Below are 72,089 nucleotides of genomic sequence, written 5' to 3'. Positions count from 1 at the left end.
TGTGGGATGATATGGGCATGGGACTGGGAAGCCGAGGAAGAAAGGCTCCATGTTCATAAGTCAACTTGCTTTAGACCATACAGGCACCCTAAATATCCATACCCTTAAGCCTTGAGCTTCTGAGGCTGAGAGTTCCTCTGTGGCACTTAGCTACCAAGGGACAAAGTCATGATTAAAAGTCTCTATGTTGAGTCTTGATATGCGGTCTCCCAGCAAGTTCAGGTGGCATGTGTGGCCAGACTCTTCCTTTCCATACAGTTCCCCAAGAAAGAAATTATTTTTTGATGTCTAGGATGACCTTAACTTAAATTACACAAAGGTTCTATGTAAACTATAGACAAAAATTTACCATTTTGTTTTTTGTGTATTATGCTTTAAAAGAGATGTAAATCTAGATATATATCCCTTGTCATATGTGTGTGTGTGTGTGTGTGTGTGAGAGAGAGAGAGAGAGAGAGAGAGAGAGAGAGAGAGAGAGAGAGAGAGAGAGAGAATATCATCACAATAAATAAATCCAATCAAAACAAAGTGAAAAAAGTACTTTTTCATTTTAATGGCCTCTCTCTCTCTCTCTCTCTCTCTCTCTCTCTCTCTCTCTCTCTCTCTCTCTCTCTCTCTCTCTCTCAGTCTGTGAGGTTGTTCAGTAAAGTGAGTTCATGCCTTTTCACTGGGTGAGAAAATGCAGACACCAGGCTGCAGAGAGGAAAGTACTGAAATCCTCTCTTAAGTAGGCTGTCCACTCATACTGTGAATGATTTAACATGCAGTCTTTTTTCTAGGCAGTTTTTCCACGATGCTCCAGTGGGATGTCCCTCTCCCATGTCCTTGTGCCTTCTTTTCCTCCTTCTTCTTCCTGCCAGAAAGGAGGGGCTCCTTCTTGAGTATCTAGCCACCTTCACCAAGCTGGAATTTTTCTTGGAAGAAGTGAGATACCAGTCTACTTCTTCCTCCACCAGACTGGGACACAACTCAGCAGTTTCCATCAGTGCTGCAGAGGATGCTAAAGATGGAACTGAGAAGTGGGCATTTCAGCTCCACCTCACTTGAACATCACTGCATAATGGTCTAGCAGCATTTAGCAGTGTCTTCCAAAGTTGAATGCATTTCACAATTTCCTATCTGATATTTCTCAACTTGTGTTATTTTTATATTTCCAGGTGGATAAGAGATTCAGAAATCAGGCAACCAGATCCTCGCATTTACTCTTTCAAATTATGCACAATATTCTGGCTTATATCTTGCTGGCTTTATTACTCTAAAGCATTGGCATATGCTTTGTTTTTAATATCTTATTACCAATATAATGTTCCCTACTTATGAGAGAGCATGGCGAACTGTGCATCTCAAAAGTCACTGTTGTAAACTGAAGTTAGCCAAATTCTGTAGAAAACATTTGATAATATATATCACGAATTTTCAAGTAGCCCTATTTTTTATTTTATCACATAATTTCTGACAGTCTACTCTAGCTATATAATTCTGAGTACAAAAATATAAACATAGAACTTATTTTTGAACCATGTCAGAAATAATATATAAATGGATACAATCTATAGATTATTAAATACAATAATGGGAAAACAAATGGAATATCAGGCAGATAGTAACATATTTATGTAGTAGGTAGAAAATTTACAGTTATAAAGTAGAAATGAAGTAATTTTATGCTTGGGGGGGTCACCACAACATGAGAAATTGTATTAAAGGGTTGAAGCATTAGGAAGGTTGAGAACCACTGCTCTATAGTACTCAAAATTAGGAAGGATTTCTTCTTTCCAATTACAATGTGTTTTGTTGTTGCTGTTTCCTAGATAGGGTTTGGCTGTCCTGCACTCATTTGTATACCAGCCTGGCCTTGAACTCACAGTGTTCGGCCTGCCTCTGCCTCCCAGATTGCTATAATTAAAGGTAAGCACCACCACACCCAGCTGCAATGTGTTTTCAATTTCATGTGCTTAGTGGATTCCTTTTAAGACATCAATGGGTGCTAACTCAGAAAAATACACAAATATTAAATTCTTGAAAGTAGTACTATGGGACATTTTATTTTTGGAAGTTATAATCTGAAATATCTCTTCTTTTATCTTTTTCCTTATCAGATATGACAATGACTCTCATATTCAGATCATGCTTTGACCCTGTTTTCTCTCCAGGCCTCCTTTGCAAATTGAGCAGTTCCTACCCTCTTGGTACTACTTCACAACCGTCAGCTGCAACTCTTCACTGTCCCCATTCTAGATCCTTCTTTGGTTATAGTTAAAAGGCTATCTTAATTTTTTTCTTTAAAAAAAAAAAAGTGTTAATTTAACCACTTTACAGCCTTATCCCAGCCTCCTCCCTCTTCTCCTTCCAGTCCTACCCTCCCTCCCCACCCCCCACCCCCCACCCCCCACCCCCCACCCCGTTCCCATTCTCCCCCTTCCTTTTTCTCAGAGAAGGGGAGGCCCACAGAGGGTATTATTTTAAACAACTTGGCTGGACTGGTACTCACCTAAGAGACTGGCCCTGAGTATGTCTGTAGTGGGAATTCCAGAAAGGCATTACTAAAGACGTAAGACACACTGTGAACATGGAGACTCCATGGCACATGTTGAGTAACCATACTGAACAATGGAAAATGGAGCAGAAAAGCCTAATAAACATTATCTCTCTGCTTCCTAACTCTAGATGCAATGTGACCAGTCTTATTTATGTTCCTGCCATCTTTTCTTCCCTTTCCACAATTAGCTACCCCCTGAAATAACATCCTTGCTTTCTTAAAAAGCTTTTATTAAATATTTTATTATAGCAGTGAGAAGAATATCTGATACACACACAAACATGGTGATGATCTGTGTTTCTACTTGTTTTAAATTTTAATGCTGAAGTAGAAAAAGATGGAGTCCCATGCACTAAGCCACGTGTAGGCAATTCCTGGTCTTTCTCTCTTTTGACTTGTAAGCAACTTTCTAGCTCTTTAATTGGTGCCAGCTTCCTTACTGGAGTTTCAGCTAATTCTCAGGTTCTTTTCATATTCTCTTTCTACCCATGGAGTAGGTGTAAGCCTGTCTCCAGTCCTGGTCTAAAATGAAATCACTTTAACTTCTTTTGGAAGCCAACTCCTCAATCCATCTGCTCGAGTACAAATCCACACATCTGCTTACTTGAGTCGTTTATTCTACTGCTGTGCAAGCTCCTTGCACTCCATAACTGAACTATTTTCTTAGCTTGCTGCATTTTGAGTGTTAAAAAACTGAATGAAAGTTAACTGTCATGTATCCAGATTTTCTAACTTAGAACATCTGAGGCACGAAATTATCTTCCCCTCTTTCCCTGCCATCTACAATTAATCAACAAGGTTGTTGAAGTCTGCTGGTTAAATGCCTGTGTGGCAAACAGCAGTGAAAAATCAGGGACAGACATCATAAAAGTAACATGGCACTTCCATGGCAAAAGCCACTCACTTAACATATAGAAAGAGACATTAATTCAACTTGTTCAACTTAAATTATGCACAAATACTTCCCTACACAAGAGTCACAGTAAGGAAAACATATACAGTCATAGACATGGGCATGTACATGCAGAACATATAGTATCACGGGCTCACTTTGCAATCTTTGCCTTTAGGATAAAGTGTAATTCTGGGGTTCGATAGCTTTTGGTCTCTTCTAATTCTCAACATTTTTCTTACTATTCTACACCATTTGTTTAAATAGCATTTATGTTTCTTTCCTTTAAAATATTGTTCATTGGATTTTCCATTATTTTCCTTCATAATTCAGAATTATGGTTTTTTAAAGATTTATTTATTTATTATGTACAGTACTCTGCCCCCATGTGTGCCTGCAGGGTAGAAGAAGTCATCAGATCCCATTATAGATGGTTGTGAGCCACTATGTGGTTTCTGGGAATTGAACTCAGGACCTTTGGAAGGACAGTGCTCTTAACCTATGAACCATCTCTCCAGCCTCCAGCATCATGCATTTTATCTCTCCTGTTTGTCTGGAATTCTCAGCCACCACCTTACTGCTTTTCCCACTCCACTACATACCTTAGTCCTACTTACATCTGAACATAGACAGGGGGAGGTAATCCCTCTCAGGAATAGTCATAGGGGAGGGGAATAAGGGGAAAATGGGAGGGAGGGAAGAATGGGAGGATACAAGGGATGGGATAACCACTGAGATGTAACAAGAATAAATTAATAAAGGAGAAAAAAATGGAAAAAAACAATGCCCTATTCATAAGGAAGAGACAGACTTTCCTATATGCTCACATTTTAGTCTGAATTTGAAGATATTTTACAACTTTTCTTTTAGATTATACTTTTTAAAAGTACCTTTGTCAATACACAAATGAAATACAATAAACTTGGCATAATAAAAGTATAACAGTTGCTAACATTTGGTATGTGTTTATGCTCACAGAATCAACACTACAGTGAAAGCAGTGATCAGACTCATGGTCTCCAAAAGGTTCCTCTCGTCCTGTGTTCTCACTAATTATGCCATGTATGTCTTATTCCTAATGTATTCCAATCAATAATGCCCAACTACTACAGAGCAGAACTCAAAGTATATTGGAGAAATTAATAGAAATACATTTGATAAAGGAGATAGCAAACAATTATATTTATCCAAATATTAAACCTAGAATGAAGTATCAAAGTCAATTGTGTCTTTGTGATAGAAAAATTAAAAAAAAAAAACAACAAAGAAAGCAGGGCTGAAGATAATACCTGTGAGAACAACTAATTATATTAAGGCAGGAAAGCAAGGATTAAATATATCTACACAATTTCTGACCATGTATTTATATCCATTCATTTTATGTGTGGCCAGAGAGATAAGTCGACATTGCCATAACAACTAAAAGTAAAAAAATTACAAACGGTTGTAATTTTCTTGTTTGTGCCTCTCAAAAAATGTTAAAGCGTGTGTGTCACAATATGTTTTTCCTATGTCTTTGAGTTTTGGGCTAAATTTCTATACTGTGGACAACAAGTAGTAAATATTACTACATTGTAAGCAAAACAACCAAAAAGCTGTCAAACTCCCTTGCATTCAGTTTTCTAAGTGGGGGTCAGGCTAGACTTGCTGCCATCAGCTACAGCCACAAAGTCAATGTCATAATTCCAGTGGAGACGGAACTCGTCAGAAATAAGTCATTGGAAGATATTTTCTAATTTATCTCATCAATAAGCAAAATTGCAGGGAGGTCATTATTTTCATGATTGTTAATGTTCTAAATGGAATAGTCTTGAAAGTTCACTATGAGGGCCTTGGCACAAGGCTCAGTGATGCTTCTCAAACAAACATCAGAACTTGAGTTTGCATCCTCCTCGCCCATGTACAAAACCAGCTTTAATCCCAGTGCAGGAAGAAAAGACAAGTGGATGAAGGGACGTGTGGGCCAGCCAGTTTATGTAAAGTATTGAGCTCCAGGTTCAGTAAGAGATTTGGTACCCCAAATAAATTGAGAAAAAGTAGAGGAATGCACCCACATCTTGCTGGGAGCATGCAGAACATTCCATTTCTTTTTAAAAATATACAGTAAATTCACTTTTATAATTAGAACTTACAAGTTACAGAGAGCTATGCCTGGCATGTATTCATGCTAACTTGTTTTTAGGGAGTTTTTCACAAGGGAATGAATCAATATTGAATTCATGCTCCATACATCACAATAAAATCGATTTATATCTACTTTAAAATCAAGATATTTCAGAAATGGCCCTTTGAATTCCTAGTAGCATTTGTTTGTGTCTCCACCGGCCTTGTTTAATCTTTGAACGACTCTTTACTTTATTTGCCTATATTGTTACATGCATTGGATCTGTCAGTGGTGACTGTGCATTGTAGATTCTGAGCCTGAGTTTTGTCTTTCCCAGAAGTTTCACCCCTTAGAATGTAACCACCAACTAGATGACTAGTTACCTGAGATTTCAGTCAGGTATTGCACTCCATCCTAACTTTTTTGTTTGTTTGCTTGCTTGCTTGCTTGCTTGCTTTATTGGTTTTGTTTTTCAAGACATGGTTTCTCTGTGCAGCCTTGGCCATCCTGGACTCACTTAAAAAGGCTGGCGTCAAACTCACAGTGATCCACCTGCCTCTGCCTCTCGAGTGCTGGGATTAAAGGCGTGTGCTACTACAACTGGTTTCCATACCTAACTTAAGGTAACCTTTAGTTACATTTTTATTTCCGAAATTGTTGGTTACAGCTCTATCTGAAATTACTTCCACCATTTAATTGCACACTATAATTCAAAGTGTCTAACACCACAGAGAATACATGAGAACTAGCATTTTAATCTTACTTATCACTTTTCGAAATAGTATGCTACTGACACAGGAAATGGTTCTACAGCTACGTTTATTTAATATATGAGAAAAGACAGAGGACATGAAGAAGGAACGACTTGATTTCCTTCTCGCTATACAATGTCACCTGCTTTAAACCCCACTTTCCATCAGTACTTTTGCTCAGGATATCTTATCTGGTGAAAATATGCTTCTGACGATGCATTATAGCTACACCAGCCACAAGGAACTAATGAATGTATTAAGCTGGTTAAGAGAATAGCTCTTCCATGCTTTATCATCCTATCCCACAACAAGTTTCTCCAAACAAATATATATCCATATATTTACACATGCATCAAGATATTTAGTATAACAAAGATTAAGCTTATTATCAAATATGACAAATATGGAGACACTTAAATTTATATTAAAATTCTGAAGCAATATTTCTTAACAAGTTTTTAATTACAAACAATTTACCTCTCATAACTGAGTATATTGTTTACTAATATAATTTAGCTAATAGGAGATAGGTAATAGATGAATATATAGATAGATGTTAGATAGGCTAGATAGATAGATAGATAGATGATAGATAGATAGATGATAGATAGATAGATTGATAGATAGATAGATGATAGATAGATAGATAGATAGAAAGATAGATAGATAGATGATAGATAGATAGATAGATAGATAGATGATAGATAGATAGACAGCTGATAGATTGATAGAAAGATAGATAGATAGATAGATAGACAGCTGATAGATAGATAGAAAGATAGATAGATAGATAGATGATAGATAGATAGACAGCTGATAGATTGATAGAAAGATAGATAGATAGATAGATAGATAGATAGATAGACAGCTGATAGATAGATAGATAGAAAGATAGATAGATAGATAGATGATAGATAGATAGATAGATAGACAGCTGATAGATAGATGATAGATAAATAGATAGATAGATAGATAGATGATAGATAGATAGATAGATAAACAGCTGATAGATAGATAGATAGATAGACAGCTGATAGATAGATAGATAGAAAGATAGATAGATAGATAGACAGCTGATAGATAGATAGACAGCTGATAGATAGATGATAGATAGATAGATAGATAGATAGATAGATAATAAGATGGGTGGATAATTAGATCATGGTATGCGTGGGTTTGCATATTTTTTCTTCTTGTACTCAGTTTGATTAAAGGAAAGGCTTTCGTTTTATGATTCTGAAAAGACCACTGAAATGTAGAAAGTTATTGTTGCATGCTAGAAATAAGGGAAATCTATGCTCCATTTTTTTTTAACCCTGGGATTACTCCAAGTGATGGAAGAGCCACTAAAACAACCAAAAACATAACTTATTTGGTTATGTCATGAAAGTGCATAGGCAAGCTCAGATCACTGGGTTAGGATGGCTGTGAGAGGTCAGTGGCCATCACCGTACTGGTCATGACAGCATAGTCTTACAAGAGCACATATGAGCCATAAAGTGGAAGAATACCTCAAAGTATGACTGCATTAAACAGATATGACATCAGGAGAAAATATGGCTTATTTCTATGCTAAAAATGGGTGATCTCTATGAATATTTTAAATTTTCTGAAATTATGCAAATTCAATGAAAAGCCAAACATTTTCAAAATTTAGTATTACATTCCTGGGATGGAACTTAGGCTTGAAAGTAATAGGCAAACTGGCTTAAATATTTCTGAGCTCTACATGTTTATTGTTTAATTTTCCAAAAGTTATAATAAAAATGTTTTTGTACATTTTTTCTACTGATATCAAAGAGATTATTCCGACTATCTATTTGAACTTGTGTTTTTAATGTATCTGTTTATATGTGCAACCACTTACCGCTGTCAGCTATTTCATTTATTTATATGTATTGATATACTTATAGTTAATAACATTCCTGTTAAGTATAGTCATACTTAACAGTTCTATGATATAGTCAGTTCTATAAAAAGGTATTTTGACGTTGTCCCCCAAAAGCTAGCCAATTTGAGTAGTGTCTCCCAGGTTTGGTCCAACTTAAGGCCCACACCACAAAATGGAGCCCACACCTGCCACTTCCTTAATGGCCAGTATCTAGACACAAGACAGCTCAGAGACCCAGGATAGAACCAAACACACCTGGGGGAAAATTCAGTGAAATAACTACTAATGATAATTTTTTTATATACTCATCGATCAGTGGCTAGCCCAATTGTCATCAGAGAGGTGTCATCCAGCAACTACTGGGAGATGCAGAGACCCACAGCCAAACAATAGGTGGAGCCAGGGTAACCCTGCAGAAGTGGAGGGGTGGGGGGTGTGGGGGGCAGGCCTGCAAGAGCCAGAGGGGTCAAGGACAGCAGGAGAACACAGCCACAGAATTAACTAAGCAAGTCTTATAGGTGCTCACAGAGACTGAACTGACAGTCAGGGAGCCTGCATGGGTCTGAGCTAGGTTCTCTTCTTGTGTGTTATGGTTGTGTAGCTTGGTATAATCTTGTGGGGCTCCTAACAGTAGGAGTGACTCTTATTATTTTGCCTACTTTTTAGACCCTTTTCCTCCTATTGAGTTGCCTTGTGCACCCTTGATATAAGGGTTTGTGCCTGGTTTTATTGTAACTTGTTATGCTGACATCCCTGGGAGAACTGTTTTTTTTTTTAATGAAAATGGAAGAGGAATGAATCCCTGGAGAGTGGTCTTCAGGGAGGGCTGGGAGAATGAAGGGAGAGAAAACAGCACTGTGGTCAGGATGTAATGTAAGAGAAGAATAAATGGAAAGCTTGCAACTTGAAAGAAAGAGGGGGGACAGAGGGATGGAAAAAAGGGGGAGGGAAGGAAGGAGGGAGAGAGGAAGGAAGGAAGGAAGGAAGGAAGGAAGGAAGGAAGGAAGGAAGGAGTATTTTGAAGTCCACAGTGTGCTTTATTTGGTTACAATTTCATGCATTTCTTGTTTCTTTTATGGTGGTGTTTTATTCTTTTTTTCTTGTCTATAGGGGGTAGTTATTGACGTATTGAGATTTTGTTCATTTTTGAGAAAGAACTTAAAGTTGGGAGGGTAGGGAGAAAAAGAGGAGAACTTGGGGGAGAAGAAATATGATCAAAATATATTTAAATTTAAAATTGATTGAAGTAATAAAAACAAAAAAGATATTTCAATGAATTTAAGCAGCAATCACATATGCTTGATTAAGAAACTCAATACATGTATCAAATCAGTAGGCTTTTATTCAGTTAGACCTTGACCAATCCTATATGCTCAAACATGGAGCCTACCTAAAACTGTTCATGAGAGAAAAAACTTGGAAAATTATCATCAAGCAAGCCGGGTTACACATGATAGATAGCTTATCCTAGTTTATTTAGATTGTCAAAAGAAAGTACGATAGGGTTGTTGGCCTCAACAACCAGGGAAATATATTTTTTTGATAATTTCAGAGATACCATGTAGGGATGATGGTGCTAGCAGTCTTATCTAAAGAAACCTTTTGTGATGAGTGGCAGTCAGTTGTATGCTCACAAAGTGCTTTAGTAAATTTCTTTTAAAAGGTAGAGAGACGAGTGAATAGAGAGTAGAGCGGAAGCGCTGGGGTTCTTTGACATCTCTCCTTATAAAAGTAGTAAAACTATCATATCAGAGCCTCACTGCATGAACACATTAAGGGTTTTTTTGTTTGTTGTTTTTGTGTGTTGTTGTTGCTGTTCTTTGGTTTTTGTTTTTGTTTTGGGGGTCTTTGTGCTTTTTAAAAATTTTGTTCTGTTTGTTTGTTTGTTTATAGAGACAGGGTTTCTCCATTACACAGAGCCCTGGTTATCCTGCACTTTCTTTATAGACAAGGCTGACCTATACTTCAACCTTATTGTTCTGGGAACTAGTCTTGCCACACATTTCAGGGTAGAGATTCATCTGCAACCTGATTTATTAGCATTCTTCCAGAAACATCATTTGTTTACTCTCTCACTATTATTGTGTGACAGAGTTCACATGCCTGCTTTCTGAATGGTGCCTTCGTAGTCCTGAGTTTTAGGATTTAATATCTCAACATGTCTTTCTCTCTTATCATGAAAATCCTGAGAGAAAAGAAACAGAAAGTAAGGACAGACAGTTATAACTGAGAATGATTCATGCACACACACACACACACACACACACACACACACACATATATACACACAAACTCACACACAAACTCATGCACACTCATACACACTTGTAAGAACCTCCATCCCTCTCCTATTGAATATTAGTAACGTGATACCACACCTTAAACAACAGCTAGGTAATCATGTCAATTACAAATTAAAATGAATAAAAAGTAGGACCACAAAAAACAGTCAGGTGAATTATCTCTGTTTCAATCATGTTGGCATTTTCCTTGCATTCATTTTTAAGTAAATATTTATATTTAAGTAGTCTAGTAAGATGATTCCCATTATTAGCATTAAAATACATATATACATATAATCTTGACCAGTTAAGGTAGTAGTTATATCATACGGCATACTGAAGCACTTGAGTAAAATTATTTTATATTTCTAAGTAAAGAGAAAACCTCAGCATCAAAATTTTAATGATATGAAAAATATCAAAAATTCTTTTTATTGCTAAATACACGACACTGTTTTTAGCATCTTACTAAAGTTGTCCTGTGGAATCCTCAAACCAATCTTTTCAGTTTGGTACTATGTTTTTCTTCATTTTACCAGAAAGACAAGGAGGCCCAACTATCTTGCCTATACTCAAACATTGGAATGTTTCAGAATTCCAATATTCTGACTTCAGAACTTATTGCTCTACCTGTTAAAATTCATTATAAAGCAATATATACATATATATTACTATATATATAGTGATTGCTCATCAGCAAAGAAGAAAAAAGATCATTAAAGCAAAAATATTTAGCTCTCAGATTATTCTTTTGTCTTCCACTGACTCACCTTCAGATTTTTCAAATTATATTATACAAAAAGGTCTCATAACCTTTCAGATTAAAAAAATACTGTTACATGTCTGGAAAATAAAGAAATGATTAATGTGTAGCAGTGATTCAGAAAGGAAATAATTTCCCATATTTTACATGTTATTAAAATCAGCCTTATTTCCCTCTTGTGAGTGTATCCCAAAGACCCGCAGCGTCTACTGTGTTAAGTGTGGGTTCAAGAGATTGGGGCACTGATGGGCCTCTGGCTCAGCTCCTGCTTCCCCTCGCAACCTCACGGAGCTATACATCTGTTTTGTTGATTCGGAAGAGCACTTGAAATGCTTTACAGTTGATTTTGACAAGTGCTACAATTTGATAAGGGAAGATAATTCTTGCTGAGATGATTTTCAAAGTAGAGAAATTATACTTTTGAGTAGATATTACCTTTCTTTATGATCAGAATTTTCACTTAATATACAGTGCACTTAAGCTTGGTAATCACATCTCTTTTCTGAAGAAAAAAAAAGTGACGGGTGTCTTTGATCTCCCATATTAAAGCATTACACAAAAATCTTATGCCAGATTCTGATTGTTTTCTTTGTTGCAGATAAAATGTCTGCCAAATTTAAATTATCAGATTCTGAAAATGCTATATGAATATGAAGTGGGATTATTAATTAACTGAGAGGCTCCTGATCACATGGCTGGGCTGATTGATGAGTTACTGAGATGTACATTTCTGCATGCCTCTAAATCCACTAAACGGAGAATTAATCAGTAGCCCCATAAAGGCTGCAGACTTGTTATTGGTAGAACAATCCCTTTTATCAAGTAAAATATATTTTAGGCTGTATTTTAAAGTATTCTTTTACCAAATAGATGTTTTCATTTATCTGGTTATACAAAATATTTTTACTTTTGAGATAATTTTAATGAATTAATATTTATCTTCTTTGTTCAACTAGTACTGTGCAAGGGCTGACAAAATTTAGATATCATCATCTCTGGGGCCCGAGATTTGATCACTGCCCCTTAGCGGAGAGGCCCTTTGGGAACACAGAGGAAGGGCACGCAGCCTATTCTGATGAGACCTGATAGGCTGTGAACAGAGGGTGGGTGGGGAAGGAGGACCCCACCTGTCAGAGGTCTAGGGCAGGGGAATAGTTCAGAAAAGAGAGGGAGAGTGGGAACAGGAGGATAAGAGCGAAAGGATTACAATAGGGGTGTAATATGAATGAATATAATAACAATAAAATAAATTTAAAAAATAAAATGTAGTTATCGACAACTCGTGATTTTTGTCTTTCGTTAAAGCAAACTGAGTGGATAGGGACTTTGGGAACTCAGCCATAATTGTATTGTTTCTGCGGATAACTTCAGTAATTAAAGCCTTGGTATTACTGGGATAGAAACCAGAACCTGAACCAGGCCTCCAGACGAGTTACTGTGGGATAAATACCACACTCTATAGACCCCTGCTGACACCTTTCTGTCATTAGTCCAGTGTAGACAAACAACTTCTCAGTGTTTTCAAATACAACTTAGGTCAACTGATGTCAAAATGATTTCTCTTGGTTTCCCTACATAACAGAAATTTTATACCCAACAGATAGTCACAATTGGAATTTTTATCAAGTTGTGTCTTTCAGCATTCCTACATCCACATGGTTGAAGGCATGCATGCACAGCACAAACACACACACACACATATCAGTTGTAGGAAATGGGTTCCACTGTGATATTTCCAAATATTTTTATAATGTACTTTGATATGTACCATCACTTACTTTTCCTTGATCCATTTTGCACTCGGCCCCCCTTCTCTTTCAAAACAGTAACTTTCAAAACAGTAACTTATCTACTTTCACATTTTTTTAAATTTAAATATGGATTGCACATAGGTGAGATAAGTCTACTTTTTGTTATATGGGTAGGAAGATTGAATGTATTAATTTACTTTTAAATTTACCTTCTAATGAATATCAAGGGAAATCTTCACCTGTCTATGCCACAGATTCCACATTGATACACTGAGTGCTCTTGGTTTATTATTATCCTGATGGGAATTCTGAAGATAAAATAAAAGAATGAATGTAGCTCATATGGTGCTTGGGAAATCTTTAAAATCTGAGAACTGTGATTATTGATTTTTTTAAATCACCGATGCCATCTTCGTAATTACTACTCCACGTATGGTTTATTATAGTAAAAATAATGGCCTAATTTTTCATTATTCCATATTCCACCCACTTCAGTTCTCTTATACACCAATGCTATTTATTTTAAAATATTACTTTCATAACTCCTCTGTTTAAAATAAGCTGTAGTTGGTAACTGAAATCACAGATTTTAAAGATCTTTATTACCTGCCTGCCCCCCAAAAGTTTTATAACCTATGCTTCTGTCCTTCTCACTTCTTTGCTGGATTAACTTTTGATTGCCAAATTCACTACTTTTCCACACCCATAAGACTTTTTACCGATAAAGAGGTAAATATCATCTATGATCAAAGGAGTTTTTGAAGGCTTTTCACATATCCACTTGTAGCCTGCTGTTGAAATTTCTTTGAATGTATATATAGTTATGTCTCAATTATCTGGACAAATAAGGGGAAGATCTATCAGATGTAAGTCTAACTGAACTCAAACCTCTCAAATTTCAGAGACATATGAGCATGCATTTATGAATAACTGGGATGTGCTTTCTTATTTGGGTTAAGGGCAGCTATTAGACTTTACATGACTTTCCCTTGATAGGTAACAATATTTTGGTTTCTCAAGGCCATCATTTAATCACTACTGAAAACAGATATAAAATCTACTTAAGGTTGTCGCTTTGTTCTCTTGACAGTGTCTCCTGCCTTACAGAAGCTTCTCAGCCTCATGAGGTCCCATTTATTAATTGTTGACATTAATGCCTGGGCTGTTGGTGTTCTGCTCAGGAAGTTGTCTCCTGTGCCAATATGTTCCAGGCTCTTTCCCATTTTTTCTTCTAAGTGACTTAGTGTCTCTGGTTTTATGTTGAGGCCTTTAATCCACTTGGATTTGAGTTTTGTACAAGGTGACAAATATGGGTCCAGTTGCATTTTTTTACACATAGACATCCAGTTAGACCAGCACCATTTGTTGAAGATGCTATCCCTTTTCCATCGAATGGATTTGGCTTCTTTGTCGAAAATCAAATGACCATATGTGTGTGGACTCATATCTGGGTCTTCGATTCGATTCCACTGATCAACCAGCCTGTTGCTGTGCCAGTACCATGCTGTTTTAATTACTATTGCTTTATAGTACAGACTGGGAAAAGATCTTCACCAACCCTACATCTGACAAAGGTCTAATATCCAAAATATATAAAGAACTCAAGATATTAAACACCACCAAACCAAATAACCCAATTGAGAAATGGGGCATGGAACTAAACAGAGAATTCTCAACAGAGGAATATCAAATGGCTGAGAAACACTTAAAGAAATGCTCAACCTCCTTAATCATCAGGGAAATGCAATCAAAACAACTCTGAGATTCCATCTTACACCCATCAGAATGGCTAAGATCAAAAATTCAAGCAACACCACATGCTGGCGAGGATGTGGGGAGAGAGGAACACTCCTTCATTGCTGGTGGGAATGCAAACTAGTACAACCACTTTGGAAATCTATCTGGTGCTATCTCAGAAAAATGGGAATAGGGCTTCCTCAAGACCCAGCTATTCCACTCCTTGGAATATACCCAGAAGATGCTCCAGCACACAGCAAGAAAATTTGCTCAACCATGTTCATAGCAGCCTTACTCATAATAGCCAGAGCATGGAAACAGCCTAAGTGTCCCTCAATAGAAGAATGGATAAAGAAACTGTGGTACATATACACTATGGAATACTACTCAGCTATTAAAAACAAGGAATTCCCAAAATTTGTGGATAAATGGATTGAGCTAGAAATGATCATAATGAGTGAGTTAACCCAGAAGCAAAAAAACTCAAATGGTATATACTCACTTATATCTGCATATTAGCCCAAGGGGCATGTCCCACGAAAGCCTTCACTTACCAGGAAACTGAGACAGAGGGGAGGACATTCTAGTGGGACTCTAGATGAGAGAATCATGGGAGAAAGGCAAAGTAGAAGGACCCAGAGGGTCCTAGAAGCCTACAAGTAGAACATTATGATAGGCAGATTTGGGCCCAGGGGTCCCGCTCAAACTAAGGCACCAGCCAAGGACAATACAGGCAGTAAACCTTAAACCCCTACCCAGATCTAGACAATGGACAGAACACTCTCCACAGTAGAGTGGAGAGTGGGATTTGACTTTCTCACATACTCTGGTGCCTCACCTTTGACCATGTCCCCTGGAGGGGGAGACCTGGTGGCACTCAGAGAAAGGACAGCAGGTTACCAAGAAGAGACTTGATACCCTATGAGCATATACAGGGGGAGGTAATCCCCCTCAGGAACAGTCATAGGGGAGGGGAATAAGGGGAAAATGGGAGGGAGGGAAGAATGGGAGGATACAAGGGATGGGATAACCATTGAGATGTAACAAGAATAAAAAAATAAAATAAAATCTACTTAAAAGTGGCTGACTACATACAGATCAGGAATTGCATTCTCCAAATTTTAGGCTTGCCTTAGTCATTTTCAGTTTATTTCATATCGATGCTCCCTTTTGAGTAAAAGATAAATACTTGAGGAAGAAAGGCAGGTAATTACCTTCCATGACCATCTTCAACTGATAAATATAGCCTGACTAGAAAAAAAAATGCTTCTAATGGACAATACGCAACATACTAAGACCCTGCCCCTGATGCAAGGCCAATCAGAAAAGGCAGGTTACTCTAATTTTTAAAGGATTTTGTGCATGAGATCAGAGTTTATCATCCACTGTGATCTTTCATGAATGACAGAACTAAATATGTGAAGGCAAGGTTGACACAGAAAAGAAACAGATATAGGAGTGTGTGTTCTGGTTTAGAACTTATTTAGAAATGACATTTTAAAACATAATTGTATAGCATCAATATCTTTGTAATGCATTTAAGAGACATCATTATTTGATCTTGACCTGCCATAAAAGCTCATCTTTTCTTTATGTGTCTCAATGTGCAATTCATCAAACAGGCCATATTGAATCAGCCCAGTAACTTAACTGCATTTTTTTTTTTTGCTTCTCCATTTCCTTTTTTTTTTTTTTTTTTTTTTTTTTTGCATACAGCCTTATCACAGAATCCTAGGAGATTCTTTTAAATCCTAAACTAATCTATGTCACTCATGTGGTACAATAGCATCCTGCATCCCTCACTCATAATAAAATCCAAAGTTTGAAGAACATAGGAGCCTACAGGATATGATTCCTGCTAGTCCTCATTACTCATTCCCTCCGTTTCATCCTTGCTCATTCCATTTCAGTAACATTGTCTTTGTTACTCTTTTCACAAAGTCTGTCTTGATTCTGAGATGGCCACATAAAGACCCCTGTTACTCCCGTGTCTCTTCACATGGAAGAAGCAAAGAAACGAGGTCACCGAGACTTATGAGGTCAAAATTGCAGAAGAATCTTGAACTCAGGAGAATCTTGAGCTCAGCAAGGGTGAGATGAGAGCTGTGCCAGGTACAGACACAGGAAAGGCAGCATAGATAAAACTAAGTGCATTGGCAACCATGACTCCATCATTTGCTGGAGTCCAACCCAGTCCATATGGGAGAGTCCCAGCATACGCGACTACTGCGAATGCTGCTAACCTTAGCTGTGAGAGTCCCACAGTCATTCCAGGCTTCTAGCCCAAATAAGGGAGCTACTCAGGGACAGCATAGTATGAGAAAATGTCAGTGCTGAATGGACAGGAATAGTTCCTTGTTGTCATTCTCAGAAACGGGAGGAGTTCCTTTTATCTTTGCTGGGTTTATAGAGAAGAATTTCAGGTCTAGCCATTCCTAAGCATGGGTGTAATTTTATCACAAATAGAAAGAATGACACAAAAGAATGTGCTAAAGAAGGAGAGACACATATGAGAGTACAGAGGTGTGGCTTTCTCACACCTACTATACATTTCATGCCTAGTTAGAAGAGCAGAAATGCCCCAAATGGACACCTGATATAGCACCCCAAACACCAATTACATAGTTTTGATTAGTAAACACTGCATCCATCTATTACATCATCACACTATCTCACAACCATGTGCAATTATTGCTAAATTCTTAGTCTTTAAGGAAATGAAAATGCTCATCACTCTGAATTAATTGTTACATATTATACACATGCATAGAATACACGCACTCTACAAACAATACATTTTAAAAGTCTGACTCAGAAAATTGGCAGTTACAGTACTTTCTTCCTCAAAGCACATTCAATTATATGCTGAACTTCGCAACTCTGTGGATCATTTGCTTTCTCTCTGTTGAGGCATTTATTCATTAGTAACTTACCAGTTACATTTATTACAGATGTCCACCACAAAACTGACATAATTCTGTGCTACCTATGGTGCTTTCTCCCTTACATTATTATTTTCTCTAAAATACTACTCCTTTGTCCAATACTTACCAGTTTCTACAGATTTGTTTTTGTTTTTCTGGTTCTTCCCAATGATGTATGATGATACTTTACCACATAGTTGATATTGTGTTTTCATGCTAAAAGACTTTAAAGTCAACAGTAGACAAGTAATAAATAATTGTGGATAGATGCGATTTCATATTTCTAATCTTTGCAAGTTACTACATGCAATTCTTTCTATTTAATTGTTTCTTATTTTTCTTTTTTATTTTATTAATTTATTCATATTACATTTCAATGATTATCCCAACCCTTGAATCCTCCCATTCCTCCCTCCCTCCCATTTTCCCCTTATACCTCTCCCCTATGACTGTGACTGAGGGGGACCTCCTCACCCTGTATATGCTCATAGGCTATCAAGTCTCTTCTTGGTAGCCTGCTATCCTTCCTCCGAGTGCCACCAGGTCTTCCCATCCTGGGGACATGGTCAAATATGGGGCACGAGAGTACGTGTGAAAGTCAGACCCCACTCTCCACTCAACTGGAGAATGTCCTGTCCATTGACTAGATCTGGGTAAGGGTTCAAAGTTTACTGCATGTATTGTCTTTGGATGGTGCCATAGTTTGAGCAGGACCAGATCTGCCTTTCATAATGTTCTTCTTGTAGGTTTCTAGGACCTTCTGGATTCTTCTATTTTGCCATTCTCCCATGCTTCTCCCACCTAGAGTCCCAATAGGATGCCCTCCCCTCTGTCCCACTTTCCTGGTAAGTGAATACTTTCATGGGACATGCCCCTTGGGCTAGTATGCAGATATAAGTGAGTATATACCATTTGACTCTTTCTGCTTCTGGGTTAATTCACTCATTATGAACTTGAAATGATCATAATGTTTCTTATTTTATATGAGAAACATTGGGTTCATATTTTAAGAACATTACCAATTTATTGCTTCTTGAAACATAAATTTGGCCATTTGATACAATGTAGGATTCTCTAATTGAGTAGTCACTGGTTCGTGTATGTATAAGCACCATCATTAGGATTAATTACACAACTTTCTAGGATGGTGTCTTTTTTACCTTTGTATTTCCAGCAGCTCAATACTGAGGCTTAGGAATTGTTTGTTGTATTTTGTGAACTCAACTCATTATCCTTCTTCCTAAATTAGCTTTCACTAGGACCAACATTTCTTTCAATCAAACTAATAAGAATCTTTAACTCCTCTTTCCCACATCAATTCCTGTTTTGTAGCTGTCTAGTTGATAACTGTCTGTATGTCAAGGTTTCGTAGATATGTCATTTCTAGCACACACTTTTTCTAAGTTTTATATAAAAATGATAACTGAAGTTTAGTTAAATCACATTTGACAGTGAAGACTTTCTTTAGAAAAGTACTATAAATTACTGGAGCTTGTCAACACTTGACTGTTGCCATGTTTGTGGATTAACTCACATTCATGTCACCCATTTTTTAGTGCTGTTTGAGAACACATTTTCAATGCTTATTATTATTCTCTCTCCTCCTAGCTGCCTTTAGATAAATGCCTACACACCAACCATGAATCCATTTTAAAGGAAATAGCCTCTACTGCAAATCAGTGGATGTAACATGTGACTTAATGCTGTCCAATAGGACGTGAGTAGCAGTGTGGACACATCTATGAGGAACAAAAATATATGCCTTTGCTTTTTCTATTCTTCCTTCTTATGTATTCAGTGCCGGAGACTTGAGGAGTAGAAGGTCATTATCATCAGGATGTCAGAGTGGCCTTCCAATTTGGCCAAAGGCTAACTCCTGAAAACTGTCGTCTGTGTGCTTGAATGACTATAGAAGAAAGGAATAAATGTTCAAGCCAGTGCAGTGGTATTTATTATTATTACTGAAGCAATTCGGCTTGTTCACCACCTACTATTCAAGAGAATGGAGTCAAGATCCTTGGTGGGTCCTGATGCCTTAGTACAGGAACTAAAGTTACTCACATGGCTACCAAGCCCCTTTGGGCACAGTTTCTAGAGGCTTCTTCTATCATATTTTCAGCCACTTTATCATGTACCCTGTTTCAGCTTTCACTGTTCATCACTGTTCTGCATACCAGAATTTCTGAGTTCCTTTTCCTATTGATGGAAGGTTCTTTCTTCTACACAATATATATTTTTTCAGCAGCATCATTATTCATATATCAGCTAAAGTTTAATACCCTTATGAAAATGCTCCCTGACTCTTTTGTACATATTTTGGCAGTACCACATGTCTATCATTTTAACTTTTATCTTCATTATTTTGCAGCTGCTTGTAAAGTCATGAAGAAGGTATGCATCCATTAAGTTATAAAGCCAATTGCTCTAACACTTGACATGATACCTGAATTCTCATAGATGACCATTGAATAACAAATGAACAGCACTGTGATAGAGACCTTTCCACACATTGTTAATTTGCTACCCTTGATCTCTACTACCTTTCAAATTCCTGCTGCCCATTCTTTGGTCTTTCTCCCTAGATATTTCCTTATTTAAGACATAGAATGTCAGTAATATATAGGAAACTAGATTTGGACATACTATAAATGATAATAATTCAGGAAGCTTTAAACTACCTTTTCAAAGTGAGTATACAGTAGTAAGGCTTTACAACCAGATGGGAATGTTGCCAAACAAAAATATCCAAGTTCCAGGCTATCTATTATATTCCATGAAAACGTGTGAAACAGGAATGCCAGTGAGATGAAACAGGAAGATGGCAAGTGATTGCTATGTGAAAAATCTCCAGGGAATAGGCCAGGGATGAAGCGAGTGACAATAAAAAGACACCAGTTTCAACAACAATTACAATACCCCTCAAAAAATAAAGATACAAAAACAAAAATGGAGCAAACCCTAGAAAGTCAAACAGAAGGAAAGAGCATCTAGTGCCCATTCCAGAGCACTATTTGAATTCCAGAATAATTGTCTGAAGTGCTCATGCCTAAGTATACACTCAATACAGCTGTATAACTTAAACCATTTCTCAGCTTAAGAGAAATAGAGACCTGCAGAAAATACAAACTGTACTTTCAGTTCCTGATAAGTTGAAGACAGATGGGGAAGGGAGGGAGGGAGGGTAGAGACAGATGGTCAAAAGACATGTAGATGATAGACAAACTGAGAGAGAGGGAGGGAGAGAGGATAAAAACCAAAAATCTTATTCCACGTATACCTGTGCAAGGAGGTACAGAGGCCATCCCAGGAATTCAAAAATACAATTAGCACTAGAGTCATCCCTGAGCAGACCTACCATCCAGCCAGAGGAATCTTATGATCTCTGTGCCATGTATGTGCCAATAGTTCTCTATTCTCAGAATTAACCAGGAACAGCAGGAAGAAGCCATTTTTAAAAGACCTCCAACGAGCCATCAGCAAGAAACGTCTAGAAACAATGATCTCCCTACCCAGCCCTCTCTGACAGCCCAGGGTAAGAATAACTTTGATAAATTTTGATGACTGGCCTGCAAATCCCTCTAGCTAGATAGCAAGAAAATGATTTAAGTCTGGGTCATGCGATATCCTACAAGGTGAAAACGTGGTCCGCCCACATCCTGGAGTGAGACTTGCTAGCTCCTGGGAGGGACAAAAAGCACAGGTATTTAACAATGTGAGGGTCTTAGACAACCTTTGACTAGCTATGAATCACCATTAGAAGTCCCCAGCAAGCTGTAGTACCTGCTGAGGGCCTGTCAGATGACGGAAAGGCAGCAGGTGAAAAGCCTGACTCACTCCTTCTTGGCCCCAATCAAAAAAATGGAGAGAAGCACTGTTGGTGTGGATAGCTTTGAAGTCACCCCAAAGCAGTACCCCAGGAAGAGAAAGTGAGGTTAGCCCTTGGAGAATAGTGGCAGAATGGAGACAGGCAATGAAAATGTGTTTCCCATCCATACTACCAAGCCCCACATTGTACTTTTGAAGAAATAATACAAATGATGTGAATTTATTTCCCTAGCTTATGAAGCCCAAGACAGACAATAAGAACACATCAGTAGGAAGACATGAAGTAATTTCTTCTGCATGGTGGTACCGATTTTTTTCCAGTCACCTAGATCATTTTATTAGGCCTGAAGAGTAAGTCAACAATTAACTACCCAGTTAATATTTTAAAAACTCATTTTCCTCAAGAAAGTATATTTGAAACTAAGACCCAGTTTCAAACACGTTGGCTTTTGTGTCTTTTTTAAAGCCGTCTTCTTTAGGGTTGAATCACACTTTATTCCTCTATCAAAAGGTAACTGTGGTAAACTCGCATAGCTAAGCATGGATAGATAAAATACTAAAACAATTTCACTCATAGTGCGCTTAGATTCTCAAACATCAAAGAGTCCTTCAGTGTTTCTCTTTTGTAAATAATTTCAAACTGGTACTTTGAGTGTATTTTATTTTACTAACTGACATATTAACTCTTTCTGTAGAGCATAGAGAAATGCACATGCATACAATTTGTAAGTATACTTTCCATTCAATATTTCCTCAGATGTTAGAATTATCTGAGCAACATTTCTTCAGTTAAAAGTAAAATGTTTTATTTGTTTCTATTCTACTGAGAACAAGAAGTAAAGTTGACTTACCAATGGTAATTAACATTTACAGAAAAAACCAATGGACATGTTCTAAAAACTCATTTATTCCTTTGGTACATTTATTTGTCTAATAAACACATTTATTCTAAAAGTAATTTTAGAAAACTCTCTTTTACTTTTTAGTAATGGACATGAGTAAACACAGCAATATCTTTGCAAATTGTTAAGCTTTATTTTAGGTTTCTTACATTCTAGAATAGACATGGCTCTGAAAAAATATACCCGGGTAAATGAAAACAGAGAGCTATCAATAATTAATCAATAAATATTATTATTTCTTCTAGGTTTTAACTTAAAAATAGTCATTAAATTAAAATATTTATCTGGATTATACATTTTATTAGATAAAAACATTTTCTTTTATTTAAAATAGCTTTTATTCTCACATAATGCACCCTGACAGTGGGTTCTTCTCCTTCTACTCCTCCTGTTTCTTCCCCATCCCATCACCCCTTCACTTTGTCTCCTTAAAACATAGACTTCCAGAGGATAAAATAAAATAGTATGAAGAAACAAAAGCTAGTACATCAGAGCAGGAAAAAGGAAACAAAAAGAATAAAAGGACCCCAAGACAAGGCACAAAAACCAGATATAGACATAGAAAGCTGCTTGTTTTCCTACTCAGGAGAGTCACAAATCCTTTACCTGGAAGCCATGTTAAAAGCAAAACACTCCTTTAGTCTCATCTTCCTCAGGGCTCCCTGACCTCTGAGGGGAAGGATTTGGCGGAGTAAAACCATTTGTGGCTAAGAGTTCCCAGGTCTCTCATTCTCTGCAAATGTGTCTAGCTCTGGGTCTCTGCATTTGTTCCATCTGCTCCAGGATGAAGTTTCTTTGATGATTGTTGAATACGGCATGAACCTATGTGTCGCAGGTTATCGTTTAGAGGCATAGTATTGCCATGTTTTGCTTGTTTGCTTGTTTTGTTGTTTCTTTTAGAACAGTATTTGGTTTTATCCCAGGCTTCTGAGCCATCTGATCTCATGTTCTTGGTTATCCACGCCGTGTCAGGTAAGGGTTCCACCTCATAGGGTGAGCTTTATATCAACTAAGGTACTTCTTTGGTTACTCCAACAAGCTTTGCACCACCGCTACACTAGCATAACATGCAGGCACAACACCATTGTAGATCAAAAGGCTCGTGGATGGGTTAGAGTTTACAGTCCTCCTTTGGTAGGGTGCAGAGCACCTTCCTGTACCTAAGACACTAACACATAACCTTGGTGCTTCTATGGATTGTAGCATAGTTATCTTTGACTTCAGAGCTAATTTCTACGTATAAATGACTACAAACTGAAATTTGGAGACCTTAATCAGGATTTTGTTTTTTTAGCTCTATCCATTTATGTGAAAATTTCATCATGCCATTTGAAAAAAATATTTATTTATCTATTATTATATATACAATGCTTTGCCTGCACGTACACCTGCAGGCCAAAAGACAACATGAGATCTCATTATAAATGGCTGTGACCCACCATGTGGTTGCTGGGAATTGAACTCTAGACCTCCAGAGGAGTAGTCAGTGTGCTTAGCCTCTAAGCCATCTCCCCAGCCCCCCATGATGCAATTTTTTAAATATCTGAGTAACACTCTCTTGTTTAACATTTTCTTTATCCATTCTTCTGTTGAGGGATATCTAGGTTCTTTCTAATTTTTGGTTGTTATAAATAGAGCAGAAATGCACATGGTTGAGCAAGTGTTTCTGAGGAAAGATGAAACACCCCTTGGGTATATGTCAAAAAGTGGTTTAGCTATATCTTGAGGTATACTGACTCCCATCTTCCTGAAGAAAAGTCACATTAATTTCAATTGTGGCTGTTTGCGTTTGCAGGCTGACTAGCAGTGAATTCTGATGGACATAAGATGAAATCTCAAAGTAGTTTTGGTTTGAATTTTCCTGACAGCTAAGTTCGTTGAACATTTATTTTAAGAGTTTCTTAGTAATTTGAGTTTTCTCTTTTGAGAATTCTGTTTTGATCTATACTTCATTTTTAATTAGTCTGTTTTCTTGATGTTTAGTTATATTAGTTCTTTATATACTTTGATTATTAGTGCTCTATTGGATATGCAATTGGTCAAAATCTTTTCCCAGTTGGTGGGGAAAGTTGATGGGTTGAATGATGGTGTCCTTTGCCTTACAGAAGATTTTCAATGTGATGAGATTCTATTTATTAATTGTTGATCTTAGTACCCGTGCTTATGGCGTTCTGCTCAGAAAGCCTTTTCCAGTGCCAGTATGTTCAAGGGTATTCCCCACATTCTCCTCTTTCAGGTTCAGTGAATTTGATTCTATGTTGAGGTCATTGTCCATTTGGACTTGAGTTTTGTACAAGATGATAAGTAGGCATCTACTTGTATTCTTTTTACCTACTTAATGTACATATTTTATATTCATATCAACACTTTATTTCAGATCAGAAATATATATTCTTAATGATTTACAAACTTTATTTGAATGTTAATATAAAGTCACAAAATTTATGAGTATGATAATGGCACGTAGTGCTTACATATTACGTAAAACAAAATAACAAGGCACATATTACAGATGTAAGTATGGTAGAGTACAGAAAAAAGCACAGTAGAGGAAGGAGAGCACATTTAAATATTAAGTGATTATAAACACACTAAGGAAAGTACAGTAAAATATGAAGTGATTATCTTTGAGTGAAGAGTTATATATTCTTCTCTAGCTGAAGCTCCTCAGATATTTTTGTATTATAAACATGATTCAATTATAAATCAAACTTTTAAAATGAAGTCATATTTCAAAAGGTTTCATAACCTTTCTATAGAAAATTTGTATAAACAAAGCACCATTCCGGGTAAACTTTAGGAGGGCCTGAGATCTGCATCTGTCTATATATTTCTACTGTATATATATATTTTCTAATTTCCAGTAAAGGCACAAGCACACATAATTTCTGATGTCTTCCAGATTCAATGAACTTTAAGAAATAGATTGACAAGTTTTGCAAAATCCTTCTGAAGAGTAATATCTGTTTCATAAAAAGAAGCAAAAACACCATAATATTCTTCTAAATACTGTGAAAAACTTATCTTAGTATTTTCTGAACACCATGGATATGAATAATTTCAAGACTCTTGTGATAGAATTGTTGTCCCAGTGTGTAGATTTTTTAAAATTTTGTTTCTTTTAAAATATATACATTTATATTATTACACATAAATAAAATAAACTAAATACAGCAAGAAAAACAACCAAACAATCAGGAATTATGTAAATGTTACATTCATAGTGATTTGCCTGTTTGTATTTGGCAAACCTGAGATAAACATCTTTCCTATCTTGTTGAGTCTAAATTTCTGAAGGAAAATTAATATCTACCATATCTCATCTCTCACACAGGTAATTAAGTTTTATTCCTTCTCAAGTCTCTGATGGGGTTGAAGGCCAGATAGTTTAGTCTAATTGGATTGTTATACATGCAGCCATCCAGTTTGATCTGCACCATTTGTTGAAGGTGCTGCATTTTTTCCAGTGTGTATTTCCTGCTTCTTTCAAAAAAATCAGGTGTTCATAGATGTATAAATTTATGTCTGGGTTTTCAACTTGATTACATTAGTCAATGTTTTTGTTTGTATGTCAATACCATACAGTTTTTAGTACAATAGCTCTGTAGTACAACTTGAAAATGGAAACAGTGAAACCTCCAACAGTTCTTTTGTTCATAACTGTTTTAGTTATCCTAATTTTTTCTATATGACATTGAGAATTGTTGTTTCAAGACCTATGAAGATTTTATGTTAGACTTTTGATGAGATTGCATTGAATCTGTAGATTGGTTTCAGTAGGATGGTCATTTTTACTATGTTAATCCTACCACTATATGAGCATATGAGATCTTTTCATCTTCTGATATCTTCTTCGACTTCTTTCTTCAAAGACTTGAGGTTTTTAATCCCAATCATCTTTTACTTACTTGGTTGCAATTACCCCAAGATATTTTATATTGTTTGAGGCTCTTGTGAAAGCAGTTGTTTCCCTGATTTCTCTCTCAAACACTTTGTCACTTGTATATAGGAAGGCTACTGAGTTTTTATGAGTTAATTTTGTACCCAGCTACTTTATTGAAAAAGATTTATCAGTTGTAGGTGATTCCTGGCATAACTTTTAGGTTACTTATGTATATTCCCGTATCATCTGCAAATAAGCATACTTTGACTTCTTCTTTTCCAAAATGATATCGCTCTGATTTCCTTAAGTTGTCTTATTGTCCTTGCCATGTTTTAAAGTACTATATTGAATAGAAATGGAGTGAGTGGACAGCCTTGCTTTATTCCTGATTTTGGTGAAATTGTTTTGAATTTCTCTCTAAGTTAATGTTGAATATGGACTTGTTGTAAACTACCTTTATGGTGCTGATATATGTCTCCTGTATCCCTAAGCTCTCCAAGGTTTTTATCATAAAGTGGTGCTGGATATTGTCAAAGGCCTTTTCTATATCTAATGAGATGATACATGGTTTTTTGTCTTTTAAGTTGTTTGCATAATAGATTACAGTTATTAATTTACATATCTTAAACCATGCCTGCATCTCTGAGGTGAAACATACTTGATCCTGGTAGATGATATTTTTCACATGTTCTTGCATTCATTTTGCAAGGATTTTATTGAGAATTTTTGTGTCTGTGTTTATAAGGGATATTGGTCTACAATTCTCTTTCTTTGTAGTGCCTTTATGTGGTTTGGGTATCAGGGGATTAACTAGATATGAAAGAGAGAAAGGAGAGTAAATTTCAGAAGCTTGCCTACTTGATTTGTTGGCCTATTTGTTTCTCTGGCTAGGTTGGTGGTATGTTCCCAAGGGATGCCTGGTAGAACTGGGATGGGGTAACATGATGAGAGGGAGGAAGCTTGGAGCAGATTATCTGCATGATCTGCTGGAAATGATGAGTTAAGAATGGGAGGCAACACAGCAGGCAGTCTGTTGTGTAAGAGAAGTTTCACATCTATTAGGATAACACACCATATACTAATTGTAGATTTGGAAGGTATATTATATTATTGGTAAAGAAATCCCATCTTTTCCATTGTCATTTACAACATACCAACTAATTCTGACTTAAAGATAGTACCATGAAACTAAACCTAGAACTTCCAAACGACTGAGCTATACCACTCCAAGGCATGCATCCAAAGTGCTCTGTCTCCTACTACAGAGTTGTATGCTCTCTCCTTGGGACATGCATCTTCATTGCTGCAGTATTTACAATAGTCAGAATGATGAGTCAGCCTAGAGGTGCACCCATGAATGGTGGATGTCAGGCTGTATAGTTTTATGTCAATGTGACACAAACTAAATTCATTTGAGAAGAGGCATCCTCACTTAAGAATATGCTTCCACAATATAAAACTGTAGTCAACACAATAGGGCAATTTATTTCTTAGTGATTGATGTGGGAAGACCCTGACCATTGCCATCCTTGGGATGGTGGTCCTGGGTTCTATAAGAAAGCAGGCTGAGCAAGCCAGTAAACAGTACTCCTCCATGGCCTCTGCATCAGCTCCTGCCTCTAGGAGCCTCTAGGTTCCTCCCATGTTTGACTTCTTGCCCTGATTGTTTCTATGATTAACAGTGATAGGGAAGTATAAATGAAATAAACAATGTCCTCTCAACTTTCTTTTGGTCATGGTGTTCATAAAAGCAATAGAAACCCTAACTAAGATAATGGGAAATGAAAATATGGCTCATATATACAATACTTTACTCAATTCTAAAGAAAAAGCAAAGTATGACACTTGCTCAAGGATGGAACTTAAAAACTATACCAAGTAAGGCAATTTGGGATCTGAAAGACAAATTCTAGCTACATGCATAAGTATGTATTATAATCAGCACTATATGTGTGTATAACACAACCCTATTATAGAAGTGTATTTCAGTGTATGTAGAGACTCAGAATATATAAAAATGACCATGGATGGAAAAATCTTAAGAGAGGGGGAGTGGTGAAACAAATATGATACACAGTCATAGGGGAAGGGAGTAAGGGAAAAATGGGAGGGAGGGAGGAAATGGGAGGATACAAGGGATGGGATAACAATTGAGATGTAATATGAATAAATTAATAAACTATATTTTAAAAAGAAATAAAATAGTTTAGATCAGCATAAAAAAAGTAGATAGGGAAATGTTGGCAGTAGAATGGTTAATGTAAGGAGAGGTTTGGGAAGGGATAAAAAAAATCTAAGGATATTATAAAATTAGACATTAAAATAACATTTTGAAGCTTATTGAAATTTTGTTGTTTCTTTTCTTTTCTTTTCTTTTCTTTCTTTTCTTTCTTTTTTAAGAATTTGAATGTCAGATCCCTACATGGAGGGCAATTGTGGAAGGTCAAAGGGCTGTTTCTCCTGAAGCAATAGGTTATTAGACAAAAGCCACAGAACTGTGTGGGGGACATTTTCCTACAAGTTGTTGATCAGGGAAGTCCCAGAAGTCTGTGACACAACAGGGTATTTTCCCTGTTATTATGTGCCAAGCAGGACTTGATATTAAGAGCCTACTGCTTAAAAAACAATATGCTAGGTCATAGAATACATGGGAACATTAACTTGGGACAGAGCTAGAAGCTTTCTTACTGTGGCTAAACTTCAGAGTGCTAGAGGTGCTAATGTGGACTACTAGGTAGTCATTAGCAGTCTTACCTAGTTGTGAACCCTGCATGTTACAATAATGACAATCCAAGAAAGATTTCCCATGACATGATAGCGGTATGACTTTTGTCATGCCAACTAACTGCTTCTGGTTTGGAATCAAAGCCAACTTCATAAGAAAGAAGTCATCTTTGTTATTGCAATCTGTTTAAAAGCTGGTGCCAGCAGAGATCACAGGACTAATGGAGGAGCCCACTTCTATAATTTTGCTAATTAGACACATTCCAAATTGCCTTCATTTTAAAATTTTATTTATTTTGTGTTTGTGCACATGTTCACAAGCATGCTATGGTATATATGAAGGTGTCAGTGAACAGGACATTGGAATTGATGGCTTCCTTCCATCATGTTCCAGAGGTTGAATTCAGGTAATGTTTGGTAACAAGCACTTTACCCACAAATTCATCTTGCTTGTCTTTAAACTGTCTTCTAAATGCTCATGTTTATATCCACAAATTAGTGCTGCTCTCAGTCTTCTTTATAAAAAGTTCTTATCATATCAGATAACAGTTGATTCAGAGACTCATACGTCATTAAACTACTGATGAGGAGGGATGGTGGTTGCTTGGTAATAGTCATGCAGTTGAAGGTTCAGAAAACAGTGTACATGAGAAATGGCAGAAATAATGGATGCGCAAGATGGTGAGCTATTCTGAAAAGAGATATCTTTTGGTTATACCGTGACCACTACACTTACAAACTGACTGTATCTCTGTTTACTCACAAAAAAACCTGAACACAAGGTTCAGTAGGCTTCACCCCTCCCTGAAACACTATGGGCGTTAGTGAAAGGCTACGGGGAATGGGCTCCTAATTACTTCAGTGGTATAACACCTGGGTATAAGTTGCCCAGATCCCAATAAATGGCCTCATACCCATGATGCATCCAGACCAAGAATAATCCTATTCCAAAAAGAGTGATGGTCCTTACAATAAATGAAGCAAGAGGAAGAAGGTGATGGGTAGGCATGTCAATAAGGGAGGAAAAAAGATTTCAGTAGAAACCAATGCATCAGTAACTTAGCTTTAGATTTCTAATTCCAGAATATAAGGCAATACCAACTGACACCTTAACAGGGGACAGAAAGAACACTTTGAAAAAGCTATAGTGATTTCTTAAGGCTTTATTTGCCTTGAACTGTGTGTATGTATGTGGATACATGCATGCATGTGCAGATGCCTGCAGAGGCTAGAAGAAGGGGTAACTATTGATTCATGAAGTTGTAAGTGCTGTGGATTTAATTCAGACCCTCTGCAAATGCAGTATATGCCTCTTACTTGATGGCCCATCACTTCAGCAAAAAAATTTACTTTTAATAAATTTACATGTGTTTAAAATATATAATATATTCTAATGTCATCCTAGCAAAATGTTGCCTCTATCCTTAAACTTTGACTTGGTCTGTGGTAAGTGTTCATTACATTTAAAAAGACACTTTAAAATTAATCTAAAGGAAGAATCAATATAAAATATAGGATCTTTGTTAGGTCTATGGGAAAGGAGAAAATGTGACAGGAAAGAACACAATAAATTCTTCCAAGTTGTGAACCAGATTTTTAAAACCTGATAAATTGAGAGAACATTGTATTTAAAATTATTCTGTAAACTGAAGGAATACATCTCATATAACATGCTGTATAATTGTATGATCCATAATAAAATAAATGAAATAGAATGATTCCTGGCATTAACTCTGTTAAAAAGTAAACAAGTGATTAAAGGCAACATATTCTCAATTTAGGAAAGAAGCCATAGGAAAGGCTTAATGACAGATGGGAATATAAAGAGAATTGCTTATTTTGAGATATGAGAATTTAAATGTTTTCCCTTAAATATGCAGAACTCAAGACAAAATCAGAAATAGAGTATTTAGGCTAATATTCTGGCATTCCCTCTTTTCCACCAATCTCTTTATCTTTTTCTTTCTTTTGTAGCCTTTATTCATTCTGACAAGCAATACTGTCCATAGCACTTTAAAGTATATTCAGGCTATGGTGGGAGCTACCTTCCCGTCCTTTACAACAGCCTCTGACCAGGTCTTCCTACTGATCTGTAGAAGAAGAAGAGGAAGAAGAAGGAGGAGGAGGGGGGAAAGGAAAGAAGGAAGGAAGGAAGGAAGGAAGGAAGGAAGGAAGAAAAGAGAGAGAGAAAGAAAGAAGGAACGAAAGAAAGAAAGGAAGGAAGGAAGAAAGAAAAGAAAACTTACACTGGACTGTTGTTTAAAACTGTGTTCAGAACCAAAGCAATAGGATTGAATCCCAACATTAAAACCAAAGGCAAAAGCCCGGCAGGCAGCTAGAAAAGCAGCAGAAGACATTAGGAGAGCAGACTGGCATGCTATTAGGCCATCTGGGTTTTCCCAGTGAGGCTGAAGCAAGGCACCTTCCTTGGCTGGGAAATTATCTTAACTCAGAGGCTTAACATGAGTGCAGGCTGACAGAGAGGACCCTGCTCTTCTGCTCACCACCTTTATTTTTCGAGACAGGGTATTTTAGTGCAACCTCAGCTTGCCTGGGAAACCTGCAGGATCCCCTGTCTGGCCCTCATCAGCCTGGATTAACAGGTGCAGCACTTGGTGTCTTACATGAGTTCTGGAGATCTGAGGCGCATCCTCATGTTTGTGTGGCACACATTCTACGAAGTGAGCCATCTCCCTGCGCTTCACTTTTCCCTTATTTTTACAGAGAAATCCTTTGCCATGCTATCTTATTCAACAGTACTGAACACCTGCTCCCCTATTTCCCGCTGTCTCTTCCATTATGCCTTTGCACCTATTCTTTTCTATGTTGCAATGTAACTTACACATTGTCTCATCTTATATTTGTCTCTATCCCTGGCATACTCACTGTAGGAGGGAGGAAGTTCTTGTTCTTAGTGTACCATAAGCAACAGGAACAACACATGGTAAGCAATGACTGAGTATTGGCTGACTGAGTAACCCTTGCTCCGTGCTGCAGGGGTGGGGAGAAAGTTAGCAGAAGCTAGCATGCTTTCCTTCAGAAAACAGGAGCATAGCACTATCTCCTTTCATTCAGGACTCAGAGGGTATCACTCCCTGTATCAGGAGCTTGTGTTTGTGCTATGAGAGTAAGAAGATGCACCTCTCAGTTCAGAGGGAATCCTTACCCTCAAGCTCACAGTGATGAGCTGAGTGCAGTGTGACCCATCTCGCTTAGCAAGTGGTCAGTTGCTTGTATGCTTTGGCTGATGTGTTTCTGATTCTCCTTAAATTCTTACTATTCAACCTTCTCCAAAATGTGTGGACTCACCTAGAAATATAAAATGCATTTCATCACTGATCCCTATAAAAACTCTCAAATCCTTGTAATTGTAGAATTAGGGGAAATAATCCTACTTGGCTATTTTAGTGAACAGAATACATTGGCTAAATTAGTCTACACTTCGAAAAGTTTACTAATTTTATATTAATAATGTCTGCACATTCTACAATATTTGAAATAAGAAACCACAAACCCCAAAAAGCTATTACTGCAGAACCCAAATGCAGCTTCATTAAGCCATTTCAGACAGAGCTGAGACCATCAATACTTTGTAGGGTTCCATGCTTCCTCAATAAGTCTCATGTGTATACCACATCACATCTGGACTTTCATAGAATGCTTCTTCATTCAAAAGGTGAGACCTTGGGTACTACTTTGAGACCAGTCCTCCAATTAGTGGTGTTTAAGGCATGTCTGTGCATTAACTGGCCATCAGAGTTTCATCATTACTGCCAAGTTCATGTAACAACATCGAGTTGCATTTTTAATACAAGTCTCTGAAGATTAAAAACCTGATGCATTAATCTCATGTGCTTGGCATTTCTTTGCAAATTCACATCAGTTTTTTTTCATTTAAGTTATCTTTGTTTTTAATAATAGAGGGGCAAGGTTATTTCCAGATGGTGTAAGCACCTACTGGTTTTTTTTGGGGGCAAAATAATTTTTACCTCAATGTCATTTTTATCATTGTATATGATACTGATAGTTAAATATTTCTGCATTGCTGTGGACAGGCATATCGAGAGAAAAAGCTATGTAAAATATATGTTAAAGCTTCCATTGTGACACTCGGCAACCCAAAATCATAAGCTAGAATATTTAATATCAGCAATCACCACATTTGAACCAATTGTGGAGCTCCTGTCAGTGAGTTTTTTCTCTCAGTTGAAAGTCATGTTGGAGTACTGTACTTTTACAAAATTAAAAACTTATAGTAGTGAAGTGATCAGAAATCATTTAAGATCCCAAAAGACTAATGTTTATGGCATGTCCATGGAGGTTGGCAGAAATAGGAGTTGTCATAAGGATACCTCAGTCTGTCTCATCTATTTTCCCCTGAAAATTACATTTCTATCTTCCTTTGGCAGTTTAAAATGTTCAAAATGTTCAATGACTTAATTTAATGAATACAATATTAGAAATGGAATATATTGGAAAAAAAAGTAAAGGAACTCTACTTGCCTTTTCCAATGTGATTAATATTTTATTTTTAAGAAAAGCAAATTAAAGGAAAATCCCCAACCTAAGGTCAACAGTGGCTGTTTAAGGGAACTTTCTTATTCTATCCTCTTCAATGCACTGTCTTTTTCAGAATATTAATGGGGGAAAGAGTGACAAGAATGACTTAGACGCGCATGTCAGGAGAAAGGGTCAGCTCTTGGCAGTAGGATGCTAATTCACATCCATTAATGAAATTTATCCTCTGTTCTCTCTCTCTCTCTCTCTCTCTCTCTCTCTCTCTCTCTCTCTCTCTCTCTCTCTCTCTCTCTCTCTCTCTCAAATAAAAAAAGATTTTTTAAGAGGCAGAGAACACCATGGACTTTTCACAGGAGCTGAGCAGGGCCACAGGGGCAGGCCAAGGTAAGAGACTGACAATCTTCAGGTGATTAAGGAGACTCAAAGGCTAGGTAGACCTACAAAATGAATAACTATGGACCCAGAACCATGCCATAAGGCTCAATAGCTTGTGATTTGCAAGTTGATAAGACAAGAAGATTAATAATGCTGCATGATAATGGCTGCTCCCTCTCAGCTGGGGAGATGGTAATGATGTGCATTTGCTATAGGAGCAGCTTGGTGAGCTGCACAGAGGAGGCTGCAGACTCACTCAGCCCAATTGGCCCTGAGGATATAGAGAGTTTGAAAAATGGGAATGCAGTTACAATTTTAATTAGATATAAAGTTTTTAATAATTTTGCTGAAATGAGGACTTCAAAGAACATATTTTGCAGCATTCAGGCCCATAACTCCTGAGTGACAGTTTTGGTTAATTTGCAAGTTTTCAGATCAAACTTTGCCCCTGGCTCCATGCTGAGGGTAAAGTAAAATGTCAATTTCTTTCCTCAGTGATCTCAAGCATCTTATTTAGGCAGGTGTGCTGAATTTCCTTATTCTGTAGACGTTAGCCGAACAAAACTACTCATTAAAATATACGCTTAGGAAAAAAATTAGCAGCATAAATAAAATCAGTGGTAATAAAGAGAATCAATCAGCAAGAAAAATGTACAGCAATATACAACATAAAATTTTAAAGAAGAATCAGGGTAATATTGTATATAAAAGGTGATTAAATGTTAGCATATGATTATGCTGTCATTGCATATTATTATCAAAGAATGTTTAATTTATACCCTGTGTAAAATTAGAGGTAGATATGCAAAAGGGTATTTTTTCCCTTCAGACCATATTTTTCTCTTTTCTGCTGAATCCACATATAAATTTGTGATTGGAATTTGTGGTCCTGCGTTGATTATATTCATATTGGAAATATATTGATCCTTTGGCAGAATCTGAGGTAGTAACAGTAAGGAACGATGTTGTCAGCCAATTTATAGGCAGGTTTTGTTTTTTGTCATTTCTGTTTTATTGCTGTTTCTCTCCCTGGTTTTGGGAAACAGTCAGCCAAAAGACACCCTTAACAGCACCATCTTGAGATGCTGTTTTAAAACAGAAAGAAAAAAAAATTAAAGCAAACATAGCAAGTTGATTGAACTAGATTGCATGTCATTTTACATTAAATTGATTCCTGACTCCTCCGAGGCTTCTGCTTATGATACACTGAGCTTTAGAGGAACTTGTGTGTGCATGTTCGTGGGCTGTTGAACTGGAGCATTTCTTTTTTTCCATTAAAACTTGATATTTATGAACTCTGTACAAGGTTCACATCAGTGTATCTCAAATGTCGGTCATCAAACCATGCATCTCAGACATGAAAACTGTAGCCACTGCCTGACAGAACGTATAAACAAATTTTCTCTTATTAGAAGTGATGCTTTCCAAAATAACATGAAATTAATATGAGAATTTAGTTTCTTATGTGATTTCATCCATGTCTGGGTCACAGTATAAAAATACGGAAAGGATACACAAGTAAACAAACAAGAAAAAGGCGCCAGAATCACTGTTGTCTTCCTTATAAATCAATACAGTACATTGTTATCTGTCCTTTTATCAAACTTCTGCTCTCTTAGAAAAGGCATCAGCCCAGCAGTACAGCAGCACCAGCTTCTTCACAATGAATTTTTCTCTGCTATTAAATACTATACGTTTCCCAGCAACTCAGCACCCTCTCAGACTGGTCCCTAGGGACTCTAACATCAAAGAGATGGTCCACACTAGCATCCAACAATACAGTCTGCACAGTGTGGTTCTGTAAGTTGTCAAAATCCTGCTGCTGAAGTAGTTCTGCATGGGAAGAGTAGTCATCAGCTGACTGTAGCCAGTTTCTATGAACTAAAGCAGTGCTGATAAACACCAGTCAGCTCAGTATCACTATTGTGAATATTAAACAGCCAAGTAGCATAAAAACAAACCCCAGTTGAATATTCATTTGTTTAAATATACAGTTTCTTATAGAAGGCAATACGAAAATATTTTATTTTATCATAGGAGGTAACTTGAGTGTGGTAGTGCTACTTGAGAGGCTGAGGTTATGAAAAAATAGAAGCCAGAAGTTTAAATACAACCTGAGCAGCACTGAGAGACCACATCACAAAATGGAAAACAGCAGCAACAGCATAAACCTGAGGAGTTTAAAACGTAAGCACAGCTCAATACATAATCAGACCATAGACTTAAAATAAAGGCAGACCAAAAACACCTATGTGCCATAAAATGTAGAGGAAAATAAAATAAGGCAGAGTGCAAACATTGTTCTACCAGGATTTGATGTTAGGCAACCAAAATATCTCTTAAAGGAAAATTACCATATTATTTGAACTAAGAGTGATATATGGTAGATTGAATAAATAGTATAATGACTTACTTGTGTTAGTTAATGTACGAACATACTGTATTTACAGGCTATGAAAACAAATGTTTTTTTGTCTAATTCCATTCACAGACACTGTAAAAATCATGAGGAAAAACACATTTTTAAATGGCTGTTTGGAAAAGGTGAAATGATTTTGCTGTGTACATACTCATTTCTGGTCAAACCTGAACTAAGAATACAAATAAAACCTGTATTTTTTTTTTCAATAATCTTGTAGAATTCAGTTTGGAAAACCAGAATCTGGCTAACCCCTACTTCATTAGTTTATTATCATTAAAATGAAGTCTACGTTTCCTATTGTAATTTTAAAAGATATATTTCTTTTGAGTTGTGATCAAATATATCTATCCGTGATGTTATTTTTAAAAGTACACGTAATTCTATAGAGAATACCAAATAAAGAGTAAGGCTACAATTTCATGGCATGTAGTGTTCTGGTGAATTTGAGTTGTTTGTATTAAAACTCAGGTCTATATGAATTAAACCAACAGTTAACCATGTCAGCTTGCTTGGAGTCTTGCCCACTTTGTCAAAAGGTGGAATTCAAATAAAAAATTTAGTGTTCATGAGTTGTGTCCAAATGGAACCAAATGTGCACTCAGAATATGATTAAAAGAGCCTTTTGTGATGATGCATAGACTTAGAAAAATTAATACTGTGGGCCTATGTTTTTTATTGGGTGAAATTCTGTAAGGTGAGTTTCATAAAACAGATTTCCCACCTGTTTGTTCAGCTGCTTTGCCCATCGTGTGCAGAATTCCTCAAGTCACCAGTTCTTGTTCTACTTTTACTTTTGATTTAAAAAGTAAGACAGTACACCCTGTTTCCATCTAGGCGTTCTTATACGGGCTTTCCTTTGCAGCAGATGGAATCTACTACAGGAAACACAACTGGTCAAAATGCAAAGAACAAATGACCATGGGTGCCCAACCTCACCTGACACAGCTACAGCACAATCCTTAAACCCGAGGCTCAGGAAACAAGGGCTAGAGGACTAGAAACTCTGTGGCAAGATTGTGCCTCCTGGCTGTAGCAAGGTCATTAAACCCATGAAATCGCCACAGTATGGTTACCTAAACAAGACCTGAGCAAGGATAACACACCAGTTGACAAGTCCAAATGATAAGAGAAACCTCCTGGGGCTCTACCTCTAGGGAATTAAACTGCTGAGGGAGATGAATTTGTCTTCCTCTAGCAGCACTAAGTGGACTCAGCCCACATATATGTGTGTATATATTTTTTATATCTCTAATAAATATATAAATAGAATAATAAAAGTAAAAGTCATGAAGTTGAGAGAGAACAAGGAGATGTTGGGGGGGAGGATGGACATGTACAATGACATGAATATTCTACATGAAATTAATTGTAATTTTAAAAAGACAAAATGGTATCTGTACTCTAAGACCCAGATTAGGTAATATTTTTATTTTGAAATTTTCGATTCTTCTTGAATGAATTAATCTATTTTATGGATGTTCAAAAGCTTATAGCAAATGTTCATGTTTTCCATGAAGGACGGGTTTTAATTTATATTCTCTTCCCTCATACTGTCTCACAGAGGGAGGGAATTCCTCAATACTAGACATGTGTTAAATATTCCTTCTTTTTTTTTAATTTGTTCACTTTACATCCCAATTTTAGCCCCCTCCCTCATTGCCTCCGGGTTCTACCCTCCCTTCCTGATTCTCCCTTCCCTGGTCCTCAGAGAGGGAGCTCTCTTCCCCTATCATCTGACGCCAGCCTATCAAGCCTCATCTGGACTGCCTGCATCCTCTTCCTCTGTGGCCTGACAAGGCTGCTCAGCCAGGCGGAAGTGATCAATAAACAGGCACCAGATTCCATGTCAGAAGTGTCCCCTACTCCCCATATTATGTGACCCGCAAGGAGACTGTGTTGCCTATCAACTACATCTGAGCAAGGGGCCTAGGTCCTCACTATACACTGTCCTTTGTTGGTGCATCAGTCTCTGCAGCACCCCCCTTCTCCAGCCTGATTTGTTGGCTCCATTGGTCTCTTGTGGTGCCCCTGTCCTGCCCAGGTCCTTCTATCAACAACTCTTCTATAATACTCCCTAAATTTCACCTCAAAGTTTGGCTGTGAGTCTCAACATATTCATAAGTGAGTAAATAAAGACAAAATAATTTTAATGAACCTGTCTGTTTAGAAATACAGAACAATATCTATAATAATATTTATAACAATAATATTAATGTAATAATTTTCATATAAATAAAATTATTTCCCCATGTTTGAAGGACCAAGATGTTTAATGAAATTGTTTTTTTAATATGCAGGTTGAAAAACACTATGGAGATAAGTAAAAAGCTAAGTATTTAGTAAGTATTTAGTGGCTTTTCTTCTTTACTCTTTAAATGAGTCTCATGTATCCATATGGTAATGGAGCCTGTGATTTATGGGGCCAGCTTTAGCTAAGGTTTAAAAATATGCCTGTTTGGAGACTTTGGAGAGGGTGGGAGACCAGATCAAATTCAACAACTGAGTAATGAATAAGGAGTAAAAGGCATTTTACTCTCCTCAGACTTGCTTTTCCTGCTCATTTGCCTGTTGGAGACATGCTAAATCCCACAAAGCATTAGTATGTATGGAAGAGATCCCTATTTCTGACCTGCTATGTCTCAGTTCTGTTTGGGCTTACCTCAAAGTGTTCTCCATGTCAACTGGTCTTTTAAGTGACACCTGCTTACATTTCAAAATTCACTGTGGTGACACATTTCTTAGATTATGCTTTTCTACTAGAACCTGTTCACTATGAATTCATTTACGTTTCCAAGGTCATTGAAGTCAAACAAATCTCTCCCTTGGTTTTCCTTGTTTCAACTACCTGGATATTTTGTATCTACTTGCTCATCCCTGCTACTTACAGACTCTCTTACAATATTTACCTCACCTTCCAAGCCCACAAGAGCCTTTGTAAATCACAGCCAAGAAAAAAAATCTGACATAAAGTTAATAAAGATCTCAATTAACTGTGGTAGAAGAGACTTGGGCCACAGATTTTGGTAAAGAATACCATGCCCTGAGGTCTATTCTATTTTGTATCCATCTATGTAAAAAAACAAAAACAAACAAACAAACAAACAAAAGCACCTTGATTCCAAAGGAAAGGTTTCAAAAACTAAACATAGCTTACAAAAAATATATATGCTCTCTACATTCAAACCATTAAATCTACTTTCTTGACTCATACATGAGCCCTTCTGGTCTTTTTATTTAGTCCATAGCATGGATGAAAACATAACAGTAGCAGAGCTTCTTTTAACACACACACACACACACACACACACACACACACACACACACACACACACACTCCAAACCATTTCTTGCCCATAGCTGGAAAGTGGTTTTTGAATTCCCAACTAAAAGTTTCATTTTTTCCTCTTTTTTTTTCTGATCAGTGTCCCCAGAAAGCTGAAATTGGATAGTCATTGAAAACTATAAAAGAAGACCAGCCACTCTCTGTAATTTTTGTTAAAGCATTCCTCTTCAACACAGTTACTGTGCTGTGAGATGGCATTTGACAGAAGCACACTTTTAAACTTTATTTCTAAAAGTAATCTGTCAATATTTAGGATTTCCACTTTTCTGGCTGTGTTCGCCACGACAATTGGGCCATAACAAAATGGTTTCTATCACTTGTAATGAGGTTCCCTCTTCAAATTGAGACACCCAGGGAGCCAGGTATCCCAATACAGCTGTAAATTCCTATGGGGAATTGGGCTGAACTTATCCACTCAAAGGGAAAGGAACTCATCATAAGGACAGTGAGATGTCCCCAACACTTGGCAGACTCTTAAGGCTCTGAGGTTCCCTTTGACTGAACAGCAAATGCTTAGGATAAAAGCCCTTCTTCTTGGAGCATCACTTAAATACCATCAAATCTGAACTCTTGCAATACTGACCACCTCTGATGAACTTTCCCTTGTGTCCAGTTTCAATTTTGACCTTACATTTAAGTTTCTTATTTCTCCTCACTACTGCTTAGTCTTAGCTCTGCTCTCATCCTGACCACAAAAGCTTTCTTTATGACTGGAGCCAGGCTTGATACTGTTCATCGGTTACTTTCAGAATTTAAATTATATGTAAATTCTCTGTTCAAATGTCACACCAACAGTCCATGAGTAAGTGCACCTCACTCCTGTTTCTAACAAAATGCGTAGCTTTACTTGCTTGAATGAATCTTATTTTCTAAGTCGCTCTATGGCATAGTGGATTAAAATTTGTCATTATAGTTTGCCTGTTTGTGGCATTCTACCCTGAGGAAGTAATATAAATGCCCACAAAACTGGACCAATAAATGTCCACGAAGAGTTAGGTAAAGTGAGATTCTAGGGTTTACTCTTCCAAGCCACCCTCTTTCTTACCATAAGTATATTCAAGGTGTTTTTGAGGCCAACCACCATTCTGATTACTTATTAAAGGAACCAAGATTCACTGAACTGTGTTGTACTCATAATCATGGTTTATATAAGTAAATATGTAAATTAATACCACCCTAAGAGAATGGAATATGAAAGAGAGTATGCATAAGACTCTGGGTTCACTTCACTGGCATTCAAAGTTTAAATTAAATAACGAATGAATAACTACATATTATCTACAGGGGGATATTAACAAACCAGAACCTGATAGAGTTCCAAGCAAAGGTTTTCTTTTGTCCCCAGTATTCACACTCGTTAGGACTCCGAGGTTCTATGAATTTAGGAAGTTTCTTACTGGGGAAGCTGACAGAAGCAATACAGTTCAAAATTGCATTCAGGCTTGATTGCAGAGGTAAGTTGACTCATTACATATCCGAATGGTTGAACTTAGTCTTCACATCAGCTGATGTTATATAACCCAAAACCCACTTTAAATCCCATGGGCTGTCTCCTAATATGACCCTCGTTCATCCAGAGAATATTAGGTGTAGCCCATCTTCATACTAAACAAAGGACTTGTCATTTGCCATCGGACGCTGAAAGCAGAGGCTAGTTCTCTATTTTTGGAAGTCCATGTTTTGTTTGTTTGTGTGTTTGTGTGACTAATGTTTCTTCAGTGGCACGGAAAGAGAGCAGTGCATGCCATTTAAAGCGTCACTGTGGCATTTCCTTGTGTGTCACAATCAATTGTATTGGTTTGGCCTAAGAAGTTAATAACTGACAGAGAGTCTGAAACATACTTTAAAGCTGCAAACACTATGCTGGGCAGAATCTAAACTCATTGTTATCTACTCGTAAACTAAAACAAACTACTCTACACCTCATAAAATACAAATATCCCAAGCACTTGCTAAACTTAACCTCAGTTAAGTTAACCTCAGAGGCTTCTCTCCTTCTTCCATCATTGTCAACTGTCTCCTCCCCTCTCCAGGAAGACCCACCTTCCACTTCCATTCTTTCTGCCCAGCTGATTGGCTAAACAGAACTTTATTGACAGTTGTTACATCCACTCAAGACATTCCTCCACACGTGTTTTTCCGTTCCAGATTATCTGTTCTATTGATCTTCTCTACCGACAAGCAAACATTCCTCCTTTATGCCTTATGAATACATAACAAGAGGAGTAAATGAGAGTTTTGTTTAAGTAAGGCACTGGAATTACAAGCCAGTCAAGCCTATTTGAACCTCCTACCTAGATTTCTGAGATTAGATTAGATACCATTTTGTCCTTCTCCAAGGACCACTGGAGGTTTTAAGTTTAGATTTGAACCAAGTATACTGCCACAGTTGTTAGTAGAAACAATCAAAGATTTAGTCTATATATGTAATGTATGTAAAATAGTGTGCAAATACTTCAAAACTTAAAGATTTTATTTAAAAAAAAACAACCAAACAAACTAAATTTCAAGTTTAAGTCGGGCAGGATGACACACTCCTTTAGTCTAGCACTCAAAGACAGGCTGACCTCTGAGTTTGAATCTAACTTCATCTACAGAGTAAGTCCCAGGACAGCCAGGGCTACACTAAGAAACTCTGTATTGAAAACAACAGCAGCATCAACAGCAGCAGCAGCAACAACAACAACAACAAAATCAAGCTTAAGATAAAAGTAATCTCAGAAATTACAGGAAGACAGAAAGGTCAACAGAGATGAGAAACAGTGTATACCCAATTGAAAGTGTGTATTCCAGTTGACTGAGACTACACTCAGGACACCCAGTGTGGCCTCAGGTGTCCAGAACATGAAGTATGTAAAAGCAGACTCCAGGTCCCTGCATCTCCCTTTGCACCTTCAGGAGAAGCTTCACAGGGTAGGCAAACAATTTTTAACAGAAGCTGTTATTAGGAGGGGCTTTGAACAAATAGGTACCTAAGATAAATGGCTAACTGAAGGACTTTCCACACAAACAGGCAGTTTTAACAAAAGCCAAGATAACTAGGAGATCTTGACCTTTGGTTCCTAGAACAGAGTTGGATAGATATCCATGGGCTTCTCCACCAAGGAGATAAGATTCCATTTAAACCTGGAATGCCTTCAGCAAGAATTCAAGATGGAGAAAGCTCTGTACTGTCTTGCCCTGTCACATGCTCATCTGCCCACAAAGCTAAAATTGGTTATTCTAGGTCAGCTAACGTTTTTTGACAGTACATAAAATCTTTGGGATAGAATCTACCAGACCTCCTTAATCATCTGTCTCCTGGCTGGATCCTGGAGGCACTAGCATTTGTAAGCTCCTTAAATTAAAAAAAAAATTCTTTTTCAGTAATTGTTCAAGAAAGAAAATATAGAGAAGAAACAGAAGTTAGGGAACTTAATTTCTATCAACATTATAATTTAAAATAATCTGTTTAGACTTTATTAGCATGTATTATATATAATAATGGTTTTATTATGACATGTTCAAACATATGTATATTGGATCTAGATTATATTTACCCCATAGCCCTTGTGGTGAGCTCACACTCCACTGACCCTCCTCTTTCCAGCTTGGCCTCCAGCCATTGTCTTGTCTTCTTTTCTTTTTACTAGATACACAGACCAAAATACAATTTAGCATAGTTAAAAATTATAGACAGCATTATTTTAAATCACTAAGGATAGAGGTCATATTCATTATCTCAATGACAAAATCTCATTCAAAAATATTTCATATTGCCTTTCCACTGGTTTTCTTCTTTCAAACTGATTTCTTCATTTGTGCAATTCTTTTCTCTTGATTATATTTCATCTCTCTGAAAGTTTCTACAATTTTTAGGAAGAGAGACTCAATTCACTGAGCTCTTCACTTCAGCCACTGATTGGTAGTAAACACCATTAAGACATTCACTTTTGAGGTTCACTTTGCATCTATGAATTGAGGGCACCAACAAGTGCCAGCTGCCTCGCCTCTGCATTGTAGCTAGCTATAATGTCTCATGGAGTGTATATGAGGTTGCCATCAGATTTGGGCTAGAGTTACTAAAAAATGTCCTTACATTTCTACTCAATGTCCATGCATGCTTTAGAACAACAGGGCCACGTTATACTTGGATGTAATTTTCCTTTATGCGAATCTGAATCAATTGCTGTTTCCTTCAACTTTAGCCTTGCAGTATTTAGGATTGGCACATTGAATGTGGTTTCTCCAAGACTATCCCTTTAGCTTTACTGTCACAGAATTTATGACTATACAGGCATTCTTCATGAATATGTTACCTTAAAGTGGTCAGCAGCTTATACCAATGATTGTTTCATGCACATCTTTGTACTCTGCTTCTTTATATATACATGCATGGTTTCAGATAAAAAAAAAATCATAGAAACTGGTTGTGCTTTTTCTTCTTCTTCCTTTTCCCCTAATGACTCACCTTTAAAGAGCTCCTATTTATAAAGGACCACCAAGTAGCTCCAAAATAAAATTCAATTGACGACTCATTTTGTGTTTCTGAAAAAGACCCCTGACTTCTCTGTAATTATAAACCATTACATGCATCATATAACATTAATAGGAAAGTGCATTTAAAAATACTTTTTCCTTATGATAGTCTTTTTTCTCTGAACTGAGTAATTGCTTTGCTTTTTTTATGGACTTGTTTTAGAAAATAGAGACACCACTCAGATGGCTATTACTCCGGATGTTCAAATCCTGTCACTTTTTCTGGAAGAGCACTTCATGCGACAGAATGAAAAAGGTAAGAGTGTGCATTTGTTGAAACAAATACATTTCCTGGCTGATCATAGGTTGTATGAAACAGCTAAAAAATGAAATGTTGACTGACAGCTGGCCTCTGTGACCTCTTATCTCTTGCCAATGGTAATGTAACTGAACTACACAAATATTTTTAAATATGTCGTATGGGTGTGTCCTCATCAGCAGAAAAGAAAACAAGCTGTCCACTTGGTATGAAAACATCTGTCTTAGTCTCATTCCACAAGAGTTTACAGATGTCTTCACATAAAACATTCTAAAACTTACTAAGCATACTTTCTTTCTTTGCACAAAGATGCTTTACAATCACTATTTTGTTTGGTTTGGTTTTTCTTAAACACAGTTTATTACTGTTTAATTGTGATGGGCAAATGAAGGGTCAGAAATAAGATAACAACCTAGAAATAATCTAGATTACGTGGCTATGTCAGTGACCTCTAACAGCTTCTACCTCTTATTTTTTTAATCATAGATAAAATATCATGAATAAAAATAAAAATCGAAAGGATGGGACTGAGTGCAGTTCTGCTCTGTATGAAGACTTTAGCTACATGAAATTGGCATCTCCAGATACAGCATTCGAACCTGTCTTTTGACCTCAGGCCTTTCCATCCGCAAGAGCGCTGCTGCTTTGTGATGACATTTGGCAGCTGAGAATGAAGGTCATAAAATAAATGGTCCACACAGGAGAGATTCAGAGGGCTGAGTGGTAACTTCCGAGGAGTCCATGTCTGTGTGGGGATATATCTGAACTCTAGACTGGAAATAGGGGTCTATCTATAGATTGCAAGAAAACAAAATACTAACAAGTGGATTTAAAAGCTGAACACACCTAAGACTTCCTGTTGTTACATATTACAGAAAAGGAAATTGAAGGTACCTATGCTTTACTTGGTAGACTCCTAAGCAAAAATTATACTTACAACTTTTTAAAGTGGTTGTTGAGGAAGCCATATTGAACCTGGTAGTCTTGTATATATTTCTGATTCAGTCACAACTTATTTAACCTTGGAGAACTCAGTTAATCTGTCTAAATGATGCTAAAGACACTATCAGCTAACTGTTAAAGGATTACCAACTGCCACATTTTATTATCCATGCATTCTTTCATCTAATTCTCACAAAGATCCTACAAATAAGCTCTATATTATTATTTCTATTTTATAATAATGAAACTGAGACATAGTTGTGATTGTATTCTTATAAAAAATATTTATCAAATATCTTTTTATTGCTTATTGTATGCTGGATACTATTTGAGGTATTGCTTAACTACAGCACCTTTCTACACATTTCTTCTAATTCTGTCTTTACAACATGAAAACCGAGACACAGGTTGATGGCTTACTAAAAGTCATAGTCAGTAAGTAATTGGGCAGGGTTTGCACACGCACAGTGTGATACCAAACGCACTCCAAAACCACTGTTATTGACTCTTAGGGATGCTCTAAACATGGAATAACATTATGATGACAATACATGAATGATAAAATATATAATAATTGGCATTGATAGGAGTTTAGTTAGAAGATTGTGAGAAATATGACCTAATTTGGGGATGAATCACAAGTATGGTACTGGTAAAAAAAAAATGCAGGTTTGTTTCTGAACTACATCTTTTCATTGTAAATTTTTGAAAACTAGCATGGAAGTTGCTGGATAAGAACAGAGAATGAGAAAGAACAAAAAAATGGGGTCAGACAGCTTTCCAGTCTCATGGAGCCTTGTAGACCATTACGCATACTGATGGTTGTTCTGAGTAAGATTTTTTAAAAGAAGCCATTGGTAAGCTTTGGGCAAAGTTAAAAACAAACTATCTGACTTCAACATTTTAAGTGGATCACGCTATCTGCCTTGTGGAGAAGAGAATAACAGGGAAGCCAGGAGAGAGCAGTTACTGTAACTGCTATTTCTTGAGGCTGGAAGAATTATGAAAAATGCCTAGAGCCTGTCCAAGAGTTAGTGGGTATCAAACAGGGCTTTCAACCGCAGCCTGTTTGAGTTAACCATGTATGATTCTGATGGGATAAGGATGGTGAAGGCTTTGAAGCCTTTTTTGATCCAGACACAAAATATGATCTCTTCTAATGGAATCTATGGTGAGAAATGAACTTCTTGTACACTTAAACAAAATTTTATATTCTAAAAAAAAAGAGTCATAATTATTGGTGAGATATTATAATAGCTGATTCAAATAATGGAACCCATAAACAGTGCAAAATCATCCCTTAATAAGTGTTTTTATTAGAAATTATTTCATAAGCACATGAATTAGTCCTGTGTTTTCTATCAGAAGTAGGCCAAGAGATAATTAGCTGTAATAGATATTTCATGCATGAATCCCTGGAAATAATATCACATAAGAACAATTGAACCAGAAACCCACTGTCATTCTAAGGCAAAAACGACTCCCCAACTAAGAATATTTGCCTGATAAATATTAGATAGAATCCTTAATAAATGGCATCAACAAGTTGTCTTACTTATTTCTGTAGGGCTCCTAAGGATCAGCAATGAGATTGTACCCATTGACTATGCCAATGTCATCTTTGCTTGGAAGTCTGGCAATAACTTCTAGGGATTAAAGACTCCGAATAGCAATGAGCTTCCTGGAGGCACACAAATTCAAAGAAGACTACTCAATATACTGAGCACTAGCTGCAGTAACAAATAGTTACCAAGTTTCCAACACTTTAAACTTCATATAAATTAATTTTTCTCTCACAGCCTGACATCAGTGCAGTGGCTCTTATCAATCGATACCTTCCAAGCAATGGCTCAGCTATGCTAGATGCTCATTTATGATCTCTTTTGAAATCCCACATTTGGAAGGATTCTTGTTATCTTCTTCCATAACAATGAGGTTTAGTTAAAGTGATATGTGTGACATCATATGTATGTGTATTATATAATATGTATATTATAGAAGTGCCTTTACTATGTCTTTCCCATTAGACTAGGTTAACATAAGGGGGATGTTATTTCTATTGACAACCATGTACCAGTACATAGATCTGTTCTTGACATATAGTATTCCTAAAGTAAATAGTTGTCAAACAAATGATTAAAAATTACCTTTGAGAGTTATTAGGATTTGTTCAGTTTTTTTGTCTTGTTTTGCTTGAGAATCAACTGTAAGTTAACTATAGTCTATCTAACTCTAGAATTTCCCTCATCTTTTTTTGAAAATGGCTACCGTTCATTACTTACAAGAGGAGTGTATCCCCACTAAAGTCCCTTCACCACACACACACACACACACACACACACAATCACCATCAATACCCCACCCATACATACCCACAATCACTCAAACTGCTTTTCATCCAATGTCCCTACTTCATCGTTTCCTCAGTAACTCTGGCTTGAACATCTCGGAAATCTTTTTTAACAGTTCTCTCAGGTCTCATTAGTTACTAAACCCAACAGATTTGACCCACGAAAGATCGCTTGAATTCATCCTTTTCTTCCTTGTCCTCCTGCTACTATCCTAGTTGAGGTTTTCATTACTTGTCACCTGATCTAATTCAATAGCCTCCCAGGGTGTCTCTTCACTTTTATTCTCTCCCTCTTCCAATCTACTTTACACATTGCAGCCAGAGTAATTGACCTAAGGGTCAGTTCACTCCCCTAGTCAAAAACCTTCTGTGACTCCCCATTTTTAACCAAAAAGAGCAGCAAACCCTCAGCCTGGAATTCAAAAGCCTATGTAATCTGGCCCCAATTTACTTTATATTTTTGTCTTATTTTATACTACTCTTCCTCATAGCCAAACTGCTTTTGTTTTCATTTCCAGAACTTGACTTGCCCTTCATTACTTTCAGGCTTTACTCATGGTAAGTCTGACCGTCCTTCCTTCCCATGAGCCTGCTGTGTCCTCTCACCCCACTCCACAGGGAGTTTCAGGTCACATCAAGTGGGTGTTTCAAGAGTTGAATGGACAGGATTCTGTAGCTCAGTAATTCACTTCTGAATATCTTGGTTAGAGGGTTATTTTTCTTTAAAACCATTCCTCCTTTATTGATCCATACCTACTATGTATTTTCTCAGCCAGATAAGCTTTTTAAGTGTGGTTATGTCTTCTCTTCCTATTGTTTTCACTTTATCTTTTGGTTCTTTTCTTTATTGAGTTTTGCCAAAATATATAAGCCAGTAGTTACTACATTAAAAACAACTCAAAATTTGTTTTCATAAAGAAATGTTTTCATTTTTGTTGGTTGAAAATATGGAAATTTTTCAGGGAGTATTTCAATCTTAGTAGTTTATGCTTATCAATAATAAAAGCAAACACTTGTGTCACAAAGACTATCAAAACTTATCTCATTTACCCCTTGATTGTTCCATTCATTTTCAGCTGTTTAGGTTTCTCCAAACAAATTTTTCAATGGAAGACTGTCACTCAATAATCCCTAAAACTTAGTTTCAATGATCTTAAATTTTACTTTTAAAAAAAATATATGGCTTTCCGTTTCTGTCCAGGAGAAAGTAAACGAATTAGACATCACATCATACTATGTAATAAGGAACTACATAACCCAACAGAATACATGAAGTGAACGTTCTCAGACATTAAATCACTGATAGCTTAGGACAACAAGATACACAAACGAAAGAAACAGGTTGGGTTCACTGTATGATTTTTCTACTTTCATAGCATATGATGGCAGCCTTGCACAGCTGAAGAGAAAGAGACAAATAACTACCTGCATTGAGCTCCATAGAAGTCCTACACACTTTCATATTTTGATGATGATTTTTCTGTTATTATAAGATGCCTTGAGGCTGGGAAAATAATTTGTAGGAAAGGAATATTATTGTGATTTGTGAAGTGAATAATTCTAGATCACGTGGGGATAGTATATATTTACATTTTAACTAACCAAAGTGGAGAAACCTAAATTTAAATTTATGGGTGACAGTGACTCAGGACAGGCTTTACAGTGCCATTATCATAAACTTAACCCCAGAGAAGAATAAAAACCATAGTATATCTCTCATAAAAAATTAAAAGAAAAAGAAACCTAAGAAAATAAACCTAAGACAGAGCAAGGTGATAAACAAGAAAATTAAACAATAATTTCATGTATCACTTTATTTTCAAGAAAACTAAAATCTGCAGACAAACAATATAACATTTATAGTGTCTAGCATGAAAAAAATTACTAGATATGTGAAAACAAGGACATGATACCTCTGAACAAAGAACAGACAGAAACTTCATATTTGCTACTAAATTTGCTGTAAAAATAAAATGAATATTAATAAAAGGAATCAAAGAGAGAGAAATAACAAAGTAGATAAATGTAGCATTAGAGATAAAATCACATTATTCAGATCAGAAAGTTTTGAGTATGAAAGCATAGCCAAATACACTATGCAAAATAAACAATGTAAACAGAATAAAATTTAAATGACTAACTTAAAAAATCCCAGAATATATTAAACATAATAGTTGAATAAATACTATTCAAGAGTTTAGTAAATTTGAAAAAGCTAATAACTCAGACATAGGAAACCAAACACATTCCCACCAGAATAATATGAAACACCCATAATATGAAGCAGTATAAAACCACTAAAAGCAATAAACAAAGACAATGACAATGAAAACATAAGATTAAAGAAAAAAACACAAGCTACAAAGTAAGGAACCAGGGTAACTATTGAGTACATCTAATATAGGACTAATCTGCTTAGAAAATTATACAGCAGGATATTGTTAGTTTCTTGAAACTAGAAAAACCACATCAATCTCTAACTCTACAACTAGTGAATACTATATGTCATAGTAAAGAAAACGTAAAATAAAAACATATTTCATGGGTAGTAGTGGCGCACTCCTTTAATCCCAGCACTAGAAGGCAAAGTCAGGCAGATCTCTGAGTTTGAGGCTGCTATGGTCTACCTAGTGACTTTCAGGACCGCCAAGGTTACATACAGAAACTCTGTCTTAGGAAAAAAAAGAAAAGAAAAAAGAAAAAGAAAATGAAGGAAAGGAAGAAGGAAGGAAAGAACAAGTGAATGAACAAATGAAAGAAAAAGGAAGGAAGGAAGAAAAAAGAAAGGAAGGAAGGAAGGAAGAAAGGAAGAAAGGAAGGAAGGAAGGAAGGAAGAAAGAAAGAAAGAAAGAAAGAAAAAGAAAGAAAGAATAAAGTGTTTTTAAAAAGCACCGTACTCTCAGACCTCTATCTGGAGAACTTGCTACAGAACCACAACTGGCCAGAGACTGCACTGAGACACTTGAATGTTGACACTGAGGACATGTACAGTAAAGCCAGGTAGCCCTGGCTATGCTAAAGGTCGGGAGGTAAAGAAAGTTTGTCTCGTACACTTTGAGAAGATCACAGAAGAGCCCATGGGAAACACTTCTAAGCTGAATGAAAAACAATCGTGGACTGTGATTTATAGACAAGGCTCCCTTCATGTGGGGGATGAGATCCTAGAAATCAATGGTACAAATGTGCCTAATCCATCAGTAGACCAGCTTCAGAAGGCAATGAAGAAAAACCAAAGGTGTTAAAATAATTCCTATTCGGCAGAGCCGGCTTCCTGTGCTACAGATGTTCATGAGTGTACAGTTTGACTACGATACCCAAAGCAACAATCTTTTTTTTTTAAGTTTTTTTTCTCCTTTATTAATTTATTCTTGTTACATCTCAATGGTTATCCCATCCCTTGTATCCTCCCATTCTTCCCTCCCTCCCATTTTCCCCTTATTCCCCTCCCCTATGACTGTTCCTGAGGTGGATTACCTCCCCCTGTATATGCTCATAGGGTATCAAGTCTCTTCTTGGTAACCTGCTGTCCTTCCTCTGAGTGCTACCAGGTCTCCCCCTCCAGGGGACATGGTCAAAGGTGAGGCACCAGAGTATGTGAGAAAGTCATATCCCACTCTCCGCTCTGCTGTGGAGAGTGTTCTGTCCATTGGCTAGATCTGGGTAGGGGTTTAAGGTTTACCGCCTGTATTGTCCTTGGCTGGTGCCTTAGTTTGAGCGGGACCCCTGGGCCCAAATCTGCCTATCATAATGTTCTACTTGTAGGCTTCCAGGACCCTCTGGATCCTTCTACTTTGTCATTCTCCCATGATTCTCTCATCTAGAGTCCCACTAGAATGTCCTCCCCTCTGTCTCAGTTTCCTGGTAAGTGAAGGCTTTCGTGGGACATGCCCCTTGGGCTAATATGCAGATATAAGTGAGTATATACCATTTGAGTCTTTCTGCTTCTGGGTTAACTCACTCATTATGATCATTTCTAGCTCAATCCATTTATCCACAAATTTTGGGAATTCCTTGTTTTTAATAGCTGAATAGTATTCCATAGTGTATATGTACCACAGTTTCTTTATCCATTCTTCTATTGAGGGACACTTAGGCTGTTTCCATGTTCTGGCTATTATGAATAAGGCTCAAAGCAACAATCTTATCCCTTGCAAGGAGGCAGGACTGAAGTTTGTTCTGGAAGCATCCAGATCAATAACAAAGATGGCAGCAACTGGTGGCAGGGCGGGGTTGAGGACTCCTCCAAGGGGTCTGCAGGACTGAGTCCTCCTCCTGAGCTGCAGGAATGGAGAGTGCCAAGTGTGACTCAGTCGCCTCCAAGTGACGTGCCAAGTTGTGAGGCTAAGCACAGTTCAATTTTTGACCAGGTGGTTGTTGTTTCCAGCAGGAGGTTGTTCGGCTCCCTGCATTCAAGAGGAAGACCCTGGTGTTGATTGGAGGCAGTGAACTGGATCACAGCCGTAGTAAGAATGCCCTGATCAGTCGGAATTCAGAAGAGTTTGTGTTCCGTGCCCTCCCCCCCCCCCCATACAACACGGCCGCCAAGGAAGAGCGAAAAAGATGGGAAGGAGTATCACTTCATCTCAACAGAGGAGATGACAAGGAACATCTTCTGACAAGGAAGTCATGTAGTTTGGCGGCTTATCAGGGCTACATGCTTGGCACCAAATTTGAAACAGCTCACCAGATTCATAAGTAGGACAAGATTGCCATCCTTGACCTTGAGCCCCAGACCCTGAAGATGGCCTTTCACCTTTCGTTGCGTGCATCACACCTACTGATCAGGACGCACACACTGAAGGCCTGTAGTATCTGTGGAAGGACTCTGAGGCCATCCGTAGTCAGCATCTCACTACCTTGACCTCTCTTTGATGAATAATAGCATTGACAATATTCTGAAAAAATTGTGGTAGTGCATGCCTTTAATTCCAGCACTTGGGAGACAGAGTCAGTTGGATTGCTGTGAGTGAGTTCGAAGCTAGCCTGGTCTATAAAATGAGTCCAGGACAGACAAGGCTACCCAGAGAAACCCTGTCTTGAAAAAAAAACTCAAAGAAAAAAACCCAAAATAATAATAATTAATAATAATAACAACAATAATAATAATAATAATAACAATAATAATAAAGAAAGAAAAAAGTAAAAGAAAAAAGAAATAACAGCAAGCCTTTTACTAGGCTTGCATTGCAGTTGTCCACAGTGGGTGCCTGTCTCCTGGGTTTACTAAATTTACAGAATTGGCAAACCTGTTTCTAGCATTTAGAATGCCATCCCCTTTATGTGGACTCAATTTTCTTAGCAATTATATTTTATTACGAACTTATTAGCCAACCAACAGTACCTTACTTATAACCTGACTAACCTAAGCAATAGGAAAAGAAAATTAAAGAATACAATAATGGAACCATAAGGATATCAGTTCTGAGGAACAGCTCTGGTATAATCAGCAGGATTTCTTCTGCTGGAAGCTGGGACAACCAGAACCCAGCAGTTCTTTCTAGGAGCATCTCAAAGTGGAGTGATGAACAGCCAAAACTATCCCAAGTCTCCAAAGGCCCTGCTTTGGTTTTGGCTCACATTTATACCTCCTCTCAGAATTTGTTCAAGATGTTTTTCAGCTGGTTAACAAGTCTCCCCCACACAGTGGTTTGACTTCTAAGGGGATAAACATCACCTGCTCTCTCACAAGTCTTTTTCTCATCCCCCACTTGTGATCTAAACAAAAACAGGTTTATCTCTCCTTCACCCTTACTAAAACCAAAAGTGTTTCTACAACTTCTAGCTCTCTGCAACTGTCCTATGTATGTCAGTAGGATTCAAATCTTCTAACCCGGGCTCCAAAAGGATGGGAGTTTAATTTTTCTACTATCCAGGTTTCAAAATGGTCTCTGAAAATCAGCACTAAGTGCTACCTAAATGCAACTGCTGCACACAAAAAATAACTGTCCCCTCTGAAGCCTGAGTTCCTTTATTTTCAAATATAAAAAGTATGTTTTGTCTTTTTACTCGAGAATAAGCATCTTCTGAAATTTCTAAAATGCCAAAATCAAACTGCTGTACAATAGATCTTCTGCTGTAGGAAAACCTACTGAAGCAACAAAACACTGCTGTGCCAAAAAATGTAGTTCAATCATTGATGAAGTAATTAATTTCAGTGGTATTATCCAAACAACAACACAAACATGAGAGTTTTTTGTTTGTTTGTTTGAGACAGGTTGTCTCTTTGTCTTTGTCTCTGTCTGTCTGTCTGTCTGTCTGTCTCTGTCTCTGTCTCTGTCTCTGTCTCTGTCTCCCTCTCTCTCTCTCTCTCTCTCTCTCTCTCTCTCTCTCTCTCTCTCTCTCTCTCTCTGTGTGTGTCTCTGTCTCTCTCTGCTCTCTGTCTCTGTCTCTGTCTCTGTCTCTGTCTCTCTCTCTCTCTCTGTCTCTCTCTCTCTCTCTCTCTCTCCCCTCTCTCTTTTTCTTTCTCTTTTCCTGGCTCTCCTGTAAGGAATGTCCAGGAGAGTGTTTTTAGTCAAGGGAAATAGTGGCAGATTGCACACAGACTCAGGACCAGGAAGGTTGCTGTGAGACTGTGTGTCTTAGTCATTTTTCTACTACTATGAAGAGAACCAGGACTGTGACAATCGTGTGTGTGTGTGTGTGTGTGTGTGTGTGTGTGTGTGTGTGTGTGTGTAAGAGAGAGAGAGAGAGAGAGAGAGACAGACAGACAGACAGACAGACAGACAGACAGACAGAGACAGAGAGACAGAGAGAGAGGGAGAGAGAGAGAGAGTTAGTTCTAGGCTTGCTCTGATCTTCTTGAAACCTCCAAGCCCATCCCTAGGGACACATTTCCTCCAAAATGGCCACACCCATTGCAATAAGGCCAAATCTCTTAATCCTTTTCAAACAATGCCTGTCCCTGGTGACCAAGCACTTAAATATATGAGCCCATTGGGGGATCATTCATATTCAAACTACCACATGTGTCTCCTAGGAATGACAGAGAAACTTTATCCATGATACCTCAACAACATGGTTGCCTAAAAAAAGACCTCAACAATGATGATGTCAGCAGACATGATAATGTGGAAGGCCGATTCTTACATGTACCATTCCTGATCAAAAGCTACAGGCAACTAATGACTAATAGAGAAGTAGAACTTGCTTCTCTACAGGATGAGTCTCCTAATTGGATGACCCTTTTCATATTTAGGTAAACACATTTTAATAGGGAAATGAAAGTATTTAGCACAAAATTATAGGAATATTGGGTTTTTAACAAATTAAAAGAAGAAACTCAGACAACACAAACGCAGTGCAGAGTAGGACAGTACATATGCATTTGAACATGATGACATGAATACTTTCATAAACTGGCAACTATTAATTACTTGCATTGATAGGGTTCAAAGTAGTATAATCTATGTATTACAATGTAGAATGGTTAAAATAATCTATGTGACATAAAAAGTATTTTAAGTATTTTTGTAATGAGACTATTTGTGTTTTATTCTCTTAGCAACTTTAAAATCACAATATTTAAACTATCACCACCATAGTGTGCAGACATTTTCACAAACCTTATTGTGACTATAACTTTATACCCTTTCACATAAGCTTTCCTTTTCTTGCCTTTTAACAACATAAAGTTCCTCAGGAATTTCCTTTTTATAAATGGAAGCTTAGGTGTGAAGAGGCCATCCCTGAAGATACCCCTTACTTTGTCCATTTTATATCTGGGCTCTCCTTATTTCTCTTAGCACCAACAGCATTAAATTTCATGGTACTCTTTTTTTTTTTACATCAAACATTGCATTTTCTTTTATTCCATGTAGACCTCCATAAGAGTGACTACTAATAGCCATACAGCAATCAATATTAGGATCCTCAACCAAGAAAATTAATCTAGTATTTTTTTCAATTTAGTCTCAGGAAGATTTGTAGAACAAAGGCAAAAAAAGCATCCATATTTCTTAAACAAAATATTACAAGAATAATCTCTAGCCCCGTTTCTAATATTGTTCCCTTCTTAAACCTCCTGAGATGGTCCTACATATTAAGCATTATTCTCAGCACTGTTATCTTCCAAGGTCCTACCAGGATGATTTGCTGCGCTTCTAGTTCTTTGGGGCCTTTCTCATTCAAACCACTACATTTTCTCAATTGTTCACCTAAATCCATCAAAAGATAGAGGGTTAATAAATAAAATATTGCTGTTATATATACAACCTATGTAAGGAGGTAGTGTTCAATGATTAAATTGAAAGAGCATGCACTATTTAGACAATTCTTTGGAGAAATTTAAAGTAAAGACATCTATTAAAAGAATCCAGATTCAAATGAATGTATACAAATTGTTTTCACTTTCAGAAACTCTTAGAACAATCAGAAAATTATTCATATCTGATTCTAAACTTATGATTGGAGAAAGTCAACCCTAAAAATGGTCCAGGCAGCTCCATTGTCAGATAGACAATGCTCCACATTTGGCTGTTGTGATGTGTACATCACTGTGTTCATCTGTTAAAGTTGACCAGTGCTTTGTAATTTCCTTGTGTTTCCTGCATTTCCCTTTGAATTTTGCATTCAGTAGGTAAAATTGGTTAAGGTACATAGCTATACATAATTGTATTATCCAATTGTATTGAAGACATCTGTTAAAAAAATAAAACAAACATTCAATAAGCTTTTGTCATCATATTTCAAAATGTACATATGAGCATTATCCTAAATACTTATAATTTCTCTGTGCCTTTTCCTTGAGGCTGGAATGCCCTAAGGGACAGGAGGGATATTCATTTAAATCTATGAATCTTGTAAAACATGATGCCCATCATCAATGCAAGAACTCGGGAAGCTGAGGCAAGAGCACCACAAGTTCAAGGCCAGCCTTGCTTCTTTAAGTTCACAGCAGATAGGTAATGTGCCCACATCATAACAGGGTTTACGAGGCAGCACATATCATTCAAAGAAGTGAGGACCAATCGTCATGCTCATGAACAACAAGAAAGAACTGGTCAAGGTCAGACTTTAACTTTACAATAAGACCATCCCAACAAAGAAAAGAAAAGAAACCCCTTAAAAACTGTAAATCTTTCCTTTTGTTGTCATGGTACCAAAACCAGTTGTATTTAAGATTCAAAGTAACATCTTTTATTTAGAGATAGCTAATCAAGAAAGGAAGGCAAGAATTTTTCTTCATTTCAAAAAGCAATGTTCAGTAAGCCTAAAATATGTGTGATTAAAAATTCCAATTATAAAAATGTTAGCTATATTTAAAAGATTTTTGTTATTAAATTTTATTTATTTAACCCTGAAGTTGCATTTCAATTTTTCACATTGTGATTCTTTCCCTTACAGGGGACAACAAGTTAATTAATATGATAAGTTGTGGAGCTCACGGAGATGCAAGTGCTCAAGCCTGAACCACTTTTGGCTATTTAGTTCATAAGCTCTGACTACACCTTCTTGTATTCAAAGCAGCAGAATGGCACCCTTTAAAAAGATATGTTTCAGGCAGGTGAGGTGGCACAGGCCTGTAATCTCAGCACTTGAGGAGGCAGAGGCTGCTGGATCTCTGTGGATTTAAGGCCAGCCTGGTCTACAAAGCTAGTCCAGAACAGCCAGGGCTACACTGAGAAACGTTGTCTCTAAACAAACAAACAAAAAGATATGTTTCAGGTTCAACATTGGCAACTGAATTCTAGAATTTGTAGGTATTGTTGTATCTATTATTTCTATTTCCTTATAGCTTTCTCTACATTCAACTTACAAGGGAACATAATGCTGAAATTATATCCCAAAATACCCAGGTAAGGCTCTGAAAATTTTACTCTATAAACGCAAATACATTGTCTCTTCATTTTTGAAAATGCCTCATATTTTTCAACATAAAAATTATTAGTCTTAATAACTGAAAAGTTTCTGTAAGGCAAAGAACACTGTAAACAGAACAAAATGACAGCCTACAGACTGAGAAAAGATCTTCACCAATCATTCATCTGACAGAGGACTAATATCCAAAATATATAAAGAACTCAAGAATGTAAACACAACCAAACCAAATAATCCAATTAAAAAATGGGCTGCAGAACTAAATAGAGAATTCTCAATAGAGGAATATCAAATGGCCAAGAAATACTTAAAGAAATACTCAGTGTCCCTAGTCATCAGGGAAATGCAAATCAGAAGGACTCTGAGATTCCATCTTACACCTATCAGAATGGCTAAGATCAAAAACTCAAGTGGCAGCACATGCTGGCAAGGATGTGGAGAAAGGAGAACACTCCTCCTTTGCTGGTGGGAGTGCACACTTGTACAACTACTTTGGAAATCAATCTGGCACTTTCTCAGAAAATAGAGAATAGTGCTACCTCAAGACCCAGCTATACTACTCCTGGGTATATACCCAAAAGATGCTCAACCATACAACAAGGACATTTGCTCAACTATGTTCATAGCAGCTTTATTCATAATAGCCAGAATCAGAAAACAACCTACTTGTCCCCCACCAGAAGAGTAGATAAAGAAACTGTGATATATCACACACACACACACACACACACACACACACACACACACACACAATGAAATACTCTTCACTTATTGAAAACAAGGAAATCTTGAAATTTTCAGGCAAATGAATGGAACTGGAAATGATCATCCTGAGTGAGGTAACCTAGACCCAGAAAGACAGGCATGGTGAGTGCATATTAGCCACATAATTCAGGATAACCACACTACAATATACAGACCTAAAGAAGCCAAATAAAAAGGATCCTATGAAGAATGCTTAATTCTCACTCAGAAGGGCAAATAGAATAGACATTGGAAGCAGTTGAAGAGAAGGAATGGGACAGGAGCCCACCAGAGAGGTCCTCTGAAAGATTCCACCCAGCAGGAGATCCAAGCAGATGCTGAGAATCACAGCCAAACTTCAGAGTGGAATGTAGGGAGTCTTATGGAAGAGTGGGAGGATAGAAGCATCTGGAGTGGACAGGAGCTCTTCAAAGAGACCAGTAGACCCAACAAATCAGGCCGGAGGATGGGGGTGCTGCAGAGACTGATGCACCAACTAAGGACCATGCTTGGTGAGGACCTAGACCCTCCGCTCATATGTAGTAGATAGGCAGCACAGTCTCCTTGTGGGTCCCATAATATGTTGATTATAGACTACTCTGACATGAACTGTTGCCAACACATCGATCACTTCCCTCTGGCCAGGCAGCCTTGCCAGTCCACAGAGGAAGAGGATGCAGGCAGTCCAGTGACACTTGATAGGTCTAGGCCAGACGTTAGGGGAGGAGGACTCCTTCCCCTTTTCTGAGGACTAAGGAAGGGAGGATAGAGGTAAGGGAGGGAAGGACAGACTGGGAGTCATGAGGGAAGGAAGGGGTTATAATCAGGACATAAAGTGAACACATTAAAAATAAAATACTTTTTGTAAATAATTTCACACTTCTACTCATGTAATATTTTCACACAGAGCTTATAGGATACACATAAAAATCATTATTGTTGTCTCTATTCACCAATTTTAAATATTTATATATTTATTTCTGTGTGAGGGGATGGGCATGAGTCACACCACATATGGCAGTCAGAGGTTACTTCAGTCCTTTCTGTATTTTTGCCATTATAGGTCACTGGAATTGGTCTCAGATTATCAGGCTTGCCTTTACTTGATGAATGATCTTGGTGTAGTATTTATTTGTTAATATTTATTTTATATTTCTGATTTCCATTTATGTACCCTACCTCCGTTCGCCTTCAACTTGCAATACTCTTGTGTCAGCCTCCCTTCTGCTGGAATTATAGGCATACACCTCTGCTGGACCAGAAGGTTATGTTTATATTGAATATGAGTTATTTAGCACGAATTACCTGTTCATTTTTATGTGCTCAATGTATACAAAATACAATGTGCATAGAATATAATTTCCTTGCCTAAATTATTATTGCTAGAGTCCTCTTTACAGGTTTTTGGTTTCATAGTACAAGGATTTACAAATGGAGGAGAAGGATTGGGGAAGAAGCAGGTAGAAATGATGTAATTATATTATAATGCAAATTTTACTTATTTATTTATTTACCTTTTTTGAAAAAAAGAACCAGTTAAGTGGACTTGTGTGGTTGATGAAATGGTACAAAAGTAAAGGAGGTGACCATTAAGCTCGAGGCCAGACACTCATGTTGGAAGGAGAAAACTGATTTCTTGCAAGTTGTCTTCTGACACTCCATCACACATGCACACACTAAAGCACACACACACACACACACACACACACACACACACACACACACATGAACCAACAAATAAATAGAAACTTATTTTTGAAAAATGCACAACCCACAGGGGAAACTGAAGACAGTGTCTTGGAGGTGTACGTCAGAGAGTACTGTACATGCACCAGGAAAGAAGAGCACAGGCCTTCAGGGCTTTTGTTTCTTGTAGATTTATGAAAGGGAGTAAATTCACCTTGTTTCCAGGGTGATGTAGACTATGGGTGCAAAAACTCCAAGCTGCTTATCTGGGATCCTTAAGGGAAGACTGTTTAAACTTCCTATCATTTGATTAACCTTGTCATTGGCTGGGATGTGGTGTGTGCAGACCAGACAGTGGGACGAATTGAAAAGAGAAAGAAATAATCACATTCATTGCTGATTTGTTAGCTTTGGGCCAGGAAAGAAGAGTTCATGGTGTTTTACACCAGCAGTTAGTTACCTTTTAGCCATGTAGCCAAGAAGCAGAGCTAACGTAACTGATAATCTGTCGTCATCAGATTCCCTTTTAGCCTTGTTGACTTTGGAACAGTTTCAAGCTCCTGTCACTAACTTTGCAATTATTTGCCAGGAGTGCCTGGGTCTCTGTCAGTTACCCAGAAGCCAGTGATGGTTTGTTTTTCATCTAGCCATGAGAGGCCAGCGCTGAAATGAGACTGGAGATTTTCCTAATTAGCTCTTGAAATCTGTCTCCTTTCCCCCCCCTTTTTTTTATTAATTTATTCTTGTTACATTTCAATGGTTATCCCATCCCTTGTATCCTCCCATTCTTCCCTTCCTCCCATTTTCCCCTTATTCCCCTCCCCTATGACTGTTCCTGAGGGGGATTACCTCCCCCTGTATATGCTCATAGGGTATCAAGTCTCTTCTTGGTAACCTGCTGTCCTTCCTCTGAGTGCCACCAGGTCTCTCCCTCCAGGGGACATGGTCAAAGGTGAGGCACCAGAGTATGTGAGAAAGTCATATTCCACTCTCCACTCTACTGTGGAGAGTGTTCTGTCCATTGGCTAGATCTGGGTAAGGGTTTAAAGTTTTATGGCCTGTATTGTCCTTCCTTTTAACGTCTTAATCCCTTCTCTACAAGAATCTTACTACAACATGCCATTTGTCTCAAAGGAAGCTGACATCTTGACCTTCAAATCTCTTAAGTGGTACCTGGGAAGGGAAGGGCTGCAGAAGACCCTACCATCCATCCCTCTACTTCTACTCCATTCCTCTAAGAGCATCCAATGGAAGATAAATGTAAAAAAGCAATTTATGTTCCCTGCTTAAAAAGAGACATGATATTCATAAAAAAGGAAGGTTTGAGGAAAAACAGAACAATGAAAAAGAATTGTAAAGTTGAAAGACTTGGGAGAGAGAGCTAGGAGCAACATGAAAGAGGGTTGTGAAGGGATCATCCAGTTGTTCTTGGATTTGAATATGTCTCTTGAATAGACGTCTTGGATGCCTTTGCTCCAAACTGTCTTTCCAAGAATGTTTGTGGAGTGAACAGCCTTTGAAAACAAGAGCATCCTTGAGGCAAAGAGACCATTTGCTTGCTCTTCATTATAAAAATCACTGTGAACGATTACAGCACTATCAGCCCAGATTTACCCGACTTTGTATAAATTTGGCTCCATATGCTCAGAATTCCTTGTCATGCAAGCAATCAAACTTTCCCCTTGTCAATATATCCTACAAAAAAACAGAGAGTGTAAATGCATATACTACAACCACCTCCGCAGCTGTGAATAATGCCCTGTCTTCCTTCTTTGGACTATAGACTAGATCCCAGTGAACAGAAATAATATTTCCTCATGCAAGAAACTAAGAAAACAGTCCAAAGAATCAACAAAACCAAGAGCTGGTTCTTTGAGAAAATCAACAAGATAGACAAACCGTTAGCCAAACTAGCTGAACGGCAGAGAGACAGTATTGTGTCTGATTCTTACCCAGTCATTTTAGTACTTTAACTCAAATTTTTAAATTCTCAGAATACTTTATGAACTTTGTTTTCTCTCTCTCTCTCTCTCTCTCTCTCTCTCTCTCTCTCTCTCTCTCTCTCTCTCTCTCTCTTTCTCTTTCTCTCTGTCTCTCACACACACATACACAGACACACACGTATACTCACACAAGACAATCACATGCATGCATACACAAACACACACACACACACAGATACTCACACTCACATGCATGTATACACACACACACACACACACACACACACACAGAGAGAGAGAGAGAGAGAGAGAGAGAGAGAGAGAGAGAGAGAGAGAGAGAAGCTAATAGAGTATACTTGAAAGATAAAAGCAGTATAACATAGAGAAAAAAATTTTAAATAACAACCAGAAATTAAACAAAAATGGATAGACTTCTCTATGGACTTTGTTATTTTGTCTAATTTCTTATCATGACCCAATTTATTACATTGGCTTTTATGGAAATGAATCTGATACAAAGTGTTCTATCATCAATTCCAAGTTCTAATCTTTTACATGTTCCTATTAATCTTCAAGAGAATCCTTAACCTTTTCTTTCATTTAGAATAAATGAGACTGTTCAGCCCATTTTACTGCTGAATAAACCAAGATTTTTAAAAAGTAGAATAAATTACACAGGTGATATTAGTATAAACCTTGGAATTTGAAATTCGACATTGTCTCTGAACTCACAGAAAATGTAACCTCCCATTAATAACATTTAATTGACAACTCTGTAACATTATTACACGTATGCACTTGCAATTACATTTAATCTACTATTAAAGTCTAACTCATGAATACAGAAGTAACCCCTATTTGAAATGTTAATGATGCTGTTTGTGATATATTGTGATATATATGATTCTGGAAAGTTAAATATGTGTCATTCAAGATGTCATACATAAATATAGAAATGAATCTAAATGAACGCTGTTTCTTATAACCAACTAAATTATAAATGCATTAAAGACAGAACTTTGAAAATTGCTTTCTAAAATCAAATGTTCATGTAATACCTCTGTTTACTCTGATCCAGGTATAAGATTTAATAGTCCTAAGACACAGAATATCTGGATATTTGTGCTACGTAACTGAAACCTGCCATATTAATTGTTTCTTTTAGAAATACAGATAATGAAACCCACTGATTGCCTTTGTTCCAAGCAATGGATTTTAATTACATTTGGAAAATGTAATTAATAATAATTACATTATTACAACTACACAATATTAATTACAATTACATTAGAATAAAGAACTCTAATTTCATTTGGAAAAAATAGAAGTGATTTTAAAGCTCAGGGCGTTCTTTCAAATTCTAAGTAGTTTTATAAAAATTATTGCTATTCTTTTAAGATTACATATTTTGTCTTTTTACTCATTTGACCTTATAATGCCCTAAGTATAATATACTCCTACTTAATCTTCAGTCTACACAGATAAAGAATATCATTAGTCAGAAGACTCTTTCACATCAATTCCCTTTGCTTGGCTTGAGTGTAAGAGGAAAAGCATCATTGTTTCCAGCTATATTGGTACATTTACTTGATGCACAATTACAATGGTTGAGGTGGTAGATCAGATCTTGGCCTCTAAACATTATGAATAGAAGTTAATGTGTTCTTTAGGTTCATGACTAGAGATTCTGTTTAATTTTAAAGTCTTCTTGCTTCTTCTCTGGGCATCTTACAAAGAGATGATGATCTTTGAGAGTATTAAACAAAAGCCTGTTGTTCTGATTTTCCATTCAGCCTCCATGCTGTTTATTTTGTATCCATGGCAGTACACTTGTTACATGGATGTGACACTGGATTAGCTTATTCTCCTGAAAACAGCAAATTTGAACCTTTGAGAAATTTATAGATTTCCCAGATGGAATAAGAGCTGGAACCCTGAGTTCAAGGAGGAATGAGGACTTTTCATATATCCTGGTCATCCCCTGTCTTAGAGGATTAAGGTATCTTCCTAAAGTGCTAAAACAAACCAGATGATGTATCAGAGCATTGCAAAGTAACATGTACTCTTAAAGAACATCTATGCTAATAAAAAATTATAAAGTGTAACAATATGACCTGCAACATTGGATTGCTGAGAATTTGTAATTTAGACTAGTATTCTAGGTAATAGTGATACATGAAGTTCTCTATTTTTGCAGAACTATCAATTAAAGTGCTAAAGCTGCCAGGATCACTTAGAAGAAAAGCAGACAGAAAACAGAACCATCATATGAAATGCATTCCTTCATAGAAAACTGTATGTACATTATGTATAGAAATCAGCCTAAGCATGAACAACAACTATAGGCACCACAGACAAGTCACAGCTCATGAGCCATCAACCCTACAAAAGGGCTATAGGATGCTGAGAGCAAGAGAAACCATCTTCCCCAGGGATGAGCCCACCAACTGGTCATCTCATACCAAACAATCAGCCTTAAAAATATGCATAAACATTACATTATTTATACTGAATAGATAGTAATTAGGACTCTCTCTCTCTCTCTCTCTCTCTCTCTCTCTCTCTCTCTCTCTCTCTCTCTCTCTCTCTCTCTCTTGTGTGTGTGTGTGTGTGTGTGTGTGTGTGTGTGTGTGTGTGTGTGTAAAACAACAATTAATGTAAAAAGAGGTCATGAATTTGAAGAAGAGTGGTTAGGGTTGTGTGAGACAGTTTGAAGGAAGGGAGAAGCGAAGTGATGACGTGACTATACTGTAAGCTTGAAATATAAAAGAAAATTTTAAAAGCAGACATTTAAGTGAAAATAACCACTAGTTGAGGCCACCAAAGGTCATCTACACTAAATAAGCACATTTATATAAATACCTACATCTAATTTTAGATATTCTGTATCATAAGGATATTACAGAATTTGGAAACATGTATTAGCTGGAAACTAGATTACCTTACCTGTGCCTCAGATCTGCACATGGCATGACTCTAAATATATTTCAATATTCATTTGACGTTAGCACTATTTTTATGTAGCTACTTTTTTACATTTTAACCTTTTCTGTGGTACTGAAGATTGAACCAAGGGCCTCATACATGCTAGGCAAGTAATACTGAGTTATGGGTACAGCCTTAGAATCTTTATTGTAATAAGAAAACAAAAAAGTCAAAATTAATATAACAACATAAATATCTTAATTATAATGTCGTCTTTGGACATGAAAGTGGTCTTTCATGGTGTCCTGGGCTCTACCCATTTTGAAGCTGTCTTTTAACTTAGCTGGCTGGCTTACTGGCCTCCTTCCGTCATGAAAGAATTTTCTGAAGTAAAAATTAGGTGGTGTTGAGCTCTATTAATAAAGTAAATGAAGAGGAAATGTAATTACATCCCTAAAATGGGTCCTTAAAGGAAGAACAGCTATTTGACCTGCAGGATCCAATATTACTGAAAATGTTGCCATACTTGTTCAAAAGTTTTAAGAATTTCAACAAGAAAGTCAGAACATTAGACCAGATTCAAGGCACTTCTGAGTGTGGGGCTCTGTTTTGCAATAAAATTGCATATTTGTCAGGCCAGTAGTCACCAAAGGATCCAAGTCCCTGACACAGAAACTTTGGCTTAGCTATCATTTAAGAAAAGCAATACAGGTAAAGATGCATCCAAGAGCCAGTTGGGAGAATTGTGATAATTATGTGATTAAAATGCACAACCTGATGGCTAGTGACATACTACATGTATTTACTGTGTAAGAAGAATGTTGGTGGCTTAATAGACACAGCTAATTGAAATGAGCCTGAGTAGTATGTAGCATGCACCCTGACTAGTTTCTACAAGTAATTTAGAATTCAGCAGAATAATGTGAGGTCTTTTACTACTTAATTAAACTTCTGTAATGCCTGTTTTACCAAGATGAATAAAATACATAAATTGTATGAAGTGACATCCAATGCACACAAAAGAGAGAAATGTAAAAATCAGAACAGTGGGTACATTAAACCGATTCTTAATAATTGAAACCAATTTAATCACTTGAGATTGTTTTATTCTAGCTGACGTAATACTGTAGCAGTTAGTTATATTCTAATTATAACCTGTTTCATTTTACTCTGCCTTTCTAGTTAATTATTACAGTCAATTTGTAAAATGACATGGTTCCACATTTGCATAGGTCACTATTAAATAAATGAATAGCTGAAATTACTCTAGCATTGAAGTGTCAACTTTGGTAGAAGTCAAGAGGACTTCAAATGTTCTTCTAACACCCCTTAATGTGTTAATGACCACTATTAAACTGCAATTAAAAGGCCAGGAAAAATGCATGAAACAGTTAATAGAAAAATAGCACAGACACAATTAAAATGATTCTGGAATTTTTTTTTTGACTGATAGAAAATAAAGTGATATGCTGTAAAAAGTGTAGTGTGAATCTATTTCTAACTCAAGGCAGAGCTGACAGTTTAATGATAACAAATCATAGGCTTCCTTTTTGGGGGGAGCATTGCACGTCAGCTTAAAATTAACATCAGTAGTAAACAAGACAATGTGGTGATTTTACCTTGTATTTAAATTACTACTTATTATGGTACTAAATAATAGCTTTAAATAACTTGGTGTCCAGATTACTGATATACAGCGTATCTGCGGGGAAAGAAAAGACAGTACTGAAAGATATGTTTAAGATTTTGTCATTCTAAATAAAGGATAAACGTGTGTCTTTGCAGTGCAAGTCTCATTAGAGTTGCTGAGAAACCTTTTGGTGACTTTCTTCTATGCTGAACCCTCCACATTGTCATTAGACTGCTTCACTCACCCAAGTAACGAGCAAGGAGGATCAGCTTAGCCCTATCAACCAGGGGCAGGGATGCTGTTAAACCCAGGAACACACTAGAAAAACAATAAATAAATAAATAAGCAAAGTTGTGCATGAGTGTACAACTGGCCAACAGCAACTCAAAAATACACTAGACAGTTTTACAAGGGACACCTTTATTAACTGTGTTGCACTTAATGTTGTCACCAAATTTAATGATGTTTCCTCTTGTTGGTTAAACTCTCCAAAATGTGAAATCATAGAAATTGCCCACCAAATGTCATTTATTGAATATAAGCCAAGAATACACAAGTGTTTGTGTTGAAGTAGCCTCTAGTAAGCCTATCCATGTGTGTGAGAATCACCTGCTACGGTGAGCACCAATGTGAAAAGAGACAGGCTCCACACCTGTAGGCAGGGTGGTGTATTCAGGGATCCACACCTATGTCTGTCTTCCATGACTATGTCAGGATTAGACCTTTTAAAAATTCATTTTATTTAATCATCTGTGTGAGTGCAGGTGACCATAAAGGCCAGAGCTGAAGTCTTTATAGCTGAAGTTACTGACATCTGTGAGTTGCCTGCTTAGGGATGCTGAGAGCCTGACTCAGGTCATCTGAACAGGCAATATGTACTTTAATCCTCTGAGCCATCTCTCAATCCCTGGCTGGTTGATTTTTGTCTTGAGCTATCTGTTGTCTTAATTCTACGTTTAAAGTCTTATCTAAAGTCCAGTATAATTTTAGACAGACAAATGTTCATGATAAATTCATAGCTACCATTATATTCTTGATAATGGCAACCTAGTCACCTTTGACTATTGATTTTAATGACTGGTGGAATATGGCAATGGTGCATAATATTTATGTATTTTTAATATTGAATTCATCGAAACATCACTTGACCCACGTCTGAAATATAACCAGTGAGAAAATTTTCACTTCATAAAATTATAGAATAAAATCATAGTAATACTTTAATGTTGTCTGAAAGACAAAGTATCTGCTTTATTATCCAGTCAAAATTTTTGTTGAAGCACCACTGTCAGTTTTCACAGGGTCTGCACAGTCAATATGCCCTTTGTAAGATCTTTCTAGAACTAATGACCAGAAGTGAGTAGGAGAGCCTTTATCAATAATATGATTCTTGGACTATGAATTAAACATTTGGAGTATTTCCAAAGTGTTATAACCCTCTAAACCAGGTTAGAGTGGGGTAATTATCACCTAGTTCAGAATAATTTAAAATATCTTTTAATTTAAATTGACATTCAAATATCCTCCACATTGTCCCCCTTGATATATATAACTTAAAAATAAATTGTTGGCAATTCTCTATATAAAATTTATTTTCATACTTCACAAGCTTCTTTTGACAGAAATATTTTTCTGATTATTTCTATGATAGAATGTAAAAGAAGAAAGAGACACGAAGTAGCTACATCTATGCGTATAACATGTCACATTTGAATCAATGAGCAAGAACACCTATTTCAATGTCACTCTTCCTACATACATAAAGGGGCAACTGAAATAAAGTTTGCTGTTTTTTATGTCTCAATATGAACAGCTTTTGTCAAAGGTGCTTAGCATATTCGATGAGTGGCCTTTAGGCCCATACACTGCTTTTCACATTCTCACATGAAGCTAGGAGAAACTATATAGTTTCTATATATTGTTTGGTTATGGTTTTGCTAAATCATGACAAAGAAGACAGAAGGTAGTGACCACATGTACAGAACAGATGACAGAGCAAAGGCAGCAGGATCCTATCATTAGTCATACAGCTTAATATGAAGAAAATGAAGCCATGCGCAGATCAGATGGATATAAAACAGGCAGAGTTCTGGGTAATTTTTTTCCATAAAGATAAAACCAGTTGAGCTTGGTGTAATTCAATCTACAAAATGTTTGGATTGTAGAAAACTGCTGTAGCAAAAATGCGATTTCCAATAAGAAAAGTCATGATAAATAGATAAAACCTTTATCTCTTTGTAATTAATAAAAGTGATAATATAAAATGGGATTCTTGTTATCACCAAAATAATTTGGTAGCATGTCAGAAGGTTGTCACCATGTGAAAGAAAGTCATATTGGGTTTGAGAAGGAGGCAGTCCTGTGGAAGCCACAATCCATGGATTTTGTGCTCCTGGTGGGAAAATTGTCTGAAAAAAAATAGGAGCCATTATAACAAAAACTTTTGTCATTTTGAGGTTTGATACTGGTAGTTTGGGAACAGTGTGGTGATATGTGATGTTCTGAGTTCAATTCCCAGCAACCACATGGTTCACAACCAGCTGTAATATGATCTGGTGCCCTCTTCTGATATGCATGAAGACAGTGTACTCATATACATAAAATAAATAAATCTTTTAAAAAATAAAATAAAAGAGGAAAAAGGGTTTATCATTTGCATTTATGTTACAGAAAATAATAGAAATATTTAACTATTGAATTCTGCCTTATAATCTCTCATAAAAAGAAAAGAAATAAACAATCATATATATGTAGAAATTTAGTATACTAGTAGTTTATTTATTTATTTTAATAATGTCCTCTCATAAATGCAAATGCTTCCTTTCTTAGCCATGAAATGTGTTCCTTCTACATATAGGCCAGCTGGCCTTCTCTGTGTACAGTTATGTGAATGACAAGACATTTTAGCAATTGCTTTCAAAGTATTTCATTACTTTCAAATAGTTCTGAAAGTACTATTTGTGATTCCAGTTTGTGATTCCAATTCTTTCCTTAAGTTTCTCTAATTATAAGAAAATTATATAACACATTCAGAATTTGTTTTGAAATTAAAATTCAGTGTCTGTTAAGAATGTTTGGGAAGGTGGGTATAGTGGTGCCGGCCTATAATCCCAGCATTTGGCGAGACAGGGGCAGGTGGATCACTGTGAGTTGGAGGCCAGCCTGGTATACAAAGTGAGTCCACAACAACCAAGGCTACATAGAGAAACTCTGTATTGAAACCCCCTAAAAATTAATTAATTGATTAATTTAATTAAAGGAATGTTTGGAAAAATATAGAGCATGATTAAATTTTGAATCAATAGGAATAAAAGGGCATTGAAGGGTGTTCCTGTAGGTCAGTGGGATGAGATGTGACTTATAACAAGAGAAAGAGGAGGGAAATATCCTCCCACTTCTTAAAGATTTTATGGCAGAATTGGCCATTTTCCTAGTTGAAGGAAAAAAGAAGGCAAATGATAATCACTAAATTTAAATTCTACTTTTGTAACATTAGTTAAACACAAGCATATAAAATATGGAAAAATCTGAGATGGCCTTATAAAATGTATAGCCGACATCATGAAATATGCACGAATGCATTAAGTTGGAGGTAAGAAAATTTAAAAACAAAGTAAAGAGAAGGAAACTGTCACAGGACATAGGTGTAGCAGTAATGTAGCCAAGAAGTGTCCCACTGCCCAGGATGGGTAGCCTAAAACCCCTGGACTTCAAACAATGTAAAATTACCTTTAGAAAGAGTTTCATTCATTGTCAGGACCCATAGAACTCTAATTATTAATGGTTCAAAATCAAATTTTAAAGTTATCTTGTAGTAATTTATTTTTTCATTTAGAACTATTATATTTTAATGGTTAAATTTTGGAAGGACTATTTCACCCCAGCAATTGCTTTGAATGCACTGCAAGAACTCAGTTTGCTCATAATTTTCAAATGCACTTAGAGTCTAAACAAAAAAAAATTCATAGTAAAGTTGAGAAAAGGTAGGTCTATTTAAAAGCTGAGATGACAGGACTGAAGCGCTATGATGTATCATCGTGACATGAACTGAAAGAAGCAGATTAGTGACTGATGCCAGCAGTGTCGGAATTTACATTACAGCAGCACACACAAACTCCATGGCGGTATACTATTAGCACTCTCGGTAAGTAGTGATGAGTAATGACATAAAAGTTGACAACGTCAATAGTCATAAGCCCTCCCAGTCAAGAATAACGAGCTACATGTGTCCAAGAGTCGGCTATGTTCATAAATATACACACAGTGCAACAGACCTTTATGATTCCATCAAAATTAAGTTTTCGGTGGCCATAAAAGCTCAGTGAATACATAGGTGATAAAAATTAAGATAGACTACATTTGCTGTCAACGACAACAATAAAGATGGTGTTATCATGACCTCTGGTAGGGTGATTTGCAATGTATGCTTTTATTCTACTATATGAAAAATGATGTTAATTATCTATTTTTATTTTTAGCTTGTTCTTTTTTATTTTATATTATGCTACTTAAGTGAACCTTTCACATGCTTGATCTCTGATGCTCTGAGCAGTAGATAAAAAGTGCTATTGTTTTACAGTAGCTATCACATGTGTTAGGATTTCTTAGAAAAGGATGACATATCTTCCTCAGAATTTTCTTTGGAAATTCGAGCATCCTGGAAGAAAAACGTATTGTCTTTCTTAGGATGGTTAAGTTAGTAATTATTAAGCATGCAAATATCTCCTGAGTGATTTTAGTGCAGGTTTAACAATGCTTTGAGAACCATTGTTATCGGGGTAAAATTTAACACGTTCCTGTCAGTGTATCTGTGTTCTTTTGACTCTTGACACTTCTCTCTCAGGAGCTAGCCTTAACCTGTTTTCTATATTTATCTTTTTTTTTTTTTTAAAGGAAGCAGTGTGACAGTGCTGCTAGCTCCTTTTCGTAGTTTCCAAGGCAAAGAGGTTGGCACAGAAGCTTCATTCAGTCTGTGGTTTAGCACTGTGCAGCGACAAGCTCACGGAACTGATGCACAGAAGGAAACAAGGGAGTCAGAGGAAGACCTGACTCACAGGATGTGTTTCTATGACACATAGCAGAGCAACTGACGCTGGCTGGTCTGTGCAGTAACAGTGAGGGCAAATCCCAGGGAGATACTCTCTGTAGCCATCAGCAGCCCTGATAGAAACAAACCAACAATGATAAGGGAAAAAATATTGGAAGCCTTTCCTAAGAAGTCTAGGGATAACTCAGTTTTTGACTGCTAAGATAATTATTCATTCTAAAAATAAAACAAAATGTGACCAATTCTTTCTGCTTCTTGAGAAACTTCTACACTTTCAGAGAAAGAACACATACAAGTCACAAAAAGCCAACATCAACTAAGTCCCACCTACATGTACAGATTTATATTTTCTGATATTTGTTGGTAGAATAAGACTAAATTAATAATTATTTAAAGTAAGCCAGCCTTTATATTTAAAATTATTTGTGTCATTATACTGTATATTGATTATAGTGTATAATGTATTATATATGTTAGCTATGTGGAGGTATTATGGATATAAAATTCACACACATACTTTTATAAATTGCATCAATATACATTTGCAATGCAGAAAATTTTCAAATTGTATTGCCAAGTACAATTTTTAATATAAACCTAAC

At 36.8% G+C, this 72,089-nt stretch overlaps 1 pseudogene across 1 annotated transcript; it reads left to right on the top strand.

The window, feature by feature from the left end:
* The first annotated feature begins 16,873 nt into the window (after positions 1-16,873).
* LOC311599094 (55 kDa erythrocyte membrane protein-like) lies at positions 16,874-52,609 on the top strand (annotated as a pseudogene). The gene is made up of 8 exons: positions 16,874-16,961; positions 20,004-20,026; positions 21,041-21,167; positions 23,263-23,334; positions 44,309-44,401; positions 48,188-48,254; positions 50,586-51,008; positions 51,822-52,609. The product of its transcript is annotated as a 55 kDa erythrocyte membrane protein-like (transcript).
* The last annotated feature ends 19,480 nt before the right edge of the window (positions 52,610-72,089 follow it).

The sequence above is a fragment of the Acomys minous genome, assembly GCF_964271855.1.
Source record: "Acomys minous genome assembly, chromosome: 6".
NCBI classification, from domain to species: Eukaryota; Metazoa; Chordata; class Mammalia; order Rodentia; family Muridae; genus Acomys; species Acomys minous.
The sequence above is the reverse complement of the archived record's forward strand: the minus strand, read 5'-3'. Positions and strand labels throughout refer to the sequence as shown.